This window comes from Lolium rigidum, chromosome 5 (assembly GCF_022539505.1).
Source record: "Lolium rigidum isolate FL_2022 chromosome 5, APGP_CSIRO_Lrig_0.1, whole genome shotgun sequence".
NCBI lineage: Eukaryota > Viridiplantae > Streptophyta > Magnoliopsida > Poales > Poaceae > Lolium > Lolium rigidum.
In genome coordinates this window covers 17,574,509-17,639,879 of record NC_061512.1, presented here as the reverse complement: position 1 = coordinate 17,639,879, position 65,371 = coordinate 17,574,509, and the positions used below count along the sequence as shown (strand labels likewise).

General features: G+C 45.4%; 3 protein-coding genes across 4 annotated transcripts; all 3 read right to left on the bottom strand.

Annotated features, from left to right (window-relative positions):
• Positions 1-21,909: 21,909 nt before the first annotated feature.
• On the bottom strand, positions 21,910-28,739 carry LOC124652921 (gamma-tubulin complex component 5-like). Of its 2 annotated transcripts, none has more exons than XM_047191967.1 (16): positions 28,584-28,739; positions 27,200-27,460; positions 26,996-27,090; positions 26,424-26,586; positions 26,234-26,344; positions 24,250-25,341; positions 24,012-24,164; positions 23,830-23,929; positions 23,578-23,672; positions 23,329-23,502; positions 23,195-23,251; positions 23,045-23,116; positions 22,805-22,903; positions 22,593-22,724; positions 22,331-22,504; positions 21,910-22,231 (listed from the first exon to the last, which is right to left on the bottom strand). In XM_047191967.1, the coding sequence occupies exons 1-16, from the start codon at positions 28,737-28,739 to the stop codon at positions 22,091-22,093; spliced, it is 3,075 nt and encodes a 1,024-aa protein (XP_047047923.1). In that variant the 3' UTR covers positions 21,910-22,090. The 2 variants fall into 2 exon arrangements, with proteins under 2 accessions (XP_047047923.1, XP_047047924.1); XM_047191968.1 differs by having other exon boundaries at positions 24,012-24,128.
• A 3,217-nt stretch (positions 28,740-31,956) lies between these two features.
• On the bottom strand, positions 31,957-36,635 carry LOC124655681. The gene is made up of 6 exons (XM_047194539.1): positions 36,600-36,635; positions 36,406-36,495; positions 35,234-35,327; positions 33,805-34,093; positions 32,820-32,919; positions 31,957-32,285 (listed from the first exon to the last, which is right to left on the bottom strand). The coding sequence occupies exons 1-6, from the start codon at positions 36,633-36,635 to the stop codon at positions 32,202-32,204; spliced, it is 693 nt and encodes a 230-aa protein (XP_047050495.1). The 3' UTR covers positions 31,957-32,201.
• LOC124654188 (renalase-like) lies at positions 36,585-39,540 on the bottom strand. Its single transcript, XM_047193207.1, has 8 exons — positions 39,202-39,540; positions 38,841-39,113; positions 38,490-38,616; positions 37,813-37,874; positions 37,498-37,728; positions 37,274-37,395; positions 37,052-37,190; positions 36,585-36,917 (listed from the first exon to the last, which is right to left on the bottom strand). Exons 1-8 carry the CDS (start codon positions 39,523-39,525, stop codon positions 36,756-36,758), a joined length of 1,440 nt encoding a protein of 479 aa, XP_047049163.1. The 5' UTR covers positions 39,526-39,540; the 3' UTR covers positions 36,585-36,755.
• Positions 39,541-65,371: the final 25,831 nt, after the last annotated feature.

The window sequence follows — 65,371 nt, the reverse complement described above, 5'->3', positions numbered from 1 at the left end:
ACCTGTATGGCAACATGGTGATTGGTGACCTTACCTCACCCATCACAAGCATCGCCACGCCGGCGATCATGAAGCAGACACCACCATGGCACCACCGTTCACACCAGTCATAAGCATCACGACGTCGTCGTATACCACCATGACACTGTCGGTCATGCCGGTCACATGCATCACCATGTCGCTGACGCTATGGCCAAACACCAGCATGACACTGCGGATCACAAGCATCACCATGTCGTCGACGACATCGCCGAACACCACCATGACACCGTCGACCACAAGCATCACCATGTCACCGACGACGTCGCCGAACACCACCATGACAATGCCGGTCACGCCGGTCACAAGCATCACCATGTCACCGACGATGTCACCGAACACCACCATGATGCTACCGGTCACACCGGTCACAAGCATCCCCATGTCACCGACGACGTCGCCAAACACCGCCATGACACCTTGATACATTGCAACGTATATATAATTTTTGATGCTCCATGCTTGTTTTACACCAATTACTATATGTTTTGTTTACACTTCGTGGCACTTTTATGCATTTTTCGGAACTAACTTATTGACAAGATGCCACAGTGTCAGTTCCCTGTTTTCTGTTGTTTTGTATTTCAGAAAAGTTATATAGGAAATATTTTCGAAATTGGAAGAAACAAAAACCAAAGATCTTATTTTTCCGTAACGAAGAAGAAGTCCAGAGGGGCGCTCGAGCGCGGGTGAAATTTCCGGTGGTAGCAGTTGGGACGCGTCTTGAACTCGATTTTACAGAGCCAGTGCCTCAATGTACAGCTTTAGATTATCACACTGTTTACACAAAGTAAAAGTTTTGAGCGCGCATTACTTTTGGTATCTGTTGGAGCACGGTTTTTACTCTTCCGCGTTCAAAACAAACAGTTTTTTAGCGCGATTTTAGCGCGCCCGAGGCTCTAATAGTCCGAGTAGGTTCATGTTTCAGCATCCCGGGCGACCTAAAAACTCCTTCCACAAAAGCCCAACTGCTTTCTCGATCCGGAATCGCAAAACCACGAATCGACCAGCACTTGTCAGCTCCTAAGAGCATCTCCAACAGACGCGCTAAAACCCCCGCGCGGCAAAAAAACCGCCGTTTTGCCGCGCGCGGTCGCTGCCGCGCTGCTCCAGCGGACGCGGGAAAACGGCGCGCGCGCTAAAAGTTTTACCGCCCGCGCGCTTTCGCGCTATCCCGCGCGGGAAATCTGCCGCGTGCGTTACCGCGCGCGCCATAAAAGGACACGCGCGAAGAGGCCAACTGCCACTCCTCCCACGCGTCTTCCTCCCGCGCCCTCTCTCTCCCCGCCGCTCTCCCTCCCGCGCCGCTCCGCCTCCGGCCGTTCCTCCTCGACGCGAAGATGCCGCCGCGCCGCCGCTCATCCTCCGGCTACCGCGGCGTCCGCGCGCGGCCGAGCGGCCGCTTCGGCGCCGAGGTCGCTCCGGCGAGGAGCGGATCCGGCTCGGCACCTACGACACCGCGCATGAGGCGGCGCGAGCCTACGACGCCGACGCGTGGCGCCTCGGCCGCCCCCGCCGGCAGATGAATTTCGACGACGTTTGGACGCGCGAGCAGGCGGAGATGCTCGCGCCGCCATCGCCGCTCATCACGAACGAGCAGCGGCGCCGCGCCCGCGACCTCGAGCAACGCCTGCGCGTGGCGGAGCAGGATGAGCGCAACCGCCTTGAGTGGGCGCGCGCGTTCCCGGAGGACGTCGCCGCCACGGAGGCCTTCTACGCGGAGAAGGAGGGGGACAAGGCGGCGAGGGCGGCGATGAAGAAGGCGAGTTGCGAGAAGCGCCGCGCCGAGTCCGCAGCGAGGAAGAAGGCGAGGGCCGACGCGGCGGCGAGGAGGAAGGAGGAAAGGCAGAACGCCGCAGGGCCGTCGACCGTCGTCCTTTCGTCCTCCTCCGAGTTCCAGTACACGACGACGTCGACGCCGGTGTCGGACACGACACTGAGCAGCTCCGACTTCGACTGGGAGTCCGACGACGGCGAGGAGTAGTTTATTTATTAGTATTTTCGTTAAAATGTCGTATTGTATCGCGCACTTTTAAAATATATTCGTATTTTTGATCAAATTTCATAGTTTGTTTGATGAATTTTCAAAAAAAAACGGTCCGATTTAGCAGTTTGTGACGCGCGCGCGCTGCAAAATAGCGCCTCTGGCGGAGGTGCGTTTTTCGCACACCAACGCGCGCTGCAAAATACAGCCTCCGCAGGGGGCAAATTCGCTATGCCGCGCGCGAGCGGTATACAGCGCGCCCAATCGCCGGTATAGCGCGCGAGATTTTACAGCGCCTGTTGGAGATGCTCTAATCCTATCACACAAGCCCAAGGGTTTCGAAATCGCAGGTTTTCCCGGCCCTGGATGGTGTTCTCGCGGGTCGCGGCGAGGGGATGTCCGGACCAGGCGGCGCGGCTGCCGGAGGACGTGCTCGCGGCCATCCTCCACCGCGTCCGGCCGCGCTGGCTCGCAGTCTCCCGCTGCGTGTGCAAGACCTGGCGCGACACCGTCGACGGCCGCGGCCTCCTGCGGGCCGACCTGCTCCCTCTCTCGCTCGCCGGCCTCTTCGTCCACTTCGACGAGCACGAGTTCCCGGGATTCTTCGCCCGCCCCTCCTCTTCCACGGGCGACGCCAGTGCGGTCAGCGGCGACCTCAGCTTCGTGGCGCCCTCTGCCAGCAGCCCTCATTGCGGCCATATCTATGACGAGGACTGCCTTCATTGGAGCCTGTGGGGAAAGTATGGCATCGAGGATCACTGCAACGGTCTCCTCTTGCTTAGCGTTAACTGTGTGGTCAACCCTGCAACTCGACGGTGGCAAACTCTACCACGGTGCCCGCCAAAGCATGGTGCGGGGCGTGTGATATACCGTGCGCACCTTGTCTACGATCCAATGATATCACCCTACTACGATGTGGTTATGATCCCCACTTTGGATGGCCATCGTCGGGGCGAGGTAAACCCCTTGATGGAGGAATCTGAATGGCCACCATCCCGATGCAAGATGTATGTTCTCTCATCGAAGCTGGGTTATTGGGAGGAGAAATATTTCGTCCGAGGACCGTTCGCCAGATGCGAGAGGGTTTTGTAGGATCCAATGCTGTCTATTTTCGAGGAGCACTTTATGTACACTGTAAACCTAATTTTGTCATGAGGTACGTGCTTACTATGATAAAACTTGATTGGATTCTTCTTATCTTACTGATTTATTATTTAAACACAATGATTTGTTTTTTTTGTAGAGTATCATTGGTGAATAATACCTACCGTGTAGTTAAACCACCGGTGGATGCAGCAGAGGACAACTGCCGATATCGGGTTGTAAAATCAAAAAAGGGGTTGTACTTTCTGTCCTTCAATAATTGTTTTCCTCTATTAAAATGCTGGCTTCAGGTTTGGGTCCTTAATGAATCATGCGGTCAAACAGAGTGGATGTTGAAGCATGATAAAAGCCTTAAGCCCGTGCTAGCACGCCGGTTTTACCGAAGAGCTCAATGGATCTTGCAAGATATTAACTACAACATTGTCCTTTCTTCTAGTTACCTAGAAGAGAATGAGGAAGTAACAAATGAAGCGAGTATTGAATGAAACTCTGATGAGGATGTTGAAGACGAAGACATGGTTGACCATTGTTACTTAGAGGACAAAAAGAAATCTGTAACTGAAGAGAATTTGGAATGGAACTCCGACGATCATAATACTCTTAACAATGGAGATGCAGACGAAGAGTATTTCTCAGATGAAGAGCATCATGGTCATTGTTATGCTGACATTGAGATACTTGGGTTTCACCCATATAAAGAGATTGTCTTCTTGAGTGCATCACAAACTAGCATATCATTTGAATGGCTCCAAGATTAAAGAACTAGGAAACATGTACCCAAAGGAATATTCATATTTCCAAGCGTTAAGTAATCAAGATGCAATGATCAAATCTTTTCCATACACCCCATGTTGGCTTGAAGAGTTCCCTAGTATCAGTTAGTCTAGAAGTTCATCTCACATATGGGCTTTATGTGCCACTTATTCGAGCGATGTAATAAATGGCTTGCACGAGATGTTTGAGTCTTCTTGAATGCATATGCAATTTTTAAAGGATTGGTTAGTTCGTAGTTGACAAGATTTTCAGTCTTATCTTTTTTTTTCTTTGTGAGTACTATTAATTTATAATTTTTTACAGCTTTCTAGTTCGAATCATCAGCTAGTTTCTTCTTTTGAAACATGCACTTTTTTTGCGGGGGTTAAATCATGCACTCTTAGAAATTTATTTCTCTGCATGAATCTTGCTCCCTGTTTGTTTCGAACATCTCGCTCCCTATTAAATCATGAACGACCTCTGTATCTTCTTCCTGTACGTACTTATCATTTCGATTGTTTCTACCTTCAAATTGACAGATCACACTTGCAACAAATCAATACCTCAGCTGCTGCTTCTAGCTGCAACAAATCAAGATCTCCCGAATCATTTAGCCAGAGGCGTGTCTCTGTTTGGATGCAAGAAAATACCTACTCCGTACTAGGAATCTAGGATGCTGCAGGATGGAATGTGCCGTTACTCACATCTGCATCTGGTTACCTGCTAAAAAGGGCTTATTTAACATTGATTGACCCAGTGGTGTAGCAGAAATAGCTGAATTTGAATAAACATATGCTGAAAGCTGTTCTTCTCTGTAATAAATATCTACTAAACCGTCTTCCAAATTTAATGTCAAAAGAAAATGAACAATCTCAATTTTATCTAAAGCTGTTCATTTCTGAAAAGCTGTATTAAATTTCTCTAAACACTAGGATGCTGCATGATGGAACATGTATGTATCTACTCACACCTGCATCTGGTTACCTGCCAAAGAGGGCTGACTTAACATAGATTGACACAACGGTGTAGCAAAAATAGCTGAATTCGAAAAAATATATGCCGAAAGTTGTTTTTCTCTGCAATAAATATATAATAAACCGTGTTTCAAATTTACTGTCAAAAGAAAAGGAAGAAGCTCAGTTTTGTCTAAAGCTTTTTTCTGTCTGAAAAGATCTACAAATTTCCCTGTCGTTTCACATCTCTAAACATTAAGGACACCGATCGCTGTTGGTCTGGTTTGCTCCAGCATTACCGTAGCGTAGAAGGACTGCATGTGCAGCCAAACCGCTTGCAGGTCCGGTCGGGATACCTCCGCCTCCTCATCACAAAAATAAAGACCTTAACGCATCGAGGGTTTCAGCAGAAGAGGAAGGCGATGGCCGCGTACGAGCTCAACCAGTCACCCAAGGCTTTACACGGCGACGGCATGGATCATCAGGACCGTCTAGCGCACCTGCCAGACGACATTATAGCCGACATCCTCCGTCGCGTTCCGCCGTGCTGGCTCGCCGCCTCCCGCTGCGTCTGCAGGGCCTGGCGCGACGCTGTCGACGGCCACGGCGTGCTGCGCGCCGACCTGCTCCCGCTCTCGCTCGCCGGCCTCTTCCTCCACTTCAGACAGCACAAGTTCCCGGAGTACCTCGCCCGACCCTCCTCCACGGCTGGTGCTCGCGCGATCAGCGGCGACCTCAGCTTCCTGCCCTCCGCCAGTCCCCATTGCGGCTATATCTGGCAGGAGGACTGCACCGATTGGTGCTACTATGACATCGATGGTCACTGCAACGGTCTCCTCTTGCTTACCGGCGACTATGTGGTTAACCCTGCGACACGACGGTGGTATAAGTTGCCGACCTGTCCACCTGAGCACGTTAGGAAGGGCGTGGTCTACGACCAGCATCTAGTCTATGATCCGATGTTATCTCCTTACTACGAGGTGTTTAGCATCCCCACTTTGGACTATTTGGAGAAGGTAGACCCCTCGATGGAGGAATGTGAATGGCCGCCGTCCGTGTGCAAGATGCATGTTTTTTCATCAGATTCAGGTTGCTGGGAGGAGAAGGATTTCTTGCGGGAAGGGGATGCTGCAGGGACCGTCGCTGATATGAAATATAGTGATTTAAAGGCCATCTACTTTCGAGGAGTACTTTATGTACACTGTGGAGGTAACTTTCTTATGAGGTAATATATACTTACTCTGTTTAATGTTGTATTGGACTTTTATCTTACCAATTCCTTGTTAAAATAATTTGGACAATGATTCAATTTTGCAGAGTTTCGCTGTCTAATAACACGTACAATGTAATTAAGCCACCGATGGATCTTAAAGTGGAGGGCAATCAAGAAGAAAGTATAGCAAGATCAGAAAAGGGTGTGTATTTCTTGGCACTCTACAACTATCGGCTTCGAGTTTGGGTCCTTAATGAATCGTCTGGACAAACGGAGTGGATGTTGAAGCATGACAAAGACCTTAAGCCCATGCTAGCACGTCACCGGTTCGACCAACGAGTCCAGACACCATGGATCTTAGAAGACATTAACTACAACCTGTTTCGCTCTTCTCGTTCTCTAGAAGACAACAATAAACTAACAGCCGGAGAGATATTGGAATGGAACTCTGATGATGATGATGATGGTGTTGAACACCAAGATATGGTTAAATACGGTGATTCAAAAGAGAACGAATGTTACGGGGATATTGAGATACTTGGGCTTCACCCATATAAAGAGGTTGTCTTCTTGAGTTCATTTGCACGGACAGGTCTGGCCTATCATTTGAACGGATCGAAGACTGAAGTGATAGGAAATATATACCCAAAGGAATATGACTATTTCAAATCCTTACCGAATGAAGGGAGGAATTCACATATTTTCCATACACCCCATGTTGGATTGAAGAGTTCTAGCTAGTGGTCAGTCTCGCATACAAACCTATGCTAGTTGCTATCAATTTGAGCGACCTATGAGATGGCTTGCACAAGATGCTTGAGTAATCTAGGATGGTTAATTTCTACTAGAAATGATTTACTGTTATTGTATTTCTTTGGTTGTTAGTGTTATGTTGTAGTTGTCACTGTTCAGTATGCACTATGAACTAATTTCTTGTTTTGAATCACTCGCATACAAACCTATGCTAGTTGCTATCAATTTGAGCGACCTATGAGATGGCTTGCACAAGATGCTTTAATAATCTAGGATTGGTTAATTTCTACTAGAAATGATTTACTGTTATTGTATTTCTTTGGTTGTTAGTGTTATGTTGTAGTTGTCACTGTTCAGTATGCACTATGAACTAATTTCTTGTTTTGAATCACGCACTCCTATAAATATGCACTCCTCTTGAATCACTCTTAACACACAAATTTCTATTTGGGCCGAAGGAGGAGAGGAGGCTATCCATAGGGTGAATTGCACTTAACGCACAAGTGAAGAGGAAGGGCAATTGACTTTAGGTCTCGCCCCGCCAATGCCACGCAGGCCGTTGGGAAGACAACGGGAGGTGACCCCTCTAGAAGCTACAACCGGCTCTCTCACACCCGTTTCAAGAAAATGTTCTCATCCAGTGTGGTGCAGTGACCACACTCTTTGTACTACGAGGACGAAAAGGGTCACCTAACGATGGTTGGGTGAGACCCCATAGGTGTGAGATTTTTGAACTCTCCTAAAAAACATGTGAAGTTTCTTAATAATTTAATATTTAATAAAATTAATTCACAGATTCCTCTTTGGAGCTATTTCATTGCTACTAGGAAAGGCTGTTAGATTTAATCACATGTATGTTACCGTGTCCACTGTGAGTCTATGCTGAGTCGGCCGGGGTGGTATCTTTCTACTAAAAAATTGAAATTGGACGTGATGTTTAGTAGGTTGCTCCCTAACTGCCCCACGTTTTCATAGTATTTAGGTAATACTGCCACTTAGCGGTTCTATGTTTTCCCCCTAGTCTGCCTCACACGTTTTCTTCCCTCCATCTAAGGCCTCGTTTGGTTGCATGGGGGTTAGTTACACTAGTGGTTTCATCCCTACGGGGATTTGGGTGAACCTGAACCATCACCCTAATCCCGGTTGCCCATCTCCCTACGTTCCCGGCTTTATGTTTGCATTCGGTTAATCCCTCTCTGCATGCTGCGAGCAGCATAGGCAGCAGGCAACACAGTTGCCAGACAGATACAAGAAGCAGATACAAGAAGCAGTAGTCCTCAGACACAGTTGTACTTAAATATGGTTGCACAGTCGCCAGAAACAGTTCTTGGTAGTTTTGGGGTGCTCGGTGACCACGACCAAACTCCTTCAAATGGTATCGAACACCACGATACGGAGCGAGAAAGAATTTAGTATTTGCGTACCCACCGTCCACAAGATAGAACTTGCCCTCAGGTACTCTAAACACTTTGCGAATTGCTGACCTAAGAACCCTAGCATCAGTCGCAGAACCCTCCCAACCACAAGAAATGAATGTGAAGTTCAGGTCAAAGTCACACACCACCATCACGTTCTGGCTGAGTGTTCTCTTTCTATTTCTAAATGGTGTGGCTATGTCACCATTAATGTTCATGGGAACATGAGTCCCATCAATAGCTCCAAGACAATTCTGCAAAGAACACCAACAATGTATCATTTGCTATGTGAAAAAAAAATATTTCCATGGTTATATGATTTAGACTGAAGTAGTTTAGCAAAAACCTGAAAATAAGGAAAGAATCTTGGGTTGTTCCGGATCTTTGGGTGTACTTGAGCTGGATTGGGAGGCTTCAGAAAGTGCTTCGATAGTGCAGGAACGATGTTGAAGAAGTTATTTGTGATGTTATGGAAAGTGTCATTACTATGCTTGAACTGTACTTGGAGATCCTGGTATGAGGAATTATGGGACAGCATCCACAGAAAGGCTGCAAGTTTCTCTTCAACGCTAAGTCTGGTATCACGCACCAAACTCTCGCGTCGAAGGAAACTAGCCAAAGCCCTGAAGATGTGGGCCTCCATCCTAAATGCTACCCGGCAATTTTGTACGTGCCCTTCCAGCAAGTCCCTTACAACCTCCTCGCCTCTTATCGTCGATGTATGGCGGGGCTTTTTTCCCTTGGTTCACCCAGCAGATGCAACATTGGTAAACAAATAGAATCATATCATCATCATCCTCCTCTTCCTCCTCCTCTCTCTTCCTAATCCGATCCGTAATTCTCCAAGCCATCTACCTTAGTTTGAAAGATGTAGATTTAAATACCATAAACACAAAGAGAACACACAGAGTATAATTGCAGCTAAATACCACAGCACTCAATTACACTTTTACACTCAACAGGTTAGTACTGCTTCAACACATCAGACTTACAGCAACTGCAATCACTTCATCCATCTCCAACTGTGGAGTATGGAGTGATGAATTAATATAGTACAAGAAAGACAAGTTTGCGTAAACAATCGAGCAAATTTTCTACTTCAATTGAAACACAGCTCTGTAATTGGTTCAGAAGAAACAAAAATCTTGCTATCAAGCTTATCTGTCATTGTTTGGCAGTCATTTTGCATGTTGGATTACAATAACAGAAAAAAGATACAACAAGAACTGATTATTTTGGGATTCTCAGATCAATTCACCAATGCTTAAATTGGAACATCATTTGTATTGAGTCCTAGAGATCATTTGTATTGCATCAACAGTTAACTAGACAACCATATGAACAAACATAAACTATAACATACACATGGATGTGAACATCACTGTACAGCCTAGGTGAACATCTAGACGGCAACATTCCACATCAAACAAAATATTAACAAAACCATGCTAGAGCAATATTTTCAAACTGTGAGATACAGATTGGACCATAGGAATAACGCTAGAATAATCTCTGGTTCAACATCTCACCCTGTACAACATCTACCAGATCAATCTTTGGCTCATCCCGAGCAGATCGAAGCCAGATCGAAACATCACTACTAGGACCAACCAACACGAACAAGCCAGAAAAGAAGAAGAGGAGGAGGGGAGGAGGAGGAGGAGGAGATTATTTACCTTCTACCGGCTAGCGTCGGAGGCGGGGAAGAGGAAGCTCTCCGGCTAGGGCTTCGGTCGGGCTCCGCGGCGGCGGCCGCGTTGAGGAAGGGCAGCGTCAGCTCCTCTCCTCCAGCCAGCCACCGTCTAGTCGCCGCCGCCGTCCCCTCAAACCCTCCGTTCCAGTCGCCGCTGCCGCCGCCACTATCGCGTTGCGCTCGGGAGTCGGGATGCTATCCACGGGTCGAGCCTAGCATTTCTAAAAACCGGCCAAAACAGAGGGTTTCGTACAAAACCGGGCGGGGCAGAAAACCAGCGAGGTTTAACCGAACGGGTCTCCAGCGTGGGCCGGTATTTTACCCCCCGGGGCCCAACCCGGTGTGACCACGTGTATCTGGGCCCTAAACCGGCCGGGTAGGGAGCAACCGAACGAAGCCTAAGGGTGTCATGCGACGCGGGATGCGGGATTACATTTACACTTGCCAGGCACTAATTTTCATCTGATTCCATACCAACTTTTTCCGTGATTTTGCTTATGCAGGACGCCGCTTGGAACCTGACCTCCATCGTCCTCATCTCTCTCGGCGCCACCGTCCTCCGAGACCACACTGCCGTACCTGCACGAGCTCCAAGAGATGCTGGCCCACGACTAGGAGGAAGGTGAGGCGCTTCAGCCACCCGCCTCATTTCTCGTCTGCACGGAGGCGGCGGCCCTTCACGTGGACGCACAAAAATAAGGTTGCACGGGCAAGTTCCGGGAGTATCTCTAAACAGTGGGTATCAAATGTAAAATTTAAATCAGGAAACGGAATTGATATAGCCGTCGTGGATGCTTTGATTCGTAGGAAACCTGAATTTTATTTCTGTTATGTGAGTATAGTCGTCGTGGCTTTTTGGACATGATCGCCCTCGGGTCGGGTGGATGTTCTGCTCTGCGCCTTGGTCCTGTCCGAGGTAGGGCTAGCAGGCGTCCTGAGTAGGTCAGCCTGTAAATGGGCAGACCCGTGGGTGTCCGCTAGCTGACCACCTCTGTCCGATTGACTAACGCGGGATGCCGTTTCCTGCCGCTTTAATTCTTCCAGATTTAGCAGTGTTTATTCTGCCCATTAAGTCCCCTTAATTACCGAGGAAACAGAGAAGTCTCGCCGGCTGCATCGCCCCCTGCCGCTCCATCACCTGCTCAGGCCCTCAAAGTTCGCGCCCTCCCCGTCCTACTCCGAGAAGCTCGTCTCCTCCCTGTCCGACACCGACTCGCCGACAAGCTCTCCCCCCCCCCCCCCCCCGCCCGAGAAGCTCCTGTCCTCCCCGTTTGACTCCGGGAACCTTGTGACGCCCGACGTCGTGAGATCTCTCGTAGGCGTTGATGGTGGTTGGCTGGTTGCGGCTTCGGTGACGACCTGCCAATTGGTGGCGCCGGTGGACGCGGCCGAGAGGCGGCTGTGAAGAAACAGTAGGTCGTGCCATCTTGATGTCCTTGGAGAGACGGAAGTACATGTCGCCGTTCTTTAATTTCTCCAATCCCAATTATACCTGTGCATTTCTCGGGCCGGGCCGACCAAAGCTCGAAGCAAAAAAAAAATCCTGGCCAAGAACCGGCCCGACCATCGGGCCGAAAAAAGTGGCCCAAGCCCAACCCGTCAAGGAGAAAGTCTATCGGGCCTCGGGCCGGGTCGCTTCAGTAAAGTGCATAAAATCACAGCCCATGCCCATCATGGCCCAAGCATCGGGCCACAAAATCAGGCCCAGGCCTGGCTCGGAGACATGGTCGGGCCTAGCCCGGAAATTTCGGGCCGGGCCGGGCTACCATGGCTAGGTATAATCCCAATCGATGCAAAAAAGAGAGAAGGTGGAGTCAGGAGATGTCCGCGCCAATCGTTGGACTTGATGCGCGCGAAGAACTTTCTGATACGGCGAGAGGGGATTTCTGCGCCATGGAGGTCTCGATACGGCGCGGCGGATAGGCCGCTACAGTCCGTCAGTTCTGTCCATGTGCCCGTGGGCTTTCACTTAGCCAATTCATGTGGGTTGGGCTGGCGGCGCCGTGGACAACCCGCGCCCAATTACAGGCCTATGAGTAGGGTGTGGCGGCGCGGTCTGGATACTAGGGCGAGCCCAAAAGGAAACATGCCACAGAGATTCAGAGAGTGAGCGATGTTTCAGCATCCCAGCCCAAACTACTTCCACAGAAGCCCAACTGCCTTCTTGGACCGAAGTCAGAACACTCCTGACGACCGGCCCGGCGGACCCTGAGTTCGTCGATCTCCTCACATCAAATCAGAATGGAAGGGGTTTTCGTATCTCTCTGGCGATCGGCGATCGCCGGCGGAGAGTGTCTTTCCCATCGCCGCGCCCTGCCCTCCCTCCAACCTAAGTCGAGCAGGATACTCGGGCTGACCAAGGGGTTGCCTGGCGCGACTACCCGGCCTTGGTATTCCAGTCTGACTAGGGTTCTGGGAGGAAGTAATGGCGGCGGATGGGGGAAAAGCGGAGGCAGGCGGATCTTCGGGTCCAAGGTCGGAGCCTTCATTGGATGAACTTTTGAGGAGTTTGAACATCAAGGGAGAGGACATCGGAGGAGTTGTTGTCCAGAAGGAAGCGATGGAATCCCTGAAGGAGGGCACGAAGTGGATGGCGGTGATGAGGGTGTTAACATCGCGTCCGTTCAGCGCCATCTCGATGAAGAAGACTATGCGTTTTGCCTGGGCGCCAGCGCAGGAGGTGACCTTTAGAGATGTTGAGGAGAACAGGTTCGTGATACAGGCGAACTGCTTGGGCGATTGGCAAAGGATTACTGAACAAGGACCATGGATTTTCCGTGAACAGGGGCTATTGATTGAGAAGTTTGATGGTTCGTGTAAGGCATCTGCTGTTGAACTGAACCGTATACATGCTTGGGTCCAGATTCATGATGTGCCTGAGCTCTATCGAAGGAAGCAAATTATGACGGAGCTTGCGTCCAATATTGGTGAAGTGATCATGGTCGACATGAAGGTGGATGGTGGTGATTTTGTCAGGGCGCGGGTCTGGTTGGATGTAAGGAAGGAGCTGACTCGATTTGTATCCATCAAGCCGGAGGGGCAATCGCCGGTTATTATGAGAGTAAAATATGAGAAAGTGCCACGCTACTGTGCCGTTTGTGGCTTGCTCGGCCATGCACAAGAGGAGTGTGGAACAGGGGTACACCCTCCCGAGATGGTGGGCTATGGGAAGTGGATGTTGGCAGATACGGCATGGAATCGCTCTCAGCTGCCGAGCAATGGGGAGGGCCAGTTTCAGAACAAGGCCTCTGAACGTGGCTTTTACGCGGGTGGCCGAGGTGAGGGACGAGGAGGTCGTGGTCAATCTACTCCTGATGGAGGAAGGGGAAGGGGTGCTGGCCGTCAAGCGAGAGGCCGTGGGCTCGGTCGAGGTTTTGGTGGACGGGGTGCTGAGCAGGCTGAGCAGTCGGGTGGCCGCGCCGCCGAGAATGGTGTGGGCGATAACCGGAAGCGTTCCTCTACTGACGCTAGGCTAACAGAGGGGAGCCCAGCCAAAGGTGTACAGAATCCAGGAGAGATCCTCATGTTGGAGTGGAAAGCACCGGGGAGTATTGCTGTCTCTGACTCGCAAACTAGCGAGGTGAATAAGAAGCTGGACTTTGGCACAGGAGATGGGGCGAGCAGGTATGAAACTAGGGAGGGTACTCCACCTCCGCCTCCCTCAGCTAGGGAGCAGAAACGCTCCAGGAAGCACACTAGCCCGAAGAAGGACAAGAACACGAGCAAGAAGGCGGGCTCCAATGAGGAGCACCGCCAGCAGCAATGAGTACTTTTCTCTGGAACTGTCGTGGCCTGGGCAACGCAGCGACGGTTCGAGAACTTCGCGATTTCGCGAAGGACGTTGCCCCAACCATCCTTTGTGTAGTAGAGACACAACTTCACAAATCTAGGGTGGAATCTTTAGCGGGAACTATTGGTTATGATAATGTTTTCGCTGTAAGCAGTACAGGCCGCAGTGGTGGTCTGGCGATTTTTTGGAATAATGAAATAAAGATAGATATTCTCCCTTACTCTCAGTACCACATAGATGCGGTTGTATCTTCCCAGATGGAGGAGCCGTGGCGGTTGACGTGTGTGTATGGAGAGGCCCAAGTTCGGGACAGACACAAAACTTGGGATATGTTAAAATTCATCAAAGCATCGTCACCGTTACCTTGGCTATGCATTGGGGACTTTAACGAGGTACTCCTTAGGGAGGAACATGTGGGTGTGAATGAAAGAAGCAATACCCAGATCCAAGCTTTCAGAGAAACAGTTGATGTGTGCGAGCTAATGGACCTGGGGTATACGGGTACAGCATGGACCTTTGAAAAGAAGGTCGCTGGAGGCACATACTGTCGAGTCAGGCTGGACCGAGCTCTGGCTACGGCCGGTTGGAGCAACCGCTACCCCCTAGCTACACTCCAACACCTGACGGCGGCGGTGTCCGATCACTCTCCTATCCTTCTGCGCCATGTGCCAGAGGAGGTGGGTTCGCAGAAGCAGCGTGTCTTCCGGTATGAGGCAATGTGGGAGTCACACAACGACTTCCAGCCCATGATCGCAAATGCTTGGAGGCAGGAGAAGAGCGACTCCATGCACGTCCTTGCGAGGAAGCTCGAGGGCCTCTCAGGCTCGCTATCAGCATGGGGCCGGGATACGTTTGGTAGTGTGCGCAAGGAACTGAAGGGACTCCGACAGCAACTTGCAGAACTGAGGGCATCACCTGTGAGAGTGGGTCCGAGCCATCAGGAGCTGAAGATTGTGGAGCGCCTGATTGAACTCCAACACAGGGAGGAAGTCATGTGGCGGCAGAGGTCGCGTATCCAATGGCTAGCGGAGGGTGATCGTAATACTAAATTCTTTCACATGAGAGCTAGCAGAAGGAGAAAAAAGAACAAGATTTGCCGTCTGTCTCGCCCGGATGGAACGGTTACCGAGGACCAGGAGGAGTTAGGCCAAATGGCCAAGGAGTTCTACGAGGGTTTGTATACCTCGGAGGGGACGGTAGGCATGGACGATGTCCTCAATACCGTCCCAGTCTCGGTCACTCCAGCTATGAATGATATGCTCATGGCGCCTTTTGAAGAGGCCGAGGTTAAGACAGCGCTGTTCCAGATGTTCCCACTCAAGGCGCCGGGGCCAGATGGCTATCCAGCCCAGTTTTTTCAGAAGCACTGGGATCTGTGCAGGGAGGAGGTGACCACGGCGGTTCTTCGTGTTCTCCGTGGGGAAGAAAGCCCAGAAAGTATTAACAAGACTTTCATTGTCCTCATCCCGAAGGTTGCATCACCAGAGGAGCTGGGTCAATTTCGCCCTATTAGTCTGTGCAATGTCATCTACAAAATTGCATCGAAGGTCCTTGCTAATAGGCTGAAGGAAATTCTACCGGAGATTATCTCCGAAGAACAATCAGCATTTGTCCCTGGGAGACAGATTACTGATAACATCATCTCGGCATATGAGTGCCTCCACTTTATGAAAAGGAATGGAGCAAGGATACATCAACACTGCGCGTTGAAGCTTGACATGCGCAAAGCATATGACCGAGTGGAATGGCCTTATCTTAGGGCTATCATGATGAGGATGGGTTTCCACCGCAGATGGGTGGACTTGATTATGAGCCTTGTCTCAACCGTATCCTTCTCTGTGTTGTTCAATGGAGCACCTATGGAGGAGTTCAGACCTACAAGGGGCCTTCGCCAAGGTGACCCCATATCCCCCTATCTCTTCTTGTTGGCAGCAGAGGGCCTTTCTGGCCTCTTAAAACAAAGTCGTCAATCACCGCATCTTGAAGGTATCAAGGTGGCCCCCACGGCTCCTGCAGTGAACCACCTCCTTTTTGCGGATGATAGCCTGCTGTTCATCAAAGCTAGTGTTGAGGGAGCCATAGAAATAAATGATATTTTGGAGAGATACTGTAATGCTTCAGGTCAACGTATAAACCGAGATAAATCATCGGTGTTCTTCAGCAAGGGATGCACTGAGGGGTGCCGCACGGCGGTAAAGGGCACGTTAGATGTGTCTAACGAGACTCTCAATGAGAAGTACCTTGGCATGCCATCAGATGTGGGCAGGTCAACCAATGGATCATTCAAATATTTGAAAGATCGCATTTGGAAGATAGTCCAAGGTTGGCTGGAACAAGTTCTTGCCTCGGGAGGAAAGGAGGTGTTGATTAAAGCTGTGGCGCAGGCAATTCCTACTTTTTCCATGTCTTGCTTCAAGCTGCCACGTGGACTTTGTTTAGCGATAAACTCTATGCTTCGCAGCTTCTGGTGGGGGAGCAAGGAAGGCACTCGGAAGCCCTGTTGGGTGTCCTGGGAGATCATGTGTTCGCCAAAATTCGCGGGAGGGCTGGGCTTCCGTGATATTGAGCTCTTCAACTTGGCAATGCTGGCTCGGCAAGCCTGGAGGATCCTCCAGAACCCGAGCACATTAAGCTCAAGAATCTTGAAGGCAGTTTACTTTCCTAACTCAGAGTTTTTGGAGGCTAATTTGGGCTCCTCCCCGTCTCATATCTGGAGGGCTTTGGTTGAAGGAAGGGATGCAATGAGGCAGGGCCTCATCAGCAGAATTGGTACCGGGGAGCACACTCACGCTTGGCACCACAATTGGCTCCCGCGTGATTTTATGCTCCGGCCTATGGCGTGTCTGAAGGCTGATCCACCCCTAATGGTGTCCGCTTTCATTGATGATACTTCAGCGGTGTGGAAGAAGGAGCTGCTGGAGGAGTTTTTCTTGCCTATGGATGTTGAAGTAATCATGTCTATCCCTCTCAGCACCCGGAGGTTGGAGGACCGATGGGCCTGGCATTATGAGAAGAGTGGAATCCTAACAGTCCGATCAGTTTATCGCCTTCTAGTTCAAACTAAGAAGCGAAGAGAGGACTGGCTTGAAGGAAGGTCAGCGTCCTCGGGTACCGCTGCGGAGGGCAAGGCCTGGCAACGACTTTGGAAGGTCCAGGTGCCATCTAAGCTTCGGATCTTTCTTTGGAGGCTGGCACACCAGTCCTTACCGACCGGGGACGTGCGACGTCATAGGCACATGGCCGACACAAGTGCATGCTCGCTGTGCGGTGCGGAGGACTCCTGGAGACACTCGCTCCTGAGCTGCGCGATCGCGCGCTCGGTCTGGGCCCTAGCGGACGAAGGGATTGCCGAGCATGTCTGCATGAACGAATGCCCCACAGCGAAGCTGTGGCTCTTTGATTTGATGGAGACACTACCGAGGAGCGATTTCGCGAGAGTCGCGGTCACTCTATGGGCGATCTGGTACGCGCGGCGGAAGATGATCCATGAAGACGTGTTTCAAAGTCCTCTGTCGACTCACCTTTTTATTGAGGCGTATCTCAGAGATCTTGATATCGTCAACTCTGTGACTAAAGTGGTCCCAGGAACCGCTCAACTAATACATCCTAAGTGGATCCCTCCCAGGTCAGGGTGTGCAAAGTTGAATGTTGACGCTGCCATGGCAAAGACCAGGCCAGGGGGAGCGGTTGGTGTGGTCTGCAGAGATGAGACCGGCCTTTTCCTGGGAGCCTCGACGTTAACCATCTGGGGAATTACTGACCCGGCGGTGATGGAGGCACTGGCGTGCAGGGAAGCCCTTGCACTTGCCCAGGACTTGCACCTACAAAGGGTCACCATTGCTACTGATTGCCTTGCTGTGCTGAATGACATGCAGCGGCCTTTTGCTGGGAGGTACAGCATGATTCTTGAAGAAATTAAGGCAAACTCTGGTCCTTTTGGTGAAGCTGCGTTTAGGCATGAGAATAGAGCTTCGAACCAGGAGGCTCATAGGCTGGCACGATCAGCAACTACTGCTGAGTTTGGACGTCAGGTTTGGCTAATAGGGCCCCCTGATGGTCTGTGTATCCCAAACATTTTGATTCTTGAATAAAGTGTCAGTTCACCGCTCAAAAAAAAAAAATCAAATCAGAATGGAAGATCACTAGGGTTTTTAGAAATCCAAGGTTCTCCAGTCCCCGGATCGTACTCTCGCGGCGAGGTGATGGCAGGCGACGAGGACCGGCGGCTGAAGCCTCGCGGCGACGGCAGGGAGGACGAGGAGATGGAGGACCAGGCGGCGCGCCTGCCGGAGGACGTGCTCGCGGCCATCCTCCGCCGCGTCCCGCCGCGCTGGATCGCCGCGTCCCGCTGCGTCTGCAAGGCCTGGCGCGATGCCGTCGACGGCCACCGCCTCCTTCGGGCCGACCTGCTCCCGCTCTCGCTCGCCGGCCTCTTCGTCCACTTCAACGAGCACAAGTTCCCGGAATTCTTGGCCCGCCCATCCTCCTCCGCGGCCGTCAGCGGCGACCTCAGCTTCCTGCCCTCCGCCAGCCCCCATTGCGGCTATTTCTGGGAGCAGGACTGCGTTGATTTTGACGACTACAACATCAAAGATCACTGCAACGGGCTCCTCTTGCTCAGCGGTAACTACGTGGTAAACCCTGCGACGCGAAGGTGGCATACTCTGCCGACGTGCCCGCATGAAAGCGTTACAGGAGGTGGTGTGAGCTATAGTACCTATCTTGTCTATGATCCCATGGTATCACCTTACTACGAGGTGTTTAACATCCCTACTTTGAGTGCCTATCATCGTAGAGGCGAGGTACACCCCTCAATGGAGGAATCAGAATGGCCACAGTCCCACTGCAAGATGTATGTGTTCTCATCCAAGTCGGGTTACTGGGAGGAGAAATATTTCGTCCGAGAAGGGGATGCTGTAGGGGCTCTCCGTGAGATGGAAGAGTGTTTCGGGCGATTCAACGCTGTCTATTTCTGAGGAGCACTTTATGTTCACTGTAGGCCTAATTTTCTCATGAGGTATGTACTTTTCTATGTTAAATATTTGATTAAATTTTTATCTTACCGGTTTCTTTTTAACACAGTGATTTTCTTTTGCAGAATATCATTGTCAAATAATACGTACCGTGTAATAAAACCACCAATCGATGCAACAGAGCACTACTGCCCATATCAGATTGTAAGATCAAAACATGGGGTGTACACTGTGTCAGTCAATAAGTATTGGCCTCGGCGCAAGTGTTGGCTTCAAGTTTGGATCCTTAATGAATCGTGTGGTCAGACCAAGTGGATGTTGAAGCATGACAAAAATCTTAGGCCTCTGCTAGTACGCCGGGCTTATAGAAGATTTCGATGGATCTTAGAAGATATTAACTACAACAAGTTCCGTGCTTCTAGTTGCCCAGAAGACAACAAGAAAGCATCAAGTGGAGAGAATACTGAATGGAACTCTGACGAGGATGTTGAAGAGGAAGACATGGTTGATCATTGTTACTTCGAAAACAACAAGAAATCTGCAGTTGAAAAGAAAATGGAATGGGACTCCAACGATCATAATGCTCTTAACAATGGAGATGTTGTTGAAGAGTATTTGTCAGATGATGAAGAGCATTATGATCATTTTTATCATAGCGTTCGGATACTTGGGTTTCACCCATATAAAGAGATTGTCTTCCTGAGTGCATTTGAACGGAGATGTCTCGCATACCATTTAAATGGCTCGAAGATTGAAGAATTAGGAAAGATCTACCCAAAGGAATATACATATTTCAAAGAGTTACTTAATGAACAGGAGGAAATCCAATCTTCTCCATACACCCCATGCTGGATTGAAGAGTTTTCTCTAAACAGTTAGTCTGGAAGTTCATCTCACACATGGGCTATGCTATGTGCTATTTAATAAATGGCTTTCGGTACAATGTTTGAGTCATCTTGAATTTATATGTAATTTGGAGTTGAAAAGATATACAATTGTATCGATTTTTCTCTTTTCTCTGTGAGCACTATTAATTTTTAGTTGTTACTACTTTCTGTGTGATTTGTCAGCTAGTCTCTTCTTTTGAATCATGCTCTCTCAGAAATATCTATTTTTTTAGCTTGAACCTAGCTCCTAGTTAGATTCAAACATCTCACCTGCTCCACCTTTTGAATGAATTGTCTGAATTAGTTCCTCCTATAGACCAGGCATGTTTCTTTACCTCTGCAGGACTTTAGGATTATAAGTTCAAGAAGGCAATAAGTGAGTTCACTCCAATTTAAATGCACGTATTTTTGGATGGTTGCTTCTACTTTCTCTATCAAAGGCCGAATCAAACTAACGTATGGCAGTTGCAGCAAAACGAAATCTCAGCTGCTGCTTCTAGCCACTACCACTTTGGGTAGGGTATAATTAAGTATTAGAATATTGCTGACATCCAGTGGAATTTGCATGTGGTGTCTTGTCTTGAATGTTTCGTTAGCCAAGAAGAAGCAAGCAAACATTTGTGGGTGTTCTCTGTCCTTCCTGACCTGACATGTACTACACTTAGTTGATAAGATGCGGTACAAGATTTAGTGCAGAAACATATATGAACTAACTTAAAAGTAAAATATTTTTAGTGTAATATGAAAATAATCCCCATGATAAAACCTAGTGCTATTTCAGTCTAATTAGTTCTTGTACATCTTATCGGTCAAAGCTGCTGAATTTTAACCATCCAAATTCTGAGACATGAGTACTTGTGATCGAAGGATTAAAATTCATTTTTGTATTAGTATATTGATAATTGTTGTGGTTCGGCTGTTGGGATATTGGGCACACATCCACGCCAGATGTATAGATTGTTGTAGACTATATATTTACGGAGTATGTTTCTCTATTTTCTTATTTAGAAATTTCTGACTGAAAATATATGTTCTACTGATAGCTGTGAGCTGTGCTCAAGGCAGCCATGTGCTCTCATCTCAAGCAGTACAATATTCAGAGCTACTATTGCAGAATGCTGAATGCTTGAAAGCAGATGTGGTACGTCCAGATTACCCCATTTGTACTTTTTATTTTGCTGAAGTTGCGTGTTTATGGTGTGTCATGGATTTGGTGTTTGTGCTTTCATGATTAAATTCTATTGAAGTACAGTTGTTTTTGTTGCTTAATTGGGTTAGAGACCAGGGGATGTTTGTTAACAGTCTCTGCTCTCTCATAGTCTCACTATGGCTAACTTCGGACACTGTCCGCACATTCAACAAATGATTTCCTTTTCTATGAGAAAGGATTGTTTGCCGGTTCCGAGGCCAGCCTGGAGAAAGTGTTTCACCACATCATTCCGGCATTCCTAGTCACGAGAAGTCTTAGTTATTCTACGACACGGTGTTTTCAGCCGTGTCGTTAAAATAAAAACCCTTGTGTAAGTCAGGAACAAGTTGAAGCTACTGCCATCAAGTGCGTGACTACCCGAATGTTTGATCTGTTGGGCTTCTATGACAGCCCAATTAGCTATTTGGCTGCTGCTATTCATTGCAAAATTACCTTAGATTTGTTACTTAGAAAGTTCTCATGAACTTGTAATATACTGTACAGTCAATTTCAGAAGCTTGACTTGAAGTTTACCAACGACAGGCTGTGATTTTGCACTGTCTGGTGTGTCCACGACTCGTCTCGTGGTGGTGTGTAATCTGAACATTTCGAAGAGAGGATAACGGTATATTCTATCATCTAAAATTGAGATATATACTATTGTGCAGCTGTGCCCATCACTATAGTATGGTTGTATGCAAATTAAAATGTTATAGGAATGTGAATGCAGTTGCTCAAAATCTCAAATGAAGGTAGGATTTATAACTCTTCCTATAAATGTGTCTATAGTTGAGAGTGCTTCGATTGTACAAAGGCAATCTTTTGACAGGTGCCTCTACCCTAGACGGTACGAAAGCGTATGCTATGGAGCTTTATCATTCCAGGCTGCAGTTTATAACTCACCAAATGTAATGTCAAAGTTGTATGATGAAGACTGTATTTCTGAGATGTCATGTGTTTTCAAACAGAGTTTGGTAAATACTACACCCCAAGAGTTCAGAGGATTTTGTTTATACACTTAATGATCTTCCCTTTGGAATTTGGTATGGCACTAAGTGAGATCTTAGTACCAAAGACATCTTTTGGAAGCGGTGAAGCCATTCCAAAACATCACTTGTGCACACATATTGCAACTATTTTTTCTCACACGAGAGAAACCCAACCTGTCAACTCAAAACCAAATATATTCACACATACTACTACATTGCAACTTGGTAAAAGAAAGTTGCATCCTCACAATTGTGTTGTAAAACTTAAGGAATTCCGGAACTGCTGTCACTAGTACAACTGAACCCTGGTATATACATTCCACACAACTGTACACAAAAATCACCTACAATCCTATCAAGGCTGCTGTCGCGGGCGGGACCCAGGGATCGCGGAGAAGCTTCCAGTGTCAGACATGTAATAGTGATTGTAGTTGATCCTCGTGACCAGATCCGCCAGATGGGGAAAGTGGCCCACGTTGAGCTTGAAAGAAAGGATCTGCAAATAAATTTCAAGAGTTAATCTACCGACACACCATACATTTCAGTCAGCGCAAAGAGATCTTCAGATTTCGATGGAGTAAAGATGGAAACCAACCCTCAAGAGGAACACAACGCACTCATCGAACTGCTTCTCGATCCGATCTAGCTCCATCTCACATCTTGCCCTAACAGCTGGAGCGGTTCCTCCTGTACCGAGAGTTTGCTCCACGTTGTGGAAGTCTAGCGCCAGTCCTAGTATAGTCTTGACTCGGCTAGCGATAAGGGCCCACTGCAGCACGCATTAACAAACATTCTCATTTGTTATCGGAAGTTTGGGACTGAGCTTTGGTTTTCGTAAGAATGAGAAATATTCTCACCAGTTTATCCGAGGCCACAAAACATTGTCTCTGAATAGAAGAAAGATATGATTCATGAACTTCCATGACTTCGTCCAGCGTAGTGGCAGATGCCATGCCGTTGCAGAGCTCAGTCCATGCACTATGATACACCTGCTCAAGAAAACGAGATCGAATTCAGACAGTGATGATAGTCTCATATAATGAAATGGATCAAACCTGTTCCAACTCACTCGGTCCATGACATATTGATGAAATGCATCAACGAAATGGAGGAGCTTCTGCCCTACTATCAAATGCTGTTTAAAATTATGTGCCGTGCTGCCTCTGCCCTGCCAAAGGAACAGGGTCGATGCATCAGAATGAAGCTCGCACACTGGCAAGATAGAGCAGATCTAATTATCCAATTCTCAATACTACACTACACCAACTGCAAAAAAGAAGTAGCACAAGATGATTTAATGAAAGAGTACCTTCCACATCCACTTTCGGGTTTCGTCCAGAACAAACTTTGCACGCTTGACCTTCAGTAAGAATCCCATCACCTGGTCCAGCAAAATAACCAACACCATCATATACATGGCACTCTGTTAAGTACTAATATCTGTAAAAAAATTAACTACCTTATTGTACTTCTTCAGAGACTCTGTATTGGCAATCAGATCAAGAGGCCAAGACACCTGCACCACCAACATACATGAGAACAGTAAAGCGCAGCAAATAACACAGATAATCCTTGAAGGTATCTGGGAAATACCTTATACGTGAAGTTAAGCACATCAAGTGCATCAATGCCAAAACCCTGTGCACGACCTTTTCTGGAGTTCGATGCACTTTCCTCATCATGTCGCGGGTCATGCTTTGCTAGTGAAACAACCAATGAATCTGGAGCAGTTAGGAGCATTTTATCAGCTGAATATCTTATGGATTCCTGCAAACAAGGATTAATGTAAGAATAATGATGGACACAAATGCTAAACATAAAGTAGATTTGCTAAGTAATCACCTGCAACAAAGTATTCAACTCAAAGTCATCATCCCAGGAACTTCCTTTATCAAGCTTATCAAAAATTGTTATCAGAAACTGCTGCAGCATGTCACCTGAAGACTCAAGTTGGATCATTCAGAACATATTTATATTATTACTCATTGTCAAAAGAATATCCATTTCCTAAGTGAAACCTACTTTTCTGTGTAGTGAAAAAATTTCTGTGCGGGAAAAACACAGTAATATATTAAAACCGACTGGCGGGCACACCTGATCCTAGCAAATAGATAGCTCGTAATACAAGCAGTTCGTCCATCAATCTCCATTCGCCCATTAGCTTGCACAGGATTTGCTTACCAATGTGATCCACCTAATGAAGGGGAAGAAAGTACAAACCTTTTATACAGATAGACTAACATGAAATGGAATGCAAGTAAAACTATTGAGCAGACCTGCTTCTTTATACATTTAGAAAGGCATTCTTGGATAATACCCACTGGGTGGAGAGGGTCTTTCAAATTCATGCTCTGAATAAACTTCAGAACTCTTGACGCAAGTGTACTATCTTTCTGCAAAGGTAAGATCTCTGACAATGGGACATTTTCCTGAAGGGCATTGGGGTTTTAGGCTTATAGCTAATGAGAAAATATAATGAACAAAAAAAAACCATACTTCAGAAGCAAAACTTACATTTGCACATGGAAGAAGAGTCGGAAATGCATAAAGTTCCTCCAAGGTCCTTCTATCATCTTCTTGGCGGGAATATTCCAAATTATCGAACTGAAAACCAAATTTAAAATCAGTTCCGTCTAGTCTGGGAAAAGATGGTGTAGGTTCTGTATCACCACAGGTGCTAGTTCCAGCAGATTGGCGATCACCAAAGATAGCCCTCCGCATGTTATCATCATTCAGAGGAGGAAGGTCAAAAGTTTTAGAGATATTCAAGTCACTCCAAGAGTTTTGATTCTTCCGCAGTACATCTTCGCAAGCAGTGATGGCTGGATTTTCATAGCAACATGGACTGAAGGGGCTTTCTACTGTATTGGAACATGCATCATGCAGGTATCCATGGACGAGTGTAGGATCCCTTGTAACAGCATCTTTGGACAAGGTTTTCAGCATACCATCATATTCTCTTCCTGCGATAGCATCTCTTAGGAGCTTCAACCAAGTCTTTTCGGAGCTACTTTCTGAACAGGCCTCCTCTGTTCCTTGTGTGTCACCCTTACGTTCCAAAAAAGCCTTGACATCTGGAGCACTACAAGTGCGCAGCTTTCTTAAATCTTCATAAACATGGTCACCATTTTCTAACAGACCAGATAAGCATATCAAGAAAATCTCAGACAAAGTTAAGAGTCCCAATTCACGAGCATCATGTCCAAACTGAGCTGTAGACAGTAATATGTCTGGCCGATTCTGTCGACTAGCATGATTGGAACACTGATCAACATCAAAACCATTTGTGCCATCATTGGTTCGAACATGGTGTGTGCTTTGAACATGCTGAACAAGCTGAAATGATTTTCCAGCAGATACAATGGCCCTTGCCATATCCTTCAAAAAGACCGGACATATTATGTCCATATGACCTTGATTACTGGCTTTCAAGAAAGCTCCTGTATTAGTTGGTCCCTGCTTGCTTGATTCAATTGCCCTGATAGATTCATTGTCAGTTAGAGTTGACGAGTTGTCCGATTGTGATCCTCTTACTTTGAGCATATAGCTCATTTCCCAGAAGGCTGGTTGATCAATCGTAACTGCACTATTTGCATAGAAGAACATCTACAGAATAAGATATTCAGAAATCAAAACAGCAGACCTTTAAATTCAACCCGCAATGCAAAAAAAGTTAAATCCTTATCGAATCCCTACAGGGTTATAATAAGCTGGTATAACCAATGTAATGTTTAACTGTGTAATATTGCATGGTAATTTAGTAAACTTCCAGCGGACATTTCAACATGAGTATATAAGACTTACAAAACATAAGCATTAGGCCGAGAACAGTAAAATTTCACACAACAAAGAAAACTAAGCTCATACTACAAATGGCTGGACATAATGATTTGGGATGCGCCTAGCCGCCCAAGTTGAGATGTTAAAAACGGTTTGAGTTTAAACCGTGTAAACCAGATATTCAACTTTATGTACTAGCGTGGTGGATGAGTTTGCAAGCAAAAATGAAGCTGAACTAGACTACTTCCAACCAGTTTCTATGGTTTCACTTGAAATTGTTTTTAAACAGGCATATGCATAAGCATATATAAAGACAATATTTATCCGAGTGTATCAATCAGGGTAACCTACAGTAGGGGTCAGGACACATGAAACTGTTTTTGAACAAGCCTATGCATAAGCATATATGAAGATATATTTATACCGGAGTATCAACCAGGGTGCCCTACAGTCCGGGATCAGGACCCTAGAGACTCCAACCAGAACATAAGGGGAAGCAAATGATTAATTACGTCTTTGCAGAAGTCTACAAGGTTTATAGATTATCGAATTAGCAATGGCACTCTCTCACTTTGTTCAATATCGAGGAATGCAAGTAACTAAGGTCAGCCAAAAAAAAGACAGATCAGTCTTATGTTAGCGCTTCAACATTTGACAAAAAAAATTGGAAGAATAAATCATCTCTGAAAAACAGTTACAAATTTTTTTCCTTCAATACCTCTTCATAAGGGTCATCAAGAATACCATCATACAGCCAGGAATCAAGGCACTGAAGATAAGGTAACAAGGTACCAGCAAATATCACTAGCAGCATGTGATATGGCTCACCCTGAAATTTAGATTTAAAATGCAAGGTTAGTGAAAAGAAACATACTAACAGATTTTGCGCAATTGGGTCTTGTTGCAACCTGGCCATCTTCCACAAGACAGATTGTGTTTAACTTGTTAAAAATATGGTTCACAACATGGACTGCCACTTCACTAGATGCAATGTTTGCTCCAGAAATCCAAAAGCCATCTGGCACGGCTCCATGCACAACTTGATACAAATGTTCTGCTCCCGAACATAAACTGCAAGAAGTTTTATAGTATCAGTGAATGATGACTACACATTTAAGCAATTCAAATACTAGAGATTACATGAAAAACACCATCACTGCCAATCAAAACTATGAGCTGCCAATTTGTACCCCATTTTGACTTTCAACAACTAAACGAAGGGAAAAGAAAAAGAAGAAGTCAGACGCTCCTTGCCTTACCACATTACACACAATTGCTAATGTCCCTAAATTCTACCAAACTTCATCGATGAGGATGGACATAGGTATTAGCAGGACACATGACATTGCAAGTAGAGGTTTTATTATACAACAATTTCCTTGACAAGACATGATAAACACAAAGCCTGCACTAGGCACATACTACAAACGAATCGCAAAGTGAATGAACAGAAATAGCAAACAATTCACTGAAGCGCAACCTTGACAAAGAATCGGCCAACCCCAGAAGAGTCACAGTCCGATCGACCGAGAGAAACAACTCCTCTTCCTCCTTCAGAGCTGCTTCCCGGAGCCTCTGGTGTTAAAATGACAGACAGCCATTACAACCTTGTAATTAGCAAAAATCATCTACACATACTAGCCAAGTTAATTTAAGGCACATCACGAAACGCGAGCTCACTCACCGTAAGCCAGGAATCGACTGCGCTAGCAAAGGCATTCAGCGTCGGAGTCCCGTGACCGCACGACCTGACTCTCCCGACGAAGAGCTCCACTCTCTTCAAGCACGTCGCGGCGAACAGAAATGGCTTCAGCACGGACCCGAGGCTCGCCCGCGACAGGTGCGACACGTACGTCCCCGCCTTCTCGCAGTATGCCGGAACATTCTTGTCCCAGCAGAGCAACAGCGTCTCGAAACCTTGGAGCACCTGGAAGACACTTTTGACCTGCAAACAGTGCCAACTCATGAGCATGAATCTGAAGTAGAAGCAGACAGCGTGTTTGGTTGGAGGGATTTTTAAGTAGGGAATGGGAATTAAGGGGGTATGAGACTAAATAGCCATCATATGGTTCGGGGGAGTGGGAGTTGTGGCAGGAAGGGGAAGGGGAATTGCAGAGGGCAACTCCCTCATATTTCTTCCCTGGGGGGACGTGGTAATTGGATCGAGATAGGGAATTTGACAAAGAAAAAACTTCTCGTGTTAGCTGAACAAATTCCGCGCTATGGAAGGAAGGCAAAGAAGAAAAAAAACGCGAAAATCTTTCCCAGTTCGCGGGAAAATCCTCTTTATATAAGTCTGCAACTCTCCTTCTCCCGTGAAATCGCCAAGGTCAAGTGCCACCCGATCTGGAAGGGAGCAGGTCCTCTGTACATGAAGCCCATGGTCAATTTTGACAAACTTTGTGAGGTGTATGCCAGTGGTTTGGCTCAAGGAGGAAGTGCTAAGGGTCCTGGAGAAGAGGAAGTGGCAGAAGATGAATCTCCTGTAGATGCAAAGCAAAACCCACTAGTGAACCTAATAAGAAGAATGTTGCTCAAGCACAGGATAACACCTAATTTAGAACTCATCAATGGAGGATATTTGTTCATATGCTGATCAACTGGATTGTATTGTTCTCCTGTTATGTCTTATTTTGTCTCGTTTCTATCTGCCCAGGATTGTACTGTGGTCATTTTATTGTGGTATGACAACATTTCTTTTTTTTTTTGCTGTATGAACTTTTCTTGTTTTTCTTTGAGATCAACTTTTCTTGTTAGTATACAGTCTCTTCACTTGTTTGATTGAGCGAGAGGCTTGCAAAAAATGAGTTTGCTACATTGTGCACTTCTGGTTTCTGATGCTACACTTTGCAAGAAAAGAAAAGAAAAATCAATCTGATAGATACAATAGAAGAGAAAGACGATTGGGCAACACCCCATATAATCCCCATCAAATACTACCAAACAGTGGAATGGGAGTAGATGATAACTTCCCCTGCCTGCCCATTACCCATACGAACTCCGTAATCCCTGCCCTCCGTTTACCAAACACGCTGAGAGCACCACAATCGGCAGAGAGAAATGGTTACCAGCTCGTGCTCCTCCGTCCTGCGGGATGGAACCGGCGCCGCGTGGGGGAGGCCCCTGGAGACGCTCAGCTGGAGCTTGTGTATGAAGCTCTCGGTAACATCGGCCTCCGGGTGTCCCGCGGGTTGCGGAGGAAGGACCATGGAGACAGGGGGCATGGTCTGCGGGCGAGCGGAGGGGGTAGGTCTGCGGGCGGCGGCGGGGGGCGGGAGGGGCGGGCGGGGATGCGGGGAGCGCCGCCGCTTGGGTTGGGGTTAGGGCGCGGCTCGTGGGCGGGCGAAATGGGAGTGCCGGGGGCTGGGAAACTGGAATGGAGGAATGGAGAAGGGAGGGAGGCGGCGGAGGACGCCGCCGGCGAGGCGAGAGAACTGAAAAGCGGGCGCCGGCGCTCGATCCGGGGGGCTGGAAGTCCGTGTTTTTTTTTTTGACATGGGCTGGAAGTCCGTGTTGAGTCACTGTCGACCGTGAAATTGGGTTGGAATGCAAACGTTTTAAATTTCAAGCAGCCCACAGCACACAAATTGAAATGAGTAACACCTTAATTCCCCTAAAAAAGAGTAACACCTTAATTATGCCAAAACAGTACAAATAATAAATTACAAAAATGCCCCAAATGCACCAGGTTTTTTAAAAATGATTAATCTCCCTCTGTCTTTTTCCCTCTCGTCATCCTCGAAGCTGAGATCTTTCCTTCTCCTACTAGGCCGCGGTCGCTCAGGTCGATCAAGGGATTGTCCTAGTATTCATGCTCGACATTGGCGACCACCTCGTGGTTTAGGGTTTGCAAGTATTGGGCTTGGCCTAGCTTCTCGTATGGCAACCAACGAAAGCTTGTTGTTAGGGGATGGCGAACCAAGGCGATCTGGAATCGATGATGCGGGTGCATGAGAAAGATCTAGATGATGTGCTATTCTAATATCAGTAACTGCCGGCTCAGGAAGACAATCAGTGGCTTATTGTCACTAGGCTTCATATTGATCGTGAGTCCAGTCACTACTCTTTTTTTCAAAAACATGCGATCGGCGTGAGTTACGGCATAAGAGGCGAAGATGGGAACTCTGGGAGATAATTTGTTCATTAGGAAATTCCCGTGCTTGGGAGATTGGAGAAAATTACAAAAGAAGGCTCGTGGACTTTCTTATGCCATACGAGTACTCTTCGCCACATATGGCGGCTTCACTAACCCATCAATCATTGAGCTTAGTTACTTGAGTTTGTGGGTGTAGATCCATGGTTCTCCTCATGGGTATAAAAGCATGCTTAAAGTGTTGGATTCGAAAGTTAGAGAGTTTGTGTTTTTTTAACCTACTTTTATTATTATGCGGGAAACTTCTATAGGATTCGAGAGGATGTCCGGAATCAACTGAATAGTGTTGTATCAATTGTTCGAGGATGGAGAAGAGAACTTTCCTCATCAAGTATAAAAAAATTACCTATCTGGTGTTTTTTTTGCGGTATGCATGCACACGTATATAAGGAGCATGGGGATGGCTTGCACCCTCAGGTGGCTTTGGTTTTCAAAAAAAAACTCAGGGCTACCTAGCATGTCAGATAAGGGTGTGGCCAGGCATGGGTCGTGGACGTGGACGTTGTAATGATAATGGTAGTTATGGTCGTGGTGATAACAGTCAAGCTGAACTTTCAAAAAAAAAAATAACAGTCAAGCTGAGAATGATTAGGAGGAGGAAGAGGGGGTGGTCAGAACATGGAGGATGCAACAAAAAAAAAAGGAAATGTGCTGCTTGATGGCAACAAATTTACACGTGTTTACCAATTTGTTGAGACTCCAAGCGTGGAGTCATGCGAGAAAGTGTCTATTTTTTCCATAAGGGCGACTTGAGGTTTATATCGAATTCCCGGGGAGAAAAGTGGTTCCATCTTCTATCCCTTCAAACAACCTGAAAATAATAAAAAAATAGTTTTGTATCCTCATCTCCAACTAGGTGTTTATCATGCGCAATGGTGTGTAGGTAATACAAAACAAAATAAAATAATTATGGTATGCAAACTATGTTTGTATTTTTGAAATTAATAAGTACTGAAAATAAAAGTGCAAGAAAAATAAAGTGAAGTGTGTTTTTTATAGTTCAAATGGATTGGGGTTCATGGTTTCACTTGATCTCTCTCATAAACATGGTGGCATGGATAAAACACTACATAACAAGCAACAAGTGATAGCATATGTAATTATGTTGTTGATAAGCATTCTATGGGCATCAAGTCCTATCATAAAGATGATGCAACACATCTCACTAATACTCGATTGGTAGGAAAAGCTTATCAAGATTAAGAATAAACAGTGAGCCTTAAGAACTTTGACATGATGTTGATTAACAAAAGTACCATCTTGAGCAAACAAGGCACCTAGAATAATGTCACTAGATGAACAATATGATATGTAATCATTTATCCCTAGTGAGGTAACTAATGGAAATGTACAAACCATAGTAGCACATAAATTTGTGTAACTTCCACATGCATACTACCAAGCTTGATGAGAAGATTCGCCTCTAGTTGCGGTTCATTCATTAGAAATGGGAGAACCTAGCTCGAGCCCTTGTTGTGTGACCACTTAAGAGCTCCGGTTCATTCATCAGAGAACTTGGTGTAGCGCTTGACATGGTGATGTCCATGCAGCCACTGTATCAGTCTTTGCGCAGCCCACTGTATCAGTCTTTATGCTAATCCGTAACTATCAACTGTTGCATGTTCTGCTTCTTCTTCAACTTATCACCAGTTCTGCCAGTAGGCTGTTGTAAACTTGCAATGCTGCATTTTTTCTTTGATGTTGTGTTGGCAAGGTAACTTGCGGGCTTCAAAATATAAGAGCTACACATGAATTTTGTAGGGCACAATGCATTTCTTGCGAGAAATCTTTGGAAATTCATGCGTCTAAAAAAATGACCAGATGCAATTTCTGAAGAATTACATACAAGAGCATCTACTTTTGACAAAATTTCTACATACATGGTACACTGTTACATGTTTTACATTCAGCAGGTTACAACATATGAACTATTTGCAACAGAATAATCTGCTCATCATTTACAATGCTACAGCAATGATCAGCGCAAGATCATCAAGGCAAGGTTCATATGCTCAGTGTCAGCTGAGGTTCAGCTACCTGTGGCTTCTGGGAGTCTAGACCGGGGAACTGCCCAATATCATGACCTTCCACTCGGATTAAGCTTCTGGCACATAGGTTTTGATTTGGTTGCAATTGGAAACTAACCTGTAGCAAATGACACGTTGCAGAGTGAAGTAATAAAAAACAAAACTTTATGCCATTTTGTTCATCAACAGCTCGGCATCACAAGTAACCAAAGTACTAGCATTAGTTTTTAGGTAGCACTTCAAGCAAGGGAGTACAACTTCTTGATCAGAGTACATTAACAACAATCCCTTGTAAACTTGTGTCCTGAAGCATGCAGGAGCGCTGAAGTTAATTGTTGCGAAATAAGATTCCCGAACACATGATACTAGTGCAAACTGTACATCCAGCAACAAGGCCCTGACACAATGAAACAGGCTAAACATGTCCCTAGCTTAACGACCAACAGTTAAAACAAGCTTCCGCCGCTTTAAGTACACTGCATCAAAAAACAGTACATCTCCTCCCATCAAAAGCAAGAGTGATACATAGATGAGGATTTTTCTCCCTTCTCAAGACAATCTTCCATAGGTGGGATAGATAAGAACAATACCTGAAAGGACATTGAACATTCATTAATAAACATGTGTCAGATCTGTGAAGTTAACGTAAGGAGTCAAGTTGAAAACATAGCATTTGAAAACAGGAGAAATAATTCAGCACAGTAGGATAGCATTTGAAAGATGTATCTATGAACCATAGCATTCAGGATGAGAAGTGTTACAGAAAATTAGAGACGAGAGCAATGATCTTACCTCAAGTTAACCTAGCCAACTGTCTACGAAACCATAGAATAGCTGTGCCATCTTTGTCATCTACGAGATTGACAAAAAACTGTCTACGAAACCATAGTATAGTTTTTTCCACTTTATTACTAAGATGCACATACAGTGCTGGAATAATAAAGAACAACAACTCATCCTCATCATCGGCCTTCCTCTTTCTAATACGCTCTATGCTCTGTAGATCCATTCTATCAATGAAGAAAAACATGTACTACAAGATCAACAAAAAAACATGCAGAAACAAGGTATACTATGTATACAACAATGAAAGAGCAAATTAAGAAACAAGGAATTGCTTTTACCTTTGCCAGGATGAGGTAAACAGCTCCAAGGGTCAGGCACAGGGTCCCAGCTTGGTGGACCCTCCTCCTCTTCGATTGAAATCCAATAAGGCTTGGGTTCCTGAAAAACAGGCATAAACTGTTAGTAAGCTGCATATGTTACTGCATAAACAGAGGCATAAATGGTTACTAAACATAGGCATATAATCAGTGGACATGGACAAGTTCACTCACACAGATAAACTTAAGCATAAACTTAATATAGACCGGACCCAGGATAAGTCAGACGGTAAAAGAGAAAATCTACAGGAAATAACAAAATCATGAACCAGAAGGCAACTATCCAACAGATATGAAAGCATAACTACGAATCAACAAAGCCTAAATAGGAAGATGAGCAAACGGAAACTACTACGCTTTGTTTTAGCAGATGCAAGTCAACAATGTCTAAATAGGATGCTGACCAAACAGACTTGTTTTAGCAGGGCAAGTCAACAATGTCTAAAAGCTTCAGGACACGACATGTCCAAGCCAGGACAGAAACAAAAACAAACACCGATAACGTCCATAACTTTGCATTTGAGTTATCTGACAGCACACTTATCAGTACTCATAGCAACCAAGCCCAACACTTAGCAATATTCTGCAATATCAAGCTCCCAGGCTCCCCAGGTAGAGATTGTATGCTGGACCTGCTGTGAGAAACTACAAAGTACTCGCCATGTATATACCAAAACACCATACCAGAGCTCCGCATGAACGCCTGAAGTATAGACGTGTTATGCCCTAACCCTCTTTTTGAGCTCAGCCGTAACTGATGGGAATTTCAGAACTAACAATGCATAACCATCGGTGAAGATGGCTCCTTGAATATCATCAAATCCACAAGATTTTCAGAGTATAACTGCACAACTACGGATCCTACAGGCAACTACAAGGCCCAACGAATTAAGCCAGATAAAATTTTCCCTGCACAGGTAAGTCACAGAGTATAACAAATTCATACCGGAGTGAACGCCAGTTCAACGGAGCTGCTGGTGGCCGAGCTGACGGCGCAGAGGATACGGTGGTTGGAGGTTCCGTTGGGGGCGACGGCGAGGAGGCGGCGGGATCTGGCGACCGAAGAGGTCTTCGTGTCGAGGAGGTGGTGGCGGGAGGACGCGGTGGCGAGATCTGGCGGCGGCGAAATCTGACGGCGGCAAGATCGACCGCGCCGTCAGTGAAGCTCAGCCGCGACGGTAGTTTTGCTGCAGCCGCCGCCGCCGCGTGTAAGAAACGCGTCACCCTCCTCGCGTCTTGGAAACCCGTCGACCCGACGAGTTTGTGGGAGTTTTCTCGGGTTTACACGCCTCTATACCGGGCTGCCAAATGGGCTGTAGCGAGTATTTCTGGGTAATGGGCTAGGCTGGTAAAATACACGTGAATCCACCTAAAACCCGGGCTGCCAAACAAGGCCTAAAAAAGAGTAACACCTTAATTATGCCAAAACAGTACAAAGAATAAATTACAAAAATGCCCCAAATGCACCAGGTATTTTAAAAATGATTAATCTCCCTCTGTCTTTTTCCCTCTCGTCATCCTTGAAGCTGAGATCTTTCCTTCTCCTTCTAGGCCGCGGTCGCTCAGGTTGATCAAGGGATTGTCCTAGTATTCATGCTCGACATTGGCGACCGCCTCGTGGTTTAGGGTTTGCAAGGGCTTGGCCTAGCTTCTCGTATGGCAACCAACGAAAGCTTGTTGTTAGGGGATGGCGAACCAAGGCGATCTGGAATCGATGACGCGGGTGCATGAGAAAGATCTAGATGATGTGGTATTCTAATATCAGTAACTGCCGGCTCAGGAAGACAATCAGTGGCTTATTGTCACTAGGCTTCATATTGATCGTGAGTCCAGTCACTACTCTTTTTTTCAAAAACATGCGATCAGCGTGAGATCTGGCATAAGAGGCGAAGATGGGAACTCTGGGAGATAATTTGTTCATTAGGAAATTCCCGTGCTTGGGAGATTGGAGAAAATTACAAAAGAAGGCTCGTGGACTTTCTTATGCCATACAGTACTCTTCGCCACATATGGCGGCTTCACTAACCCATCAATCATTGAGCTTAGTTACTTGAGTTTGTGGGTGTAGATCCATGGTTCTCCTCATGGTTATAAAAGCATGCTTAAAGTGTTGGATTCGAAAGTTAGAGAGTTTGTGTTTTTTTAACCTACTTTTATTATTATGCGGGAAACTTCTATAGGATTCGAGAGAAAATTGATGTCCGGAATCAACTGAATAATGTTGTATCAATTGTTCGAGGATGGAGAAGAGAACTGTTCCTCATCAAGTATAAAAAAATTACCTATCTGGTGTTTTTTTTGCGGTATGCATGCACACGTATATAAGGCTTGCACCCTCAGGTGGCTTTGGTTTTCAAAAAAAAACTCAGGGCTACCTAGCATGTCAGATAAGGGTGTGGCCAGGCATGGGTCGTGGACGTGGACGTTGTAATGATAATGGTAGTTATGGTCGTGGTGATAACAGTCAAGCTGAACTTTCAAAAAAAAAAAATAACAGTCAAGCTGAGAATGGTTAGGAGGAGGAAGAAGGGGTGGTCAGAACATGGAGGATGCAACAAAAAAAGAAAGGAAATGTGGTGCTTGATGGCAACAAATTTACACGTGTTTACCAATTTGTTGAGACTCCAAGCGTGGAGTCATGCAGAAAGTGTCTATTTTTTCCATAAGGGCGACTTGAGGTTTATATCGAATTCCCGGGGAGAAACGTGGTTCCATCTTCTATCCCTTCAAACAACCTGAAAATAATAAAAAATAGTTTTGTATCCTCATCTCCAACTAGGTGTTTATCATGCGCAATGGTGTGTAGGTAATACAAAACAAAATAAAATAATTATGGTATGCAAACTATGTTTGTATTTTCGAAATTAATAAGTACTGAAAATAAAAGTGCAAGAAAAATAAAGTGAAGTGTGTTTTTTATAGTTCAAATGGATTGGGGTTCATGGTTTCACTTGATCTCTCTCATAAACATGGTGGTATGGATAAAACACTACATAACAAGCAACAAGTGATAGCATACGTAATTATGTTATTGATAAGCATTCTATGGGCATCAAGTTCTATCATAAAGATGATGCAACACATCTCACTAATACTCCATTGGTAGGAAAAGCTTATCAAGATTAAGAATAAACATTGAGCCTTAAGAACTTTGGCATGATGCTGATTAACAAAAGTACCATCTCAAGCAAACAAGGCAACCTAGAATAATGTCACTAGATGAACAATAGGATGTGTAATCATTTATCCCTAGTGTGGTAACTAATGGAAATGTACAAACCATAGTAGCACATGAATTTGTGTAACTTCCACATACATAATACCAAGCTTGGTGAGAAGATTCGCCTCTAGTTGCGGTTCATTCATTAGAAATGGGAGAACCTAGCTCGAGCCCTTGTTGTGTAACCACTTAAGAGCTCCGGTTCATTCATCGGAGAACTTGGTCTAGCGCTTGACATGGTGATGTCCGTGCAGCCCACTGTATCAGTCTTTATGCTAATCCGTAACTATCAACTGTTGCATTTCTGTTTCTTCTTCAACTTATCACCAGTTCTGCTAGTAGGCTGTTGTAAACTTGCAATGCTGCATTTTTCTTTGATGTTGTGTTGGCGAGGTTGCGGGCTTCAAAGTATAAGAGCTACACATGAATTTTGTAGGGCACAATGCATTTCTTGCGAGAAATATTTGAAAATTCATGCGTCTAAAAAAATGACCAGATGCAATTTCTGAAGAATTACATACAGGAGCATCTACTTTTGACAAAATTTCTACATACATGGTACACTGTTACATGTTACATTCAGAAGGTTACAACATATGAACTATTTGCAACAAAATAATCTGCTCATCATTTACAATGCTACAGCAATGATCAGCGCAAGATCATCAAGGCAAGGTTCATATGCTCAGTGTCAGCTGAGGTTCAGCTACCTGTGGCTTCTGGGAGTCTAGACCGGGGAACTGCCCAATATCATGACCTTCCACTCGGATTAAGCTGTCATCCAAACCAATCGCAAACTCCTCGGGTCGTTCTCCACGGCTCGCGAAGTAGTCAGCGACCTGCATCAAGAAATTTGAACCAAGAGCTTTGCATTAAACTGACTGAACCCGTGTAGCTTAAGCTTGTTTCTTGACTGATGAAAACGTAAGATATGCTAAGGGAGTGTACAAAGAGTGACGGTAGCAGCATTTACATGATCTCCAAGAGACATTCCGCTCAGTACAGCCGCTTCTATACTGGAACCCGTGAGCCAGTCACCACAAATGCCTGCTCGCCCCTGGGGATCAAATATGCACGGTACTCCTGGAGTGTTCATCGGTAAAGCTGCACCCCTGTGTTTGCCGGTATGAATTCGTCATTGTGTATTAATGAAAGTGTAAGTAGTATGGAATGCCCAACGTGTTCATTATCATACCACAACTGTACTCTTGTGTAAAATGGTAGCTGAAGTGATCCCTTTGAGAGTCCCAAAGCAAGTTCAACTCCCCCAAGCATTTCTCGTTTCACTTTCTCTGCAGTGGCATTCGGGATGTTTTCCTATAATTAAATGGTCAAATGCATCAGAGAAATCCATTACAAAGGATGAAACCAAATGATAGAGAGAAGAAGTGTCGAACAACTTCATAAGAAAAAGGCCACCTGTGGAACTTTGTTTTTTCTTCCATAAGAAGCTGTGCTGAAAAATGTCCAGCACTCCGGTCGGTCTGCCTCCAAAGGGAAAAGTTTCCGAGTATTGTTGGCCATCCAAGAGAGAGAATCCACATCTCTCACAAAGGCTCCTTCAAATGCGCCATGAGAACTATTATGTGGGATTGGAAGAGGATCTTCAAATGCCGCAAGTAGTGCCCAGACAGAACTCAGGTCCAGTCTCTGAATAGAGAGGGCACGAAGTTCAGTAAGGGTTTAGAAGAAAAAGATATATCTGAGGAGTTAAAAATTTGGTTCAGTGTAAACCTTCATTTGCTTTGTCAGTTGGGGTAGACCTGACGTAGAAAGCAGACGGTTGGAACATTTCCCTGGTCAATGAGTTAAAAAAAAAGGTCAACCAGGGAATGTATATGGTTGTCTTGGAGAAAAGTTAGAACATGATGTAGTTCCTGTATGCAGAATTAAATGAGCTCCGTAAACTCTCAGGAGGATATTGCATAAAAGAATCTATGATTCTTGTCTATGGTGTTTTACTTCCACAAATTATGTGATCCATTTACTGCTCTTTGGTAAATCGATCTTACCACCTGTTTATATTCTGTTTTGATTCATAAACCGATGGAAGAAGAAAATGTGCCAAAGCTATCCAAACTCATTAAAAAACAAGGAATTTTGTACAGTAATCTCTCAGTGGCAATGAAACCCAATTCGGTTCAGAGCTGACATTCTAGTAAGAAACTGTTCCTAGGTAGTAAATTTTTAAATTCTGTTGGACTTTTCTTCATAACATGGGACACAGGACACTTGGGTTTACAAATTTTATAGAGCTGTCAGGAGCCTGTCACACCCTATTGGAGAACACTGAAGACTGAACTGCTAAACTAGTAGACTTACAAGCAACTGAGCAAGATGAAATATTAAAGCATGTGTTGTGCAGGAAAAAACTTAAAGAGAAACATTGTAGGAGCGAAAATTGCACTGACCATTATGTGCTATTACAATTGCATCGTATTGCCCCTGGGGCTTCTCATTCTCAAACAAGCGCCACAGGCCGTTGAACGGCTCAAGCTTGCTTATCCACGAAGGCCGTACAACTTTAACGAGGTCATTCTGCATAGGTTGATATACAAACCTCAGCAACGAAACGAAGAGCCACGAAAGTGGTAGAAACTGGAAGTTCAGTGAGTAATTGATGAAGTACAGTTAACTGCGCAGTAGTAACATTCAGTTCACTGCAACTGCACTGCGCAGTGGGATGTGATCCTGAGATGTGTAGTTAGTGAATTAAGCTGTAGTTCGCTTGATAGTAAGTGGATAATGCACGACTGTTATACCTCGGGCAGCAGCGCATCGGCGAGCGGGCGCATCCCGTTGACGCCGATGTACCTCGGCGTCGAGGATGGCGTGGGCGTGAACTGGCCACCGGCCTGGAGCTCGCCGACGGAGCCCGTCCACTCGCGCACCAGCCCTCTGTCGACCCACTCGTCCACCAGCTTCCGGAACCTCTCGTCGCTGGCGGTGAAGAACTGCGCCGCGTGGTCGAACACCAGCCGCCGCTCCTCGTGGACCGTCCTGGTCGCCAGCCTCCCGCCGAGGCCGTGCTTCCCCTGCATCACCGCGCGGCGGAAGCGGGCAAAGGGGTTAGTGAGTGTCCCGCGGCGCGGCCGTGGAGCGAGGGGGCGAGCGAAGTAGTACGGTGTCGAAGACGACGGAGCGGACGCCGCGGGCGGCGAGGGCGGAGGCGCAGGCGAGGCCGGACGCGCCGCCGCCGATGACGGCGACGGTGGGGTCGGCGGGCACCGGGGTGGAGAAGACCACCTGCTCCTGCTGGAAGCTCTTCCTGATGGCGGACTGCCGCGAGAACCGGGGCTTGCCGCGCGGGGGCGGGCGCGGCTTCGGGGGACGGGACCCTCCGGCGCCGTTGGCGGCGGAGACCACCGACGCGGAAAGGCGGGAGGCGGCGCGCGCGGGGCCGGGACGGGCGCATGGGGCGCGGTGGAGGAGGAGAGACGGCGGCATCGCAGTCGCAGGTGCTCGACGAAACGCCGGAGCGGGAGCGGCAGCGGGTAAGCGCTAGGCAGGCCGTTATCTGTTTACGTGTTGGATTTATTTTTTCGTAAAACTTGTACTGTATAAGAAAATGTACCGACGCTCGCATCCACGGTTGCTTTGGGAGCTCGTCCTCGTCAAACCCTTGGTTCGCACCTCTCACCTCCCCTCCAGCTTCAGCAACATAGGAATAGGAAAAAATATTTATTCTCACTCGACACAACGTGATGGTTTTTAGAGAGAGAAAGACGCTTTCTTAACCGGAAATGAAGGGTACCCCAGAAAAAGATCCAATGGAGACGGATGAACCTATGGCTCAGAGGATTAGAGCACGTGGCTACGAACCACGGTGTCGGGGGTTCATATCCCTCCTCGCCCACAACCTTCTAAGGGGGAAGGGCCTTTACTTTCCCCTTGAGGAAATCATGATCGAGATAGCGGATGTTCATTTATTCAATGGAGACTAGCCTAGGATTTTCTTCACTCCACCTAGTGGTGGTTGGATAGGAGGTTTATCCTCTCCCTCTTCCCTCATGTGCAAAAAACTACAGTAAAATATTCTCAGACATAACCCTAATGGGTAGTGAGGTATTCGCCTGTTTAGGCCATCTGAAATGATACATTTAGGTCATCTCCTAGCAGGCCATATGAGAAGGATACCTAAAACTATGTTATAAAGGGTTTTATTCTAATTTGAAATATTATGTATAGAAAATATATCTAAAAAGAAAACATATGTATGTGTATAACGTGGCGTTGAAAAGGACACCATACATCACACATTAATTGTATGCTCTTATGATAAAGTTGTTACTCCCTGTGGCTAAAATGTGTCTAGATTAACTGAACCTGCGATTTTGAACCTTCATAAAATACACCAAGTTATTTGGGCTCAAAATTTACATGACAGATCAATATGTGATCCCGATAAAGGTATCTACATTCTCTGCGGAATGTGGTCGGCGTGGACCCCATAAATGATTATATACGTGGTGATTCTTTAATGAAATCATCTCAAACATGCAGATGGGATCATGATACTAGTACATCAGAGCTTGTATTAATTTTAAATGCAAAGTCTTCTTATTTAGCTATCAAGCTGCATAACAAAATTCGCAGGAAGCGGCCACAAGAAGGAAGCTGTAAGCTGAACATTGATGCTGCATATAATGCAAAAGAGAAAACTAGAGCTACAACAGTAATAATAGGAAACCAGAATGATTTTGTAGTACTGGCAAGCAGTTGTTGGCATGATTTTGTATTTTTGTTCCTAATGTGATAACAACTGAATCTCTTTCTATAGAAATGAGCTAAACTTTTGAGCAATATAAATATATCTCAAGCTCTCATCGAAAACAACTCAGTGTAAATGGTTGCACTTTGGAAACACAAGAATCATCATCGAGCTAGTTTATTGCCGATTATAAGAGTTGTTAGAAGGATGTTATTTAATATCTCATGTATATAGAATAAAAAATAGTAGCCCATGAACTTGTTAAATTGCTTCTCTATTTGACCCAAGTTGTTTTTAGAGTAACCATGTGCCCTAAAACATCACTCGGTTTCTCGAGCAAGGTTGTAACCATGCTATTTAAGTACCGGAACTCTTGGTTGACTCTAAATAAGGCAAGACATGCCAACTATTGAAGTGTCAAGTGGGATCCCACCTAAATTCTACCTCTAGTTTTTTCGTGGATTTCTAGTTCAAAATTTGCTCACTTGCATCTCTACCAACTATGAACCCCATGCACGTACAAATCATGTAAACTCCAGAATATTCTTAGTTAGGTACATGTAAGCCAGAAAATATTAGACATATAAGCCTCAGCCAAGATTTTGTTAAGAACTATATATGTTTCAAATAGTTGCTTGAAGATATTTTAAGGGCACTAAAAAAGACAGCAACACAAAAAGATACTTTATATTTCTGGCTGCACCAATGAATCACCGAGGGATGCATTTTATTATTATTTTTATATAGATAAGAAAAAATAATTTATCAAGAATATTTCCAAAGGGTCAATGTGTCAAACTAATTTTTACGAGTAAACTGTAAATTATATTGCAAAATATACTATTCAAATTTTGCGCAAGCGTATTTTCAATAACTTGAAAATTGAAAAAGATCAAACTTATTATTTAGCATAAATGTTATATGGTTAATGTTGTAAGAAAGAAAATGAGATATGTTGCAAATGACATGAGTTTTAAATAAGAAAAAAATAGTTTAACTAACGTTAATCTCAGCATGATACCTCATACTTCACTACATTGTTCCTTTTCTATGTGGACTTACATATATCGTGTAAGAAGATATGGGGATGTACAAGATCATGCTAAGAGGAGGAGTAGAGACCTGTCATGGTTGGATAAGAGGGCTTTGGAGCTCCGAGCTTGTTAGGGTTAGTGTCGTTGTTTCGTGTATGGCCCGTGCGTGTGGATGTAGTAACCCGTGACAGATCTGTCCTAGTCATCTTCGGATATGGCCTCCAAAGCCTTGTCTATGTGACCGACCTGGTGGACTTCTTACTAGTTAGATTTTTTCCTTAGTTTCTAGAAAAATTGAGGTGGCACTCGCATCCATCTTTTCTTTTGTATATATCTAGCTAGATCCCGTAGCCATCTACCAGTGATTCACACCCCCTCCCGCTTATTTGTTTATAGGGTTTTTCAAACAGAGAAAAAATAATATAATTGTGGTGTCATATCCACTTGAATATAATTGTGTCCTAAACCCTATTTTCATGAATAATTTCAGAATAAAAAACATGACATAAACAACCACTACCACATGTATCTTGAACATACTAGATACATTCGACAACATGGTGAACAAAAACATATAGTAACTAAACATGTACCCGCAAAACATATTAAATAGATAGAGATGAGCAAGGCGTATGTACTGACCATTTACAAATGAAACATCAATTGCGTAGGAGGTGGCAAAACCCTATTTTCGGTTGTGGTGTGTTCTACAGCGGCAGCAATGCGATACTTTATATAGAGCGGCTCGGGAAACCCTGCACGTCATGATGAGTGACGACGGAGTAGGAGGAGCGCGTGTACTACTCCTTTTCTCACTCACTTACCAAGTGGTGGAACACCATCCCTTACAAAGATGTCTAACTTTTCCAACTTTTCCTCCTCGAAATAGGCTTTCGCCCCGCTTTATAAATAAAGCACCAACATCCATACAAAGTTCACAAACTAGAAGTGCAAGAAAAAGAAAAACATTTGCTGGGACCACAACACATCATGCCCAACGAAAGAGAAAAGCCTGGAGATACAACACTAGGTCTAGGGCACATCAACCGCTCGAAGACGTAGATAGGCAACGAGCCGCCGCAAGAAGATCCTCCAACATGCCGTCCAGACGGTCCCGGTCACGCTGTCTACACAACGTGTACCACTGCTGCAAAAAAACCAAGAATTTGAAGATGGAGTCAGAGGCTCGTCTCAGGAAGATACGCTCAATCACCATCTTGTTGCGCACATTCCATAAGGTCCGGGACATAGTAGCGAACATTAACCAGAATAGGCGCCTCCTACTCCCAGTACGGTTCGCCTGGACTTCTAAGAACTCTCTGAGGTCCAGGGCCTGCCACTCGGGCCCTAGCGCCTCACGTAGAAATCTCCAAAGAAGTCGAGTCGCGGGGCAAGAAAACATGATATGTCGCTTGTCTTCAGGGACCACACTTAACGGACAAAGGCCGTTGCCCGACCCATTCTGCTTGGCTACCTCCACCCGCGAGGGAGGCGGTCCCGAAGAAGCTTCCACACAAAAAAATTAATTTTGAGAGGGATCGGGGCTTTCCACAAGTGGGACTTCCAACTAAGGCCTGGCCCTCTGTAGGCCGACCTAACAGAAAAGGTGCCTGACGGGGACATGCTCCAATGAGCACTATTCGGGCCGCTGGGGAGAGCCCCTGGTAGACGGGCTAGAAGAGACTCCTGTCGTTGCCTATTCGATGGTACCTCGGAGGAGGGATCCTCACGAGGGGGAAAAGAAGTAGGGGCCATAGGGAAGAGAGTCCTCGGGACGGTGGTATGCGATTTACCCAGCTTCGGAACACCTGCTCGATGACAGGGCCTACTGCTGCTTGTCTGGAATTATATGGGCGCTTTCGCGTTGTTACAATGAGTTGTGGTTGTCTCTCTAGGGATCCCGGGATCCGGCTTATAAAGGCGCACAGATCTAGGGTTTACATGGAGAGTCCTAGCCGGAATACAAGTTGCCTAACTATGGTACAATATCTTGCCGTGTACGTCAAGGATCCGCCTTCCATCTATGTCGTACTGGATCCGGATACCTTATGGGCCTCCACGGATCCGGCCTCCTTCGTAGGTCGGTTGGGATCCGGCTCCCCGCTCCTGGGCTGGACTTCATCCTTCATGATCTACAGCAACTGGGCCGCCCAATGGGCCACATGCCACATCACCATCTGTGGGCCACCAGAGCTTGCTGGATCTAGGCCATGCCGTTGATATACTCATAAAGTATACCCACAACAGTAGCCCCCGAAGTTCTCCGAGATTCATCATTCTTCCGACTTCATTCAACTCGGATCCGAAGAGAATCTAGAAGAGCTTCCAAAACTTTCTTGTTTCCGACTTCAATTAACCGGAAATCATTTGCTTTTCTTCAACGGTATCTTCAGCAGATTTTTCGCGCACGTTGCACTGAACTTCCTTTTTTCCCGCGCTAAATTTTTGCAGATGCAAATCTTCAGCCGGAAATTTTGGAGCTGCCCAGTTCTAGTTACCGCTGCCTCGATTTCACCGTCTTGACCTAAGACACGTGGCGGCCATCCAACGGTGTGACCGTTCCATTTCCACCGGTAGATCCGGCTCATGAATCTCCGCGCGTGGCTTCCGCTGCGTCGGTAACTTCTTCATTCCTTTCACTGCTCCAACCACTTCATCTTCTTCCTCCATCCGCGCCGCCGACCGGATCTCATCTCCGGCGAGCTCGCCCACGGGAAGCTTCATCTGCCGCCGTTCCAAGGCCACCCTCGACTTGAGATCACCACGGTTGTTCGGGAAATTCAACCCGCCGCCGATCTGTGGTCAAGCGGAGGACATCGCACCAAGTCCGGTGACCTTATCTTCACCGGCGCGCCGAAGAACCGCCGCGCCATTAACGGTACGTCCGCTGGACCCGTAGAAGAAGAAGAAGTAGTTTAGACTAGATTAGATCCGGTTACTCGGACTAGTTCGTCACATGGGTGCAGCCGGAAGCATGTCACCTGGTTCACCAAAATGTATTGGTAGTTCTCCGAATAGCCCTGAACCCAGTTCATTAGAACCAAGCTGTCCGGAGCCCCTAGCATTCTTGCCACCATATATTTCCGACACCAAGTTAGCTCAACCATTCTCCGCATCTTCCAGCAACGCATTAGGCCGGATCCCAACTCTCCAAGAGATCCAAGAGGAACTTGAAGGCCAAGCCAGGATCGCCGCTAAAGTGCAGGAGGCGGAAATGAAAAAGACTTCCAAGGCCCGGATCCGAGAGGGCGAAAAAGGACAGTGGTGGCCTTGCGAGATCAAGGATTCGGATCTCAGAGACCTCCAGAGTGAGGGAATGATTTCTCCAAACTGGAGTTTCATGGCAGACTCCATCTCTTCCAAGCCGGATAAAGACCAATGTGTCCTGACGAAGGCTTGGGTCGAGCGCGGTCTGTCGATCCCCTGCTCGGAGTTCTTTCTCTCCATCCTCTCCACCTACGGTCTTCAGCCCCACAACATTTGTTCCAACTCCTATCTCCTCCTCTCGAATTTCGTGACGCTCTGCGAGGGGCATCTCGGAATTCGCCCCTACGTCCGCCTGTGGCAGTTTTTCTTCCGAGTTAAGAAGGAAACAAAGGACAAGGCCATGGTGAACTGCGGAAGCATGACTTTCATGCTCCGCCCTGGCCGGATGTATCCGCCACACTCTTCCCACGAGTCTGTCCGGTATTGGAATGCCGGATGGTTCTACGTGAAGAACGTCAAAGTTCCGGACCCAAATTCGTCAACGATCCTCCGGAAGAACTCGACAGCTGGAGCTTCGTCCCCACCCTTGCTCACTTCCCGATCTTAGAGAAGGCTGCGCGAAGGATTTCTTGGTTAGTCCACGATGGGCTAACCGGAACTGATCTCACACTCAACTAGTTTTCTCGCCGAATCCAACCGCTGAGGTATAATTCGCGCTTAATCTGCGAGTATACCGGGGTGGATGATCAACTCCGAGTCACCCGCCACGACCTGCCAGCGGATTCTCTCAAGAGGAGGATCAAAACTCTTGTGAAGATTGGTCGGGGCCAGCCGGTCCCGGAATTAGTGAAAGACATCAACATCAACAACCAGTGTCCTCCGGTACGCATCTGTACTTTGCTATTTTCAACTTCTCATTTTGTGAAGTGTTCTAACTTTTCCTTGCTTTTCCTCTTCAGCTCAATACTTTGGCGGAGGAGAATTTCCACACCTTACTCAGAGTCCCCGTCAGCGGCGAGGTGGAGGAGGATCCGGAGGACGACAATGAGGAGGAGGAGCAAGCACCCAAGAAGGTTGCTCCTCAACCTACTAAGCGTTCCCGCTCCAAGGTTTCCGGTACCGAAGCCGGAGCCAGCGGCGAGGCCTCCGCCAAGAAGGCCAAGACTGTAAAACCACCTCCGCTTGACTCGAGGAAGGCGGAGCGCGAACGCCTGAAACTGTTGACTACAACAGGAAAAAGTTCACGCCCGCTCATTCCCGGCGCTACGTAAGTTTCCGAGCTCGATGCCTCTTTGCTAACTTTTTCAACTTGTTACTTATACATTTTCTTCACTTGTTTGTAGGAACCCGACTACCACCACCACTCGGACCAACATCCAAAAGCCTATCACGAAATACATGAAGAGATCTCCGGTTGTTGGTCCTCTAACTCCAGCTCCACCAAGTTCCTCCCACGCAACTCCTCAACCTTCTCCGCCCAGAGCTCAATCCTCACCCGCGCCCGCTACCGCTCCACCGGAAATTATACTAGTAAGTAGCGAGAAGGCAGACGGAGGAAGCTCCGGCACGAAGCGACCTGCTCAAGAAGAAGTCGAGGTCCAAGGCCAAGAAGAAGCGGAAGTTAATTCTTCAGGGAAGGCTGAAGCTGCAGCAAGTGATGCTGTCGGATTCCCGGAGAACTTCGGCGATCCGACCGACCTTACCTCCACCCCCAAGGCATACGCTACCAAGTTTTTCAATAAACTCACTGAAGCGGAGAAGTGGGATCTGGAACAAGATCTTCTTAACGCCATGATGAACAATGCCTGGGGGAAGCCTGATGCTGAATCGTCGGAGATTCAGGATTTCAAGAAGGACGTCGGCCAGTTCTGCGACCAGCTCCTCTGCAAGCGCAAGGTACTTCCCAGTAGCCCCCAAGTATGTAGGCGGAAACTATTCAATAGTTAGCACCTAAATAGTTAAAAGAAACTTAAACTGAAGAAGATTTTTTAAAACGTCCTAGTAGCCCCCAAGCGTTATGGCGGAGAATTTTCGGGCAATAACGCTTCGAAAGGATCCATTTTTTTTATAGCGTAACCGGAATTTACTCCTGCTCTGTGTCTATTACAGAAACAGCAAGCACTGCACTATGAACTGCATAAGAACATTGACCTGGGCCAGGTGGAGAAAATCCAGGCTTTCAAGCAAGAGAATGCAGAACTAAAAAAACAGCTGGCGGAAACCCAAGGTTGGTTTCCGTCCTATCTTGCCATTAGTACATGTTCCGACTATCAAATTGGTTTTGACTTATCTTTGGATAGGTGCATCTTCTTCCCTCGCCACAGTTTCGACCGAACTCGAGAACCTGCGCTCCTCTTACCAAGATTTGGAGACAAAGCTCGCGGAGGCGGAACAAAAACGAGAGCGAGCGGAAAAGCAGCTGGCGGAGAAGAACTCCGAACTTATCAAGAAAGAAGGCGAGTTTGAAATGAAAAGAAAGGTTGACAATGACACTCTCCAGAAGCAGCAGAAAGAGATTAATGGGCTCCGGAAGTACATGGAGACAGCGGAGAAGCACTGGGACTTACTCAATGCGGATGTCATGGGTATGAATCTGGAACTCATCAACTAAAACTTATGCGTTAAACTCGATCTTATGCTTATCTCCGACCATCTCACGCAGAGCCTCTCGGATATAATGAAGAACGTCGGAACCAGTTTCCCCGCGATGATCTTCTCCAGCTCGCCGGAGATGACTGCAAAGACCTTATCTCAGCCTGCCGGAAGATTTGCCATAATTTAGCGATTAAAAAGAGCCGCACTTGCGATGTTCGCAAGCTTATTCAAAGAATGGAAATTCTTCCAGAGCTGGTTGTAGATCTTCAAGCTTCATCGGCCCAAGGCGCTGCTGCAATGTCCTTGGCCATGTGCCTAGCTCACAACCCAGAGCTTGATATTGACAGGGTCACTTCCGGTGTTCCTTCGGCTTCGGATGTCAATGCGCTACTGAATGCAGTTAGCGGCTACGACACTCGCATTGCTCGAAGGATCCGTCATGATGAGTTTTATGACAAGGTGGTGCTTCCCGCCGATGAGCCTCTTGAAGCAGAGCTTCAGAAGGAACACGAGGCGGAGGCTCGACCTACAGGATCTGGGAGCCAATATACCTGGACTAGCTCCAAGGAGGCCAAGAAGGACAAATCCAAGGACAGCGCGGCGTCTCCAAGTGAAGAGGATGAAGAGAGTGATGATGATGATGTGTGCTCTCCGGCCCAAGATGAAGAGAAAGGCGAGCCAAAGGCTGACGACAAGGGTTGTTCTTCTCCGACTAAGGGGGAGTAGAAAACTTATTCCTGCGGGAAGAAAACAATGCATCATTTTGGCCCAATCGAGGGTTTGTAATATATAACTTAAATTCTTAAGTATCTAGGGACGAAACAATCTGCATGGGCGGAAAAAACTTATCCTACTATCCGTTATATAATTATTTGCATGTTTCGTATGTTTGAAATGCAAGTGCTAGTTTCTAAGTTTTTCGGCTTGCTCACTTGACCTTCCACGAGCCGTAAGACCTTTAGCCGGAAACGCTCGCCTGCGGCGACGAAGCCCAATGGCAGTCCGTCAATAACCGCGGAAACAAGCCTCCAGTTAAGGTGCCGGAAGTCGCTGCCAGGAATCCATGAGTTCGCAACAAAAAACTTATTCACCAGAAAACTTAAGCTTACGTCCTAAGGGACGATTTTTGAAAATCACAACTTTCATACACGCCAAGGCGGAAACATCCAGCTCTGCGGTTTTAGTTGAAAAACATACACGATCCAAAAATGACAAAACTAAAGGAGGTAAAATACTCTAAGAGTGAACCATATGCTTTATTTCATTGATCATGTATCATAGATATTACAAGGTATGTAATGCGGAATTTGCTAAGTGTGGAAAGGACGTAGCTGTGCTATATTCCAGGGACGATCTATTTCATCGTATATGTCATCCGGATCCTCTCGCTTGCGTTTCCGGTGCAAATTAGCAGGTCTATCCTTTAACTCCCGGAAATCAACGACGTAGTAAGATCCGTTGTGAAGCACTTTGCTGATGATGAAAGGTCCTTCTCATGGAGATTGCAACTTATGGTCTTTAACCTGGCGAAGGCGGAGGACCAAGTCTCCTGTCATGAACGAGTGATTCCGAACTCGACGACTATGGTAGCGTCGGAGTTTCTACTGGTAAATGGCGGAACGTTGGTCAGCTAAATTCCGAGCTTCTTTGATCAGGTCCACAGATAGCTGTCGAGCCTCGTCAGCAGCTTCTTCATTGTAGGCGGAGACTCGCGATGAATCGTGGATGATATCGGAGGGGAGCACTACTTCGGATCCATATACTAGGAATAAAGGAGTAAATCCAGTTGATCTGTTAGGGGTAGTTCATAAACTCCACATAACAGAATCTAACTCCTCAGCCCAAGCTCCTGCTGCGCATCGCAGTGGTTCTTCAAGGTGAGGTTTAATTCTGGCTAGTATGAGGCCGTTGGCTCGTTCGACCTGACCATTGGATTGTGGATGAGCCACTGATGCAAGGTCAAGCCGGATCCCTACGTTAATGCAATAATCCTTCAATTCTCCTTGTGCAAAGTTCGTGCCATTATCTGTAATTATGCTGTGTGGGATGCCGAATCTCGTCACGAGGTTACAAACAAATTTTAGTGACATAGCACCATCGGCTTTTCTCACTGGCTTTGCCTCGATCCACCAAAAGGTATTCAAAACCGCCAGGAGATGATTTCTTTAATTTGCCGACCATATCTAGCCCCCAGACCACGAACGGCCAAGTGATGGGGATGGTCTTCAGCTCCTGAGCCGAAGCATTTGGTTGAGTAGCGTAGTACTGACAACCTCGGCAAGTTTTTACCAGTTTATCAGCATCTTCTTTAGCTGTTAGCCAGTAAAATCCTAGCCGGAAAGCTTTTGCAACGAGAGATCTGGGAGCGGCGTGATGCCCACAGTCCCCTGCGTGGATCTCTCTGAGGATTTCAATGCCATCTTGATTTGAGATGCATTTGAGAAATACCCCATTTGCACTTCTTTTGTAGAGCTGTCCATCAACGATTGTGTAGGATCTTGCTCGTCTGATGATATGTCGTGCGAGGACTTCATCCTCTGGCAACTTCTGATCAATGAGGTAGTCCAGGAACGGCTGTGTCCAGGCCAGAATGATAGCCATTACCTCCTTAGCCGGAGACACTGCCATATCTGGATTTTCCGGGTTAGCGCCCTTGACTGAGGGTGTCCGTAGGTGCTCCAAGAAAATTCCGGGTGGAATTTGTTTCCGGCCGGATCCGAGCTTGGACAGGATGTCTGCCGCTGTGTTATCATCTCTCCTGACGCACTTGACTTCGTATCCGAGGAAGCATTTGGCGATCTCGTCAACTTCGTCTCTGTAAGCCGCCATGACGGAGTTTCTGGCGTTCCAGGTTCCGGCTACTTATTGTGCCACCAGGTCGGAATCTCCGCAGCGTATTATTTGCTTGATCCCAATTTCCTTAGCGATGCGCAATCCGTGTAGTAGAGCCTCGTATTCCGCTATGTTGTTTGTAGCTTCGAAGTGAATCTGCAAGACGTACTGCAGTTCTTCTCCGGTTGGTGACTTCAGGGTAACTCCAGCCCCCGAGCCTTGGCGTTGCTTGGATCTATCAAAGTGCATGATCCATGGTTCAGGTTCCGGGTCAGGCTCGCCCTCCGGCGTTTCAGTCCAATCGGCGATAAAATCTGCCAAAACTTGGGATTTGCGGTTCTGGCTTGGTAATTGATATCGAAGGAAGATAATTCAATGCCCCATTTTGCTATACGCCCTGTCGCATCGGAATTGTGGATGATGGTTTATAAGGGAGCCTTGCTCACCACTGTCATGGGATGCTCCTGGAAGTAGTGCCTCAGCTTCCGGCTGCCTAGGAAAACTCCATAGACTAGCTTCTGAAAGTGAGGGTATCGTTGCTTAGATTCCGTTAGGACCTCGCTTATGTAGTAAACTGGCCTCTGGACTCCGTGCTCGTAGCCTTCTTCCTTTCGCTCCACCATGATAACTAGGCTCACGACCTTGTTGGTGGCTGCTAAGTAGAGGAACATTGGTTCTGACTCAGCTGGTGCCGCCAAAATAGGTTTGGAAGTGAGTATTTATTTCAACCCCTGAAGTGCTGCTTCTGCTGCGTCATCCCAGACAAACTTGTCTGATTTCTTCAGCAGCTTGTATAAAGGTAGTGCCTTCTCGCCAAGACGGCTAACAAATCTACTGATTGCTGCGACGAAACCAGTTAATCGCTGCACATCTTTGAGACAAGTTGGCCTTTTGATGCACATAATAGCCTTGATTTTTTTCGGGATAACTTCAATGCCTCTGTGAGATACAATGAAGCCAAGGAGTTTTCCGGCTAGCACGCCAAAGACGCACTTCAGCGGATTCAACATCATCTTGTACCGTCAGAGATTATCGAAGTTTCTGTGAGGTCGTTGATCAAGTCAGATCCTTTCCGGGTCATGACAGCGATGTCGTCGACGTAGGCGTGCACATTCCGGCCAATTTGGTCCTTCAGGTATCGCTGCATCATTCGTTGGTAGGTGGCACCTGCATTTTTGAAACCAAAAGGCATGATGACATAGCAGTAAGTGCCAAAGGGTGTGACGAACGAGGTCGCCTTTTGGTCGGACTTCTTCATCCTGATCTGGTGATACCCGGAATATGCGTCAAGAAAACACAGAAGTTTGATGTCTACGCACGCTTCTATTCCTGTAGACAGTGTTGGGCCTCCAAGAGCAGAGGTTTGTAGAACAGCAGCAAGTTTCCCTTAAGTGAATCACCCAAGGTTTATCGAACTCAGGGAGGTAGAGGTCAGAGATATTCCTCTCAAGCAACCCCGCAATTACGATACAAGAAGTCTCTTGTGTCCCCAACACACCTAATACACTTGTCGGATGTATAGGTGCACTAGTTCGGCGAAGAGATAGTAAAACACATGTGGTATAGATGGTGGTAATATTGCAGGAAGTAAAGATGCGATAAAACAATAAACAAACGATCTTTGCGTATTTGGAAACAAGGCCTAGGGATCATACTTTCACTAGTGGACACTCTCAACATTGATCACATAACAAATAAATAACTTCTCCTCACTTGTGCTACATACACTCTCTTGTTTGATAACAAACACCATTCATTGTGTAGGGCTACAAGAGCTCCCTCAAGCCGCAGTGAACAAGCTCCACAACATTCGGAGTTCATATTTAAGTAACCTCTAGAGCATAATAGACCGTTGCAATTTAGACCGAGTACTAACATAGCATACACACTATCAACAATAGCTATGAAAGGGGGAATAGATCGCATCAATACTATCATAGTAATAGTTAACTTCATAATCTACAAGAGATTACAATCATAACCTACGCCAAGTACTACATGATGCACACACTCGTCAACATTACATCATGAAGGAGGAATAGACTACTTTAATAACATCACTAGAGTAGCACATAGATTAATAGTGATACAAAGCTCATGATCACATAAAGATCACATGGGAGAGAGAGATGAACCACATAGCTACCGGTACAGCCCTTAGCCTCGAGGGAGAACTACTCCCTCCTCATCATAGGAGACAGCAATGGCGATGAAGATGGCGGTGGTGTCGATGGAGATGCCTTCCGGGGGCAATTCCCCGTCCCGGCGGCGTGCCGGAACAGAGACTTCTGTCCCCCGAACTTGGCTTCGCGATGGCGGCGGCTGCGTAACTTTTCTCGTCTCGTGGCTTATCTTTTTAGGGTTTTCACGTCTGGGAGCATATATAGGCGAAAGGGCGGCGTCGGAGGGGCAACAGGGTGCCCTCCCCACCTGGTGGCGCGACCAAGGGGTGGCCCGCGCCCAGGTATGGTGTGGGGGCCCCCTGGCCCATCTTCGTCTCCCCTTCGAACTTCTGGAACCTTCCGTGAAATATAAGATCGTGGGCTTTTGTTTCGTCCAATTCCGAGAATATTTCCTGTGTAAGATTTCTGAAACCAAAAACAGCAGAAAACAGGAATTGGCACTTCGGCATCTTGTTAATAGGTTAGTCTCGGAAAATGCATAAAAACATTATAAAGTGTGAGCAAAACATGTAGGTATTGTCATAAAACTAGCATGGAACATCAGAAATTATAGATACGTTGGAGACATATCAAGCATCCCCAAGCTTAGTTCCTACTCGCCCTCGAGTAGGTAAACGATAACAAGGATAATTTCTGAAGTGACATGCTACCAACATAATCTTGATCAATACTATTGTAAAGCATATGAGATGAATGAAGTGATTCAAAGCAATGGTAAAGATAATGATTAAACAACTGAATCATATAGCAAAGACTTTTCATGAATAGTACTTTCAAGACAAGCATCAAAAAGTCTTGCATAAGAGTTAACTCATAAAGCAATAAATTCAAAGTAAGAGCATTGAAGCAACACAAAGGAAGATATAAGTTTCAGCAGTTGCTTTCAACTTCAACATGTATATCTCATGGATAATTGTCAACATAAAGCAATATAACAAGTGCAATAGGTAAACATGTAAGAATCAATGCACACAGTTGACACAAGTGTTTGCTTCTAAGATAGAAAGAAGTAGGTAAACTGACTCAACATAAAGTAAAAGAATGGGCCCTTCGCAGAGGGAAGCATGGATTACTGTTTTTGTGCTAGAGCTTTTCATTTTGAAAACATAGAAACAATTTTGTCAACGGTAGTAATAATTCATATGTGTTATGCATAAGACATCCTATAAGTTGCAAGCCTCATGCATAGAATACCAATAGTGCTCGCACCTTGTCCTAATTAGCTTGGATTTACATGGATTATCATTTCATAACATATGTTTCAACCAAGTGTCACAAAGGGGTACCTCTATGCCGCTTGTACAAAGGTTCAAGGAGATAGATCGCATTTGATTTCTCATTTTTGATAGATCTCAACTAAGGACATCCATACCGGGACAACATAGAAAACAAATAACGGACTCCTCTTTAATGCATAAGCATTCAACAACAGATAATATTCTCATAAGAGATTGAGGATTAATGTCCAAACTGAAACTTCCACCATGATTCATGGCTTTAGTTAGCGGCCCAATGTTCTTCTCTAACAATATGCATACTCAAACCATTTGATCATGATAAATCACCCTTACTTCAGACAAGACGAACATGCATAGCAACTCACATGATATTCAACAAAGGTGTAATATATAGTTGATTGCGTCCCCAGGAACATGGTTACCGCTCAACAAGCAACTTATAAGAAATAAGACACATAAGCTACATATTCAATACCAAAATAGTTTTTAAGGCTATTTTCCCATGAGCTATATATTGCAAAGACAAGGAATGAAATTTTTAAAGGTAGCACTCAAGTAATTTTACTTTGGAATGGCATAGAAATACCATGTAGTAGGTAGGTATGGTGGACACAAATGGCATAGTTTTTGGCTCAAGGATTTGGATGCACGAGAAGTATTTCCTCTCAGTATAAGGCTTTGGCTAGCAAGGTTGTTTGAAGCAAACACAAGTATGAACCGGTACATCAAAACTTACATAAGAACATATTGCAAGCATTATAAGACTCTACACTTGTCTTCCTTGTTGTTCAAACACTTCACCAGAAAATATCTAGACTTTAGAGAGACCAATCATGCAAACCAAATTTCAACAAGCTCTATGGTAGTTATTCATTAATAGGTGCAAAGTACATGATGCAAGAGCTTAAACATGATTTATTTGAGCACAACAATTGCCAAGTATCAAATTATTCAAGACCATATACCATTTACCACATGAAGCATTTTCTATTTCCAACCAAATAACAATGAACGAAGCAGTTTCAACCTTCGCCATGAACATTAAAAGTAACGCTAAGAACACAAGTGTTCAAATGAAAAAGCGGAGCGTGTCTCTCTCCCACATAAGCATGAATTTATTCAGAGAATGAAAATAACAAAATGAAAATGAAAGCACACAGACGCTCCAAGTAAAGTACATAAGATGTGACGGAATAAAAATATAGTTTCACTAGAGGTGACCTGATAAGTTGTCGATGAAGAAGGGGATGCCTTGGGCATCCCCAAGCTTAGATGCTTGAGTCTTCTTGAAATATGCGAGGGATGAACCACGGAGGCATCCCCAAGCTTAGACTTTTCACTCTTCTTGATCATATATCATCCTCCTCTCTTGACCCTTGAAAACTTCCTCCACACCAAACTCAAAACAAACTCATTAGAGGGTTAGTGCATAATCAAAAATTCACATGTTCAGTAAGGACACAATCATTCTTAACACTTCTGGACATTACCCAAAGTTACTGAAAGTTAATGGAACAAAGAAATCCATTCAACATAGCAAAAGAGGCAATGCGAAATAAAAGGCAGAATCTGTCAAAACAGAATAGTCCGTAAAGACGAATTTTTCTGGGGCACTTAACTTGCTCGGATGAAAAAGCTCAAATTGAATGAAAGTTGCGTACATATCTGAGGATCACTCATGAATTTTCGCTGATTTTTCTGAGTTACCTACAGAGAGACCTACTCAAATTCGTGACAGCAAGAAATCTGTTTCTGCGCAGTAATCCAAACCTAGTATCAACCTTACTATCAAAGACTTTACTTGGCACAATAATGCAATAAAGTAAAGATAAGGAGAGGTTGCTACAGTAGTAACAACTTCCAAGACACAACAAAACAGTAGCAAAATAAAACATGGGTTATCTCCCAAGAAGTGCTTTCTTTATAGCCATTAAGATGGGCTCAGTAATTTTAATGATGCTGGCGCAAGAAATAAGAGTTGAAGCAAAAGAGAGCATCAAAAGCAAATAAGAAACACTTTAAGTCTAACCCACTTCCTATGAAAAGAAATCTTGTAAATAAACAAGTCATGTAAGCATAATGCAACAAGCATAGGAAGGCAACACAAGCGCAATTTCAAGATTCTCAACATAAAGAGGGGAAACTTAATATTATTAAGATGCATATAACCACGTTTCCCTCTCTCATAATAACTTTCAGTAGCATCATTGATGAAATCCACAATATAACTATCACATGAAACATTCTTATCATGAGCTACATGCATAAAATTATTACTCTCCACATAAGCATAATCATTACTATTAATTGTAGTGGGAGCAAATTCAATAATATCATTATTATTCTCATCACCATAATCATCATATATAGGAGGCATATTGTAATCATAGTTAATTTTCTCCTCAATAGTGGGTGGACTGAAAATATCATATTCATCATTGTAATCATCATAAATTGCAGGCATGGTATAATCATAATAACCTTTATCCTCCATAGTAGGTGGCACCAAAATACCACTATCATTATAATCATCATAAATGGGAGGCAAAGTATCATCAAAGAAAATTTTCTCCTCAAAACTTGGGGGACTAAAAATGTCACAACCAGCTTCCCCAAGCTTAGACTTTTCCATAGCATTAGCAATAATAGTGTTCAAAGAGTTCATGCTAATAACATTGCTACAACTATTTTGAAAACAAAGTTCCATGGGTTTTTTAATTCTCTCTTCAAACACATCATGTCCTAATTCAATATAAAGTTCATAAAGATCTCTAATTTTTTTGGTGTTTTCCATTAAGCCTAACTAGTGAAAATAAAAACAAGAAACAAAAAGATATAATTGCAGGATCTAAAGGAAATACCTTCGAGCACTCACACACCGGCAACAGTGCTAGGAAACAGCTTAGTAGTCGAAGGATGTGAATACCTTTTACATTACCTCCCCGGCAACGGCGCCAGAAAATAGCTTGATGTCTACGCACGCTTCTATTCCTGTAGACAGTGTTGGGCCTCCAAGAGCAGAGGTTTGTAGAACAGCGACAAGTTCCCTTAAGTGAATCACCCAAGGTTTATCAAACTCAGGGAGGTAGAGGTCTGAGATATTCCTCTCAAGCAACCCTGCAATTACGATACAAGAAGTCTCTTGTGTCCCCAACACACCTAATACACTTGTCAGATGTATAGGTGCACTAGTTCGGCGAAGAGATAGTAAAACACAGGTGGTATAGATGGTGGTAATATTGCAGGAAGTAAAGATGCAGTAAAACAAGTAAACAAGCGATGTCTGCGGTATTTGGAAACAAGGCCTAGGGATCATACTTTCACTAGTGGACACTCTCAACATTGATCACATAACAAATAAATAACTTCTCCTCACTTGTGCTACATACACTCTCTTGTTTGATAACAAACACCATTCATTGTGTAGGGCTACAAGAGCTCCCTCAAGCCGGAGTAAACAAGCTCCACAACATTCGGAGTTCATATTTAAGTAACCTCTAGAGCATAATAGACCGTTGCAATTTAGACCGAGTACTAACATAGCATACACACTATCAACAATAGCTATGAAAGGGGGAATAGATCGCATCAATACTATCATAGTAATAGTTAACTTCATAATCTACAAGAGATTACAATCATAACCTACGCCAAGTACTACATGATGCACACACTGTCAACATTACATCATAAAGGAGGAATAGACTACTTTAATAACATCACTAGAGTAGCACATAGATTAATAGTGATACAAAGCTCATGATCACATAAAGATCACATGGGAGAGAGAGATGAACCACATAGCTACCGGCACAGCCCTTAGCCTCGAGGGAGAACTACTCCCTCCTCATCATAGGAGACAGCAATGGCGATGAAGATGGTGGTGGTGTCGATGGAGATGCCTTCTGATACGTCCCAAACGTATCTATAATTTCTTATGTTCCATGCTACTTTTATGATGATACACACATGTTTTATACACACTTTATGTCATATTTATGTATTTTCTGGAACTAACCTATTGACGAGATCGTCGAAGTGCCGGCTCTCGTTTTCTGCTGTTTTTGGTTTCAGAAATCCTAGTAAGGAAATATTCTCGAATTGGACGAAATCAACGCCCGGTATCTTATTTTTCCACGAAGCTTCCAGAACACCAGAGAGAGACCAGAGGGGAGCCAGGGGGCCTCACACGCCAGGGCGGCGCGGCCAAGGGGTGGGGCGCGCCCCCCTATTGTGTGGTCCCACCAGGGCCCCTCCGAGGCTGCCCATCCGCCTACTTAAGGACTCCGTTGCGAAAACCCTAGAAGAATAAGCCACGGTACAAGAAACCTTCCAGAGCCGCCGCCATCGCGCAGCCAAGATCTGGGGGACAGAAGTCTCTGTTCCGGCACGCTGCCGGGACGGGGAAGTGCCCCCGGAAGGCATCTCCATCGACACCACCGCCATCTTCATCGCCGCTCGTCGTCTCATATGATGAGGAGGGAGTAGTTCATCCCAGAGGCTAAGGGCTGTACCGTAGCTATGTGGTTCATCTCTCTCTCATGTGATCTTTATGTGATCATGAGCTTTGTGATCTAGTTGAATATAATCTATGTGCTACTCTAGTGATGTTATTAAAGTATTCTATTCCTCCTTCATGATGTAATGGTGACGAGTGTGTGCATCATGTAGTACTTGGCATAGGTTATGATTGTGATCTCTTGTAGATTATGAAGTTAACTATTACTATGATAGTATTGATGTGATCTATTCCCCTTTCATAGCTCGAAAGTGACAGAGTGTGCATGCTATGTTAGTACTCGGTATAATTGCAATGATCTATCATGCACTCTAAGGTTATTTAAATATGAACATCGAATGTTGTGGAGCTTGTTAACTCCGGCATTGAGGTGCTCTTGTAGCCCTACACAATGAATGGTGTTTGCCATCCAACAAGAGAGTGTAGAGAAAGTAGTATTTGTTTATTCAGTTATGTGATCAATGTTGAGAGTGTCCACTAGTGAAAGTATGATCCCTAGGCCTTATTTACACCACAGAGAATTGCCTCCCACGCCAGCAAGCTATTTTCTGGCACCGTTTATTTACTGTTCTGCTACATGTTCGTTTACTTCATCTTTACTTCCTGCAATATTACCACCATCTATACCACTTGTATTTTACTATCTCTTCGCCGAACTAGTGCACCTATACATCTGACAAGTGTATTAGGTGTGTTGGGGACACAAGAGACTTCTTTTATCGTGATTGCAGGGTTGCTTGAGAGGGATATCTTTGACCTCTTCCTCCCTGAGTTTGAGAAACCTTGGGTGATCCACTTAAGGGAAAACTTGCTGCTGTTCTACAAACCTCTCGCTCTTGGAGGCCTAACACCGTCTACGAGAAAAGAAGCGTGAGTAGACATCAAGCTATTTTCCAGCGCCGTTGCCGGGAGGAAAGGTAAAGGCACTCATACTCCGGTCCCGAGTAACTAAGTTATTTTCTCGGAGTGCCGTTGTAAGTGCTCGAAGCTATTTCCTTTAGATCCTACAATTGCATCTTTTTGTTTCTTGTTCACTAGTTAGGCATAATGGAAAATAACAATGAGCTTTTTATTTTATTTCCTGAGTTAAGACATGGATTGTTTGCTGCAAAAATTAAAAAACCTATGGAATCTTATTTGCATGCTAGTAGCAATGATATTAGTATGAACGCTTTGAACACCATTGTTGCTAATGATATGGAAAATTCTAAGCTTGGGGAAGCTGGTTTTGATGAGCATGACATTTTTAGTCCCCCAAGCATTGAGGAGAAAATTTTCTTTGATGATACTTTGCCTCCTATTTATGATGATTATACTGATAGTGGTCTTTTGGTGCCGCCTACTATGGAGAGTAAATTTTATTATGATTATACTATGCCTCCTACACTTGATGAGAATAATAATGATAGCTACTTTGTTGAATTTGCTCCCACTACAACCAATAAAATTGATTATGCTTATGTGGAGAGTAATAATTTTATGCATATAGCTCATGATAAGAATGTTTCATGTGATAGTTATATTGTTGAATTTGTTCATGATGCTACTGAAAGTTATTATGAGAGAGGAAAACATGGTTATATGCATCTTAATAATATTAAGTTTCCCCTCTTTATGTTGAGAATCTTGAAGTTGCGCTTGTGTTGCCTTCCTATGCTTATTGCATTATGCTTCATGAATTTGTTTATTTACAAGATTCCTTTTCATAGGAAGTGGGTTAGACTTAAAATTGTTTCTTATTTGCTTCTTGATGCTATCTTTTACTTCAACTCTTATTTCTTGCGAGTGCATCATTAAAATTACTGAGCCCATCTTAATGGCTATAAAGAAAGCACTTCTTGGGAGATAACCCATGTCTTTATTTTGCTACTGTTTTGTTGTGTCTTGGAAGTTGTTACTACTGTAGCAACCTCTCCTTATCTTTATTTTATTGCATTGTTGTGCCAAGTAAAGTCTTTGATAGCAAGGTTCATACTAGATTTGGATTATTGCACAGAAACAGATTTCTGTCTGTCACGAATTTGGGCAGGGTTCTCTGTAGGTAACTCAGAAAAATCTGCCAATTTACGTGCGTGATCCTCAGATATGTACGCAACTTTCATTCTATTTGAGAATTTTCATCTGAGCAAGTCCAATGCCTCTAAAAAATTCATCTTTACGGACTGTTCTGTTTTGACAGATTCTGCCTTTTATTTTACATTGCCTCTTTTGCTGTGTTGGATGGATTTCTTTGTTCCATTGACTTCCAGTAGCTTTGGGCAATGTCCATAAGTGTTAAGAGTGATTGTGTTACCTCTGAACATGTGAATTTTTGATTATGCACTAACCCTCTAATGAGTTTGTTTCGAGTTTGGTGTGGAGGAAGTTTTCAAGGGTCAAGAGAGGAGGATGATATATGATTAAGAAGAGTGAAAAGTCTAAGCTTGGGGATGCCTCCGTGGTTCATCCCTGCATATTTCAAGAAGACTCAAGCGTCTAAGCTTGGGGATGCCTGATGTCTACGGGTGCTTCTATTCTTGTAGACAGTGTTGGGCCTCCAAGAGCAGAGGTTTGTAGAACGACGAGCAAGTTTCCCTTAAGTGGATCACCCAAGGTTTATCGAACTCGGGGAGGAAGAGGTCAAAGTTATTCCTCTCAAGCAACCACCGCAATCACGATACAAGAAGTCTCTTGTGTCCCCAACACACCTAATACACTTGTCGGATGTATAGGTGCACTAGTTCGGCGAAGAGATAGTGAAATACAAGTGGTATGAATGAATATGAGCAGTAGTAACGGCGCAGAAAAGTGCTTGCTGGCGTGCGATTGATGGTAGTAATATTGCAGGAAGTAAAGATGCGAGTAAACGATAAACAAGCGATGATTGCAGTATTTGGAAACAAGGCCTAGGGTTCATACTTTCACTAGTGGACACTCTCAACATTGATCACATAATAAATAAGTTCTCTTCATTTGTGCTACATATACTCTTGTTTGATAATGAACACCATTCGTTGTGTAGGGCTACAAGAGCACCTCAATGCCGGAGTTAACAAGCTCCACAACATTCGGCATTCATATTTAAGTAACCTTTAGAGCATAATAGATCTTTGCAATTTAAACCGAGTACTAACATAGCATACACACTGTCACCTTTACACTATGAAGGGGGAATAAATCACATCAATACTATCATAGTAATAATTAACTCCATAACCTACAAGAGATTATGATCATAACCTACGCCAAGAACTACACGATGCACACACTGTCACCATTACATCATGAAGGAGGAATAGAGTACTTTAATAACATCACCAGAGTAACACATAGATGAATAGTGATACAAAACTCATATGAATCTCAATCATGTAAGGAGGCTCATGAGATCATTGTATTGAAGTACATAGGAGAGAGATTAACCACATAGCTACTGGTACATCCCTTAGCCTCGAGGGAGAACTACTCTCTCCTCATGGGAGACAGCAGCGGTGATGAAGATGGCGGTGGTGTCGATGGAGATGCCTTCCGGGGGCACTTCCCCGTCCCGGCGGCGTGCCGGAACAGAGACTCCTGTCCCCCAGAACTTGGCTTCGCGATGGCGGCGGCTCTGGAAGGTTTCTCGTATCGTGGCTTTTCCCGTATCGAAGATTTAGGTCAGGGGGCTTCTTATAGGCGAAGAGGCCGAGTCGGAGGGGTTACGGAGCCGCCACACAACAGGGTGGCGCGGGCCCTAGCCTGGTCACGCCAGCCCCTTGTGTGGGCCCCCTGTGGCTCTCCTCTGGTGGCTCTCGGGTGTTCTGGAAGCTTCGTGGAATTCTAAGATGCTGGGCGTTGATTTCGTCCAATTCCGAGAATATTTCCTTACTAGGATTTCTGAAACCAAAAACAGCAGAAAACAGAAACTGGCACTTCGACATCTTGTTAATAGGTTAGTTCCGGAAAATGCATCAAAACGATATAAAGTGTGAACAAAACATGTAGGTAATGTCATAAAACTAGCATGGAACATAAGACATTATAGATACGTTGGAGACGTATCAATGCCCAAGGCATCCCCTTCTTCATCAACAACTTATCAGGTCACTTCTAGTGAAACTATATTTTTATTCTTCCACATTATATGTTCTTTACTTGGAGCGTCTGTTTGTTTTTGTTTTGTTTGAATAAATTCATGCCTGTGTGGGAGAGAGACACGCTCCGCTGTTGCGTATGAACACATGTGTTCTTAGCTTTACTCTTAATGTTCATGGTGAAGGTTGAAACTGCTTCGTTCATTGTTATATGGTTGGAAACAGAAAATGCTGCATGTGGTAATTGGTATAATGTCTTGAATAATTTGATACTTGGCAATTGTTGTGCTCATATAGATCATGTTTAAGCTCTTGCATCATGTACTTTGCACCTATTAATGAAGAACTACATAGAGCTTGTTAAAATTTGGTTTGCATGATTAGTTTCTCTAGAGTCTAGATATTTTCATGGTTAAGGTGTTTGAACAACAAGGAGACGATGTAAAGTCTTATAATGCTTACAATATGTTCATATGTGAGTCTTGCTGCACCGTTTTATACTTGAGTTTGCTTCAAACAACCTTGCTAGCCTAAGCCTTGTATTGAGAGGGAATTCTTCTCGTGCATCCAAATCCTTGAGCCAAAAACTATGCCATTTGTGTCCACCATACCTACCTACTACATGATATTTTTCTGCCATTCCAAAGTAAATTACTTGAGTGCTACCTTTAAAATTCTATTCTTTGCCTTTACAATACATAGCTCATGGGAAAATAGCCTTAAAAACTATTGTGGTGAAGAATATGTACTTATGTGTCTTATTTCTTAATAAGTTGCTTGTTGAGCGGTAACCATGTTTACGGGGACGCCATCAACTTTTACACCTTTGTTGAATATCATGTGAGTTGCTATGCATGTTCGTCTTGTACGAAGTAAGGGCGATTTTCATGATCAAATGGTTTGAGTATGCATATTGTTAGAGAAGAACATTGGGCCGCTAACTAAAGCCATGATCCATGGTGGAAGTTTTAGTTTGGACAATTAATCCTCAATCTCTTATGAGAATTTTATCTGTTGTTGGATGCTTATGCATTAAAGAGGAGTCCATTATCTGTTGTCTATGTTGTCCCGGTATGGATGTCTAAGTTGAGAATAATCAAAAGCGAGAAATCCAATGCGAACTTTCTACTTAGACCTTTGTACAGCTGGCATAGAGGTACCCTTTGTGACACTTGGTTGAAACATATGTTATGCAATGATAATCCGTGTTAATCCAAGCTAATTAGGACAAGGTGTGAGCACTATTGGTAATCTATGCATGAGGCTTGCAACTTATAAGATGTATTATACATAACGCATATGCTTTATTACTACCGTTGACAAAATTGCTTCTATGTTTTCAAAATAAAATCACTAGCACAAAAATAGTAATCCATGCTTCTGTTATCACCAGAATTTGACCGAGTCAGAGGTGGGCCGCGATCAAGATGGACTTGAAGAATATACATGGAAGAAATACGTGAATCGGCCTGTTATGCAAAGTTTGGGCTAGTTTGCCCGTGTATCTGTAATATAGTAGGATACGTGTCGATTAGTTAGAGTTTGACTCGTGCACGGTTGGGATTGTTCCCACGCTAGAAAGTCTACGGACTATAAATATGTATCTAGGGTTTATGAAATAAACAACAACCAACGTTCACCACAAACCAATCTAGGCGCATCGCCAACTCCCTTGTCTCGAGGGTTTCTTCCGGGTAAGCATCATGCTGCCTAGATCGCATCTTGCGATCTAGGCAGTACGAGTTTATTCGCTGTCCATGCGTTGCTCGTACTGAAGCCTTTTTGATGGCGAGCAACGTAGTTATCTTAGATGTATTAAGGTTAGCATTCTTCTTCGTATCATATGCTGTCGTCGTGCAACCCTTATACATCTAGCCGCCCTTACACCTATCTTAGGTGTAGGGGCGGCACCCCGCTTGATCTTTATTTAGTAGATCTGATCCGTTATGGTTGCTCCTTGTTCTTCAAGGATTAGTTTAATATCTGCATAGTTAGGCCTTACAATGGGTTGGAGGATCCAGCGACGCGTAGGGTGTAGTTTGCTAGCCCTAGACAGGATGTTCCGGGGATCAACCTCGTGTTGGTTTTTAGGCCTTGTCTAGGATCGGCTTACGATCACCGTGCGTGGCCGCGAGGCCCAATCACGAGTAGGATGATCCGATTATGCGGTGAAAACCCCAAATCGTCGTAGATCGTTTTAGCTTTATCTTGATCAAGCGGGACCACCATATATTCGTACACCTCGTGCGAATCATGGGTGGATCGGCTCCTTGAGCCGATTCACGGGACAACTCTGAGAGCCGATCGAGGCTCGTATTTAATGTTTACGTGTATGCCATGCGGGAAACTAAGCGAGGCATCTCCATCACCTTCACGACCAGGTATAGGTCAGGTGGCACGCCCTTGCACCAGCATCGGACGTGCGTGCCGGAGTCTTTGCGGGCCATCGCTCGGAGGGACCGGGGCCGGCCGCAGCCCTAAGTTGCTCCCGGCTCTCTGTGTTGCCCGTCGTTGCCGCGAGGCCCAATCACGGCAGGGATGATCCGATTATGCGTGAAAACCCAAATCGTCGTAGGATCGTTTTAGCTTTATCTTTGATCACAGGACCACCATATATTCGTACACCGTGCGAATCATGCGGATCGGCTCCTTGTCGATTCACAGACAACCTCGAGAGCCGATCGAGGCTCGTATTTAATGTTTACGTGTATGCTGGCGCAGAAACTAAGCGAGGCATCTCCATCACCTTCCCGACTCGGTATAGGTCGTGTGGCACGCCTGCACCAAGACGGGACGGCGTGCCGTGAGTCTTTGCGTCATCGTCGGAGGGACTCAGGGCCGCCCGCGCCCCCAAGCGTCCCGGCTCTCCCGTGTCTGGCCGTTGCTCGGCGCGGGGTTTCCCGACCGCAACACATTCTCGGC

Coding starts and splice junctions, on each gene's coding strand:
- LOC124652921 (XM_047191967.1), bottom strand. CDS start 28,739: ATGCCCCCTGTCTCCATGGTCCTTCCTCCGCAACCCGCGGGACACCCG. Junction 25,342..26,233: donor TTGATGACCCTTATGAAGAG/GTATTGAAGGAA, acceptor CTTATTCTGTAG/ATGTTCTTCTATGCAAATAG. Junction 23,503..23,577: donor AGTTGAATACTTTGTTGCAG/GTGATTACTTAG, acceptor CCTTGTTTGCAG/GAATCCATAAGATATTCAGC.
- LOC124655681 (XM_047194539.1), bottom strand. CDS start 36,635: ATGTATGTAGAAATTTTGTCAAAAGTAGATGCTCCT. Junction 36,496..36,599: donor TGTCAAAAGTAGATGCTCCT/GTATGTAATTCT, acceptor ATTCATGTGTAG/CTCTTATACTTTGAAGCCCG. Junction 32,920..33,804: donor TTGAACTGGCGTTCACTCCG/GTATGAATTTGT, acceptor CCTGTTTTTCAG/GAACCCAAGCCTTATTGGAT.
- LOC124654188 (XM_047193207.1), bottom strand. CDS start 39,525: ATGCCGCCGTCTCTCCTCCTCCACCGCGCCCCATGCGCCCGTCCCGGC. Junction 38,617..38,840: donor CCGATGCGCTGCTGCCCGAG/GTATAACAGTCG, acceptor CAACCTATGCAG/AATGACCTCGTTAAAGTTGT. Junction 37,396..37,497: donor GAAAAAACAAAGTTCCACAG/GTGGCCTTTTTC, acceptor ATTTAATTATAG/GAAAACATCCCGAATGCCAC.